Here is a 72,089-nt window from a genome sequence, read left to right as displayed (position 1 = left end):
CAGAACATACGTTCAATATAGTTTATCAGTGGTCACCAGTTTCTCTCTATTCATGATAGAATTTATTTCATAGCCATGAATCTAATAATAAACGGAGGAGAAATCGTTTTTCCATGCGGACTGCACCATTTACATTGCATTCATTGATTCGAAATATAGCACAGAATGCATGTAATGTTTAAGAATATTACTTCGCCCACAATAACGATAATAAGATAATTTTACACAAAGTAGACCGTTTACACAGTGCATTCTGGAATTACTAATTAGCGAAATCACAAGTGGCATTAATCCTTTTTTCCAATGCGATTTATGCGCAATCGTCTGTGAGATAATCTACACCAGCCATCACTGTTTACATTTCTGGGAGTTTTGAAAGAACCACTGCGAAAAGCAACCCTCTGCCTCATCAATGCTGTATGAATCACAGTGTGTACTTCTTACAATAATCTGCCGCTTATTCACAAACAGCACGTGTTGAACGTGTTTTTGTGTTCATTTTTTTTCTTTTCTTTCAAAATGGAGGATATATTATGCGGTACCATACTTATCCCGTTCGACAGACGTTTGTGTATAATATCTATCCCGTAATGTTTACACTTTGTGAGTTGGATGATAAAAACTAAACACTAGTGCCATAGAAAACCTGTTTATCCTTAGCTGACCAGGCACCGCGCGGACCGAGGGGCGATGATTGATGTTTCCCTGGGATCTGCCCTAAGTCGGACCCGGACGTACGGCATGGCGCCGATGTCCGCCAAACATAACGGCGCACACACAGACACGAGTCCGGAGATACAGCCGTGTCCGGGTATGTACCCACAATTCCATTCTAATTTTTCTATCTAAAATAAACTGGTGGATCAAACTTTTTTTTTATTTCAATCAACAGTCATCTCATTGTATATGTTGTCAAATGAAAGAAATAATACATTTAATGAATTTATTATTCATTTATTCGAACGCCGAAGATTAATTCATTACCATTCATATTCTGCAGTAAAGAGTGAAGGTGACTTATTTTGAATATCGATTTATTTCATATACACGCAGTAAAAAGGTAAATACAAAAGATCTAATTTGGAGTACGAATAGGAGCAAGAATTTCTCCGTGACATTCATATTTTTCTTCCTCTTAAATTAAAATCACCTCTTTTTATTTGTAACGATGTACAACAAGATAGAGACACTTTTCAATTAACGTATAAAGGTGGGAGAGTAAGATCTTGATGAGGCTGAACTGTTGATCCCGCCCGCGGGACGTGGAGCGTGCAGTGCACGTGTATCGATTCACTCAGCGGCGGCCTGTAAGATCAGCGTCTGTATTATTATGATTGTAAATATTGATTGTCTGTCATAAACGTGTGGCAAATGTGCGAGGATTGTGTATACCATTGTTCAAACGGTTATAAATGGAGAGACTAAGCTACAACTCTCAGTATGGTAAGTTATAAACACCGCACGCCCATGGCTGCCTACATTTTACATTGTAGTGTAGAATGGGTAAATCAAGTGAAGCTCATTAGGCTCTGGCTAATGAAGTTTGTAATTAGGTCAGTAGAAATTGTAGGACCCCTCACTCATAGTCAGACGCCGACGTCATCATCAAAAGAACCGTACGCGTCTAGTGACTGATAGAGATAATATGTGCATCTTATGTCTGTCTGATGAAGTTTTTATAGAACGTATCTTCAATAATAGTAACTAGTCGATATATGATTGGCACAAACACACCGTATTCATTGCACACAGTATTTATTGGTTCATTCGACAGGCTTGTCAATCTCGTTCTCAAATTTCTTCCATAATTTCAGTTTTTGAACCTCCCCCTTTCAAAAAGAAAAACACACAAAATTTAAAAAAAAAACCAGCACAGCACCCCCCCCCCTCCCTTTGGAAGAAACGTACATGTACATTTGTAACAAAATTGAATCAAAACAAAAAACATTTTTAGATATTTTCATGTAACGAAACTTGATAAAAAGAAAATATAAATGATATGTTCATTCACGTATTTCCATGGATTTACAGAGAAATTAATAATATACTGGTAAGTTTTAAAAAATTTTATTTAATGAAAAACGGGTATATCCATGTACAACTACCAATAGCCCATTTCTTTGTGGGTTAAAAATGATATCATTTATAAAAACAAATTATCGTTATCAGGTCAGAATTTATCAAATAAGTGTTCATGGACATAATTCAGAAACACCTGCTTGAATAAACCGGCATTATTTTTATTAAATTTTTTTATGCATAACGATAAATTCCCTGAGCATATTAAAGTAATGGATATGCTCTCTATTCTGCAATACAATTGCGCACTGCATCGAACCATTCAAAATGAAATTTTAAAAAAAACAATCATTTAACGTCAAAACATAATTTCCGTCATGACTTTCCTGCGTAACCATTTCGAAGTGTAATTACTAATGCACCATAGACCACATAATTTACAAATAAGAGTGATTATATTTTATCGTAACATAGGCTTAAACACTTCATTATCGTGATAGTCGCCAGTTAATAACACAAGCTTTGATACGGTAAGTTTTATACGTTACACCTTTTGGTCGTTAGTACGCAAGATTTGTCTGCTCCATTTATATGCATTTCTAATGTGCATATTATCTAAACGCTTGGTTTGTTGGGTTTTAAGTATTTATATTATTTAGATTCCTTTACGGGGAATACATGAGGGTAAGGGTCCATAGAGAGTCCGTTGTGGCATTTCATGGTTTGAGTGTCACTATATGTGGCAGCCGTCCTATGCCGATACAAGGATAGCACGGCATGTCCACTGTAATCGGTGACAGCTAAAAAAAACTGGCATTAAATTGATGCTTTATTAAAATTCTCAGAAATTTCAGTAAAAACGTTACCGAATTTTTTTTAATTTTGTTAAAAATTATATTACATTTAAAAATTGATTTAAAAAACTAATTTAAGCACAATTTTAACCTTTGAACTTTAAATGCATGCAATGTTAGTTAAAAGTTTTACAAGTATGTTCTTGATAAACAGTACTCTATTAATTGAATAGTAAATAAACTATTTTATTTTGTAAAAACATTATTCAAATTTTTTAAATGACAACGCGCTTTATTAACGAGATTTTACCAAAAACATAAATATTTCAATAAATAAATTAATTAGTTATTTAAATTTGTCCTTAATAAATGCGTTAATCAGGAATTATCAGGAACTGTACTGAATGTTTTTAAACAAGAGATAAGTTATAATCATCAACAATTTAATGCTTACAGTGTTTATCATTTTTACATGTATGTTAATGTTTGTAGCGATTTTATCACAAAATAGGTTTTGTTATATCATTTTGCAATCATTTTTTCTTGTTTGTAAAATAGTGTGTAATTTCAGATAAATAGCTGATACGCAAAATTAAAAAAAAGAGAAAACAAAGAGAGAGAAAAATGCAGTTACTCCATTCCAAATAGCATGACATTGTATGAAAATGTATCCTTAAAATATTAAACCCTATAGATTTGTAAATTAAAGTCAAATTAGTATGGACATTAAAGGAATGTAGATATTATCAATATATTTGAGTTCCTTTTTTAAATTTATGTTCTTTGATTTCACAAACTTCGTTACACGTGTACATTAATAAACAGTTCTCATACACGTAATGATATCTCTCCATATTACACATACTGTCATGCAGATCTTGAATTGTGGGCGTACTGAAGCCTTTCTAACAATGAATTCGTCACAATGTTAGGCATAAAAAAGGCACATTATCGGGCCAAAAATATCTCAGGAATGAGATGCCGAGATAGAGAGCCGAGATAGAGAACCGGTGGGTGAGATAGTGTAACAGCCGTGAACTCCAGCATGAGTGGCACAATCAATTTCTCCTCCGCCCTCGGCAGGGAATAAATTTCTCCCTCAGATAAACTCCCCCAGAAGTCGCTCTATCATGCTGTTCCAGTACCGCAAACAACTCACTCCCTGTAGCTATCTGATCTCTGAGATGTAAATTTAACAACTTCTTTAGTTTTTATTTGATAAATTGACACGTTTATTTATTCGCTGAAGGGATTTTTATAAAGATCCTGCTCACAACATTATCAGAAACACTAGGTTAATGTTCGTATGAAATTTCAAACTTTCATTTGCTTTTCCAGGCCGCGTCCCAGAAACGTTCACTATGGCGTCCAGTAAAGATGGTTCGTCATCGGATGGTCCAGGAAGATGTACGCCACTGTTTGCCCTCAAAGTGACAGCCTTCGTCTCTTGTGTTCTCTGTGTACTTTTCATCGCCGTAATCATCGCTCTGGCTGTCATCAAATTAGAGAGACCAACCTGTGCCCCGGGGTACAGCGTGATTCCTCGTGACTTCGAAAATCCGCGAGTGTTTGATGGACTGACCCCTCGGGAGTATATTTCAGCACGTGACTACCTCCTCAATGTGAAATCATTAAACGTAGTGCCGTTCTCGCAGGCATCCATCAACAGTTCTTATATCTACATGATCGACCACCTCATGCCCTTAAAGGACACAGTCTTAACATTCTTACAAGGAATAAGTAAACAGCCTGAACGGACGGCTAAGGCGATCATCATTCGAGGGGATATGACACCGCCTAGGGTGGAGGAATACATTGTTGGACCATTACCGTACCCCACCTACCACAAACTAGTGACCAATCCGTCCTTTACTAAATCCAGAATTCCGTACAGTGCCAAACCCGTTGACAAAATAGAATATGATGTCTTATACTCAATGCTTTATAATATATCTGTTGAGTTGTATCCGTTGATGTACGGGAGTTATAAATTGTCGTATCATAATTGTACCAAAGGCGTGGACTGCTTACTATGGTGGGATATAGCCCCCAGAGGACGCGTTAGCGGGGAACGCAAGACATGGTTCTGGTCGTTTCGAGACGTTGAGGGCTTTTACCTGCACCCGCTGGGCCTAGAGATCCAGATAGATCATGAATCGACCAATGTCAAAGAATGGAAAGTGACCAAAATAGTGTATAACGGACAGCAGTTCTATGAGGTGGACGACCTCGTCACGCGGTATGGCGGCGTCAACCTTCTACGTAAGATAAACTATGAACCCCTGGGTGCTAAAGAATACCTGTACTCGTCGTATAACCGCCGTGGAAAAAGTGAGATGCCCGACCCTCTACAGGGTCCCAAGCTTGTGGAGCCCGACGGGCGACGGTACCGAGTAGATGGGCAACATGTCTCCTATATGCATTGGGACTTTGATTTTAAAATGAGGCCGTCGACTGGGCTTCACGTTTTTGATGTGCGATTTCAAGAAGAAAGAATAGCATACGAGATATCGCTACAGGACGCCGTAGTGTTCTATTCAGGGTACGGCCCCGTTCAAGGGACAAGCATGTACTTCGACGCCTCTTGGATGATGGGCGCGACTTGTAATGAACTGGTTCCGGGCGTTGATTGCCCGGAAACAGCGGTGTTCCTTGACGCCGACTTCTTGACCAATACACAGGATCCCTGGAGGATTAAGAACTCTGTGTGTATCTTCGAGAATACGGGAAACATACCACTGCGACGTCATTACACCAACTTTCCCGGGGGATACTCGGGATATGCCGGTTTGGTGGACTACCATCTCATTGTACGGACCATTACCAATATCTGGAATTACGATTACATCTTTGACTACATTTTTCATCAGAACGGCGCTGTACAGGTAAGAGTGTCCGCCACCGGGTATGTTCAAGCTACTTACGCCCTGTATGGAGAGAGGAAATTTGGGTATCCTATTTACAATGACGTAGTGGCTAATATTCACCAGCATCTGTTCAACTACAAAGTAGATCTTGATATAAACGGTGTTCAGAATAGCTACGCTACACTCGATGTATCTACACATAGAACGGAAGTGGCCTGGTCTAAAGGAGTTCACAAAACAGAAATGGTGTTCGAGAAAAATATTCAAGAGAACGAGTTGGACGCTGGTCCTGGACAACTCAACAACACGAAACCAAAGTATGACGTCATCCTAAACATGGATGCCACCAGCAAATTCAAGTCGGAGCGTGGCTATCGAATTCTCAATCATGGAATATCTAAGTTTATTTTACAGGAGAACGAAGCCACGAAAGCAGCAAACTGGGCGAAATACCCGCTGGCCGTTACAAAATACCACGACTTTGAAGACACCAGTAGTTCTATATACGCTCAAAACGACCCCTGGGACCCACTGTTGGATTTCGATAAGTTTATACAAAATAACGACTCCATTGTGAACACTGATATTGTAGCGTGGGTGACAATGGGTCTGTTACACATCCCCCATACAGAGGATGTCCCGTCAACCACCACGGCCGGAAGTCAGGTGACTTTTTATCTACTTCCTTTCAACTATTTTACGGAGTGTCCTAGTGTTTCATCGCCAAACACTGTAAAGATAACTCCAAAACGTGAAGGGGGAATTAACCTGAACACACATGGAACTTCCTTTGAATCAACTTGTGTTCAGAAATCAAACGGACCCGACAAGTACGATGGCCGCTTACATGACGTAGAACTATGACGTCTGTGATATTGATTAGGATATTCCAATTATAATATTTGTATTTATATAATATATAAACTACATTTTATAGATATATATGAATGACTGTTTTATGATTCATTATAATAATGAAAATTTATACATAAACTCTAAATAGTTGATATTTTTTAATCAAATGAATCAAAACCTTTTCCAGTCTGATACTTCTCTCTCTCTCTCTCTCTCTCTCTTTCTCTCTCTCTCTCTCTTCTCTCTCTCTCTCTCTCTCTCTCTCTCTCTCTCTCTCTCTCTCTCTCTCATGCTTACTAATATACTCACTCACTGTTTGATATATAACCGATTTGTGGAATCGTTACCAATACTATATTGTAAATATATATATATATATATATATATATATATATATATATATATATATATATATATATATATATATATATATATATATATATATATATATAAGAACTGCTGGTAATTTTACCACCGAATATCTCTATGTCGACTTATGTCTTAATCAAGATAAAAACCCTTTCTAAACGTTTTAAAATATACAGTATATAATGGTATCAACAAGAAACATACAAAACTTGCGCAGAAAAATATTAATTAGAATCGAAATATTTCATAAAAGGATGCTTTAATGATAAAAAAGAGAAAAAGTATGGAAAAGGGGGGGAGGGTCATTCCTGTTCTCAAGCACCTACGCCGATTTTGTTACTTGGTGATTGGAAGAGCTTACATCATTTGCATCAATGAATTCCAATTAATGAATAATGGATGATTTGAATTTTGTTGTTTGTCAATCATAAAAAAAAATCGTCTAGGTTTTTTTTTCATTAATGAAACATTCATGTAGGTAGGGAACAGTAAGCAAGGATTGTCTTAATTTAGAACTATTTGGTGTCGCAAGGATACATCAGGCTTTTCATATTCATGATTTGATGAACTTAATAATTTTAGAAATGGAATTTCTAAGCTTGTAACTTTTATTTCATATACGAGTTTTATAGTTCAAATCTCACCGATCGGCTTTCGCATAAATCTCAGGGAGCCCTAGCCTTACCTGGTAAAGTGTGTGAAACTCGGTATCCACTGTCTAAATATGTCCTTAAAATTGTGTTATGAATAGTTCGTATATTAAATGGTAATATCAAATGAGATGATGATACTGTTTCCTTCGTCTTGGTTCTACATAATAATTTATATAGTTACGTTGGAAAAGGAATCCTTCATTTTATATATATCTTAATCAGGCATACACAAACAAATAACTATTGAAATTAATTTCGTTTTAATTTTTAAATTTTAAATGAAAATATTATAAACCAAGAGAGATTCAAATTTAAGATGCGTACTGATCGATTTCACAATAGTTTTTCATATTTTTTTTATTTTTCCTAACCGATACTTACCTTATATCCCAGTTTTTTGCGAAATTTTGGAAAATGTGTAACTTTTTTTTATGCGTTTCATTCATATTTGCAATTAAAAAATTTCTGGTAGCACACAATACCGGATAATATTTCTGGTTATTGATTATTATGCGATGTAAAACTGATCACGAAAACGCTAATTTAAAGTTGGATTATTACGAAAATTACCGAAGATACGTTGCCAGTCATATTTTCATCAATACAGTCATAAGGCTGTATAATGTTGATTTGCTTGAAATTCTTTTACAACCTTAAAATATAGAGACATTTTATATTTAATACTAGATTAAAACATTCTACTGATATTTACATTTTCTTAAAAGTATTTCACTTACCTTGTACTTGATATAGAATGCCTGATGCCTAATCAAGGAAGGTTTTGTGTATTATATCATATGATAATAACATATGATTAAATCGGACTTTTGCCGTGATAAAAACAAAGCTATTCTATTGAGGGATTTTTGATAAATGTCGTGAATTTAAAATATTTTAGAAATACATGTATAAGACATTTCAGTAGGCAAAGTATTTGTATGTAAAAGTTAGTTTGTTATCCTTCAACACAAACCGATTACCATGTTTGGTTTTAAAATTGTCTGCATTAAGCTCCTTCCCACAGGCTGTGTTCTTCCTTAATTTATAATTCACACTCAAACAAACATATTTATTACTTGTGTCATTTCTAATATATTGTTTAATATAACTTTCACATACCTATGTACCTCATATAAAATTGCACCTAAATGGTTCAGTGGATTATATTTCCTATCTATAAATAAAATAAGATGGCCACATATGGTAACAAGAAGCAGTTATCATCAATATGAGTCAAAGGCTTTGGAAACTCAAATCACGAAGCAAACAAAACAAGCATTCTGAGAGTATTGCATAAGCAATACACGTCCCCTACCGGTTTGTATTATTCTATGAAAGTTTCGAAGCATACATCTATTTCAAAACTATCATAAACGAGATGTTATGCTTTAATCAGAGATAAAAAAAAACGGAAGAAATTCAAACTACATACTTGATATAGAAATAAAATAAAAAATGGGTAAACTTATATTCTTTATTTTATCTCCCGCAATTTCGCCAAGTTCATTAAGTATTTGCTGGTAGAAATTTGTGAAAACCATGCACTGTTATGCAGAATATCATTACTTACCGTCTTCTGTACCCCGAATCAACAGACCGACCCGATGACGAACCCAGTTGTAAATAATTCCAAAAACCCTGTCGATTAAAGGACTGCGAACGATAGCATTGTCTAGCCGCCTAACTAAAAGTCAATTTTTGAAAGTTGTCTAATTAAAGTAATTTTTTTATATTAATGTAAACATTTATGTATATTTTCATTAGATATAAATGATTTGGTCAAACAAAGCGAGATAACTTTGTATTTTGGGTTAAATTAGCTCATTTCATAATAGGAAATAACGGAAAACAGAAATGTTTTTTAAAACATCTTTCCCCCCCGTGAATCAAAAATTCCTTTTGGGGGGTTTTAATTATTGTTATTTAGCATATTTTTACCAAAGGGTTTGTTGTTTCACGGGGGGAAACATATGTCTACAGACCGAAATACATTCCAAAAAAAAAGAATTTTGCTTTGTAAATTTTCGAAAACTAATTAACAGATTTGATTTAAAATGAAATTTTACTTTAATACATATCGTAAATATGTTATCATTAAGTTTTTATGCACATATTGGCCGCTAAATAAAATTTTCCTCACTCATAGAGACCGATTTCAATGAATTTTTTTTAGCAAAAATTTGTTTAAAAATAAATAATTGTATTACAAATTTTGTTTTGATATAAATTGATTAGGAATTGATTATACTTTTTAGTAGAAAACTTAGTTTTTGAATATCTGACAGAAATTCCTAAATATTTTGATGTAAAATGTAGGCGGGAAACGGGCGTTAGCGTTCGCAGTTCTTTACAACACAGTGCTTGACACTATTTTACAGAACTTATTTGTTTGTAAAAAACAATAAAAGCTGCCTAGGAATGGTAGAAGTAATGCACGATATTATTACTGACTACATACTTTTCTCGTTTATTCAACCCACACCGAACCCGATAACGAACCCGAAACATTAAAAATTTGGAATATAAAAAATGAATTTTATCGAAAATATGTCAACCAGACGCTACAAAAGTGTAAACTTGATATGAGTTTGACATTTTGAAGCTGTTCAGCAAATTTCATATTATTCCTTAAACGCATAAACTTTAAGAAAAAAGTGTGGAAAACTGAAGTGGGACAGACAGACGGACGGACAGACGGACTGACGGACGCAGATGAAAGCTATAGTCCCCTCCGGTGAAACCAGTAGGGGACTAATAAAAATATCACATTTTTAATACCGAGAAGGAGACAACCCCACTGGTACACTTTTGTGATGGAAATAGTATGCCATGTTTACTATTAGAAATTTGTCATCATCGTGTAACTTCATCGTGTATGCAAGTAAACAGGTATTTGATTCTATCGGTATGCAATTTCAGTTGTAAATATTTGCACTGATATTTTTTTTTTTATTTTTATAGTATATAGATAGACAGACAGACATACAGACAGACAGACAGAACACCACTTTCTCACAAACTCGCACACACAGCAAGTTGGTACAATGTATTGGTATACACCAATATATATATATAGATACACACAGTACAAATTATCTTATGAAAAAGAAGATTAACAGCTGCATCATCATTATGAGTTAATTAAATATTTATACAGGAAATAGACAACTCCATGGTGACCTTTTCTTTGTAAATTTAGTTTGTAAGTAGGATATTAACATTTCAAAACAGGTCTTTTCTCGACCTTTAGAAAATATATTTCTTTACTAATAATATAATAATCAAATTAACTACATGTCACTGATCCATATCTGGATTACCTAAAAGTACACTCTAGATATCAAATATTATTCTCCTGCCAGATCTATTGAATAATTAGTCTGACAAATTTGTCCAAATACTCAAGATTTGTGGACATTGGTAGAATAAATGCTTAAAAGTTTCCGGTTCCAACATATATATTGCACATAAGTTATTGTTTTTTATCTTAGAAAGATACAAAAATTTATTTATACGTAAAATTCTAGGAACTATTCTGTAACTAAACCATACCAGCTCCGTATCTTTTGTGATTAATTTAGAGTTGCGATATGTGTGGTTCCAATTACAGTCGGGTTCAAGATTTAAGTTAATAGCCCATTTAGATTCACATCTTGGTCTATGCTGTAGTTTTGAAATAAAAAAGTCATTAAATGTTCTTGAGCCTTTTTTATCTTTACATATATTTTTTATAGATTCTAACTGGTATGGTTTCATTATTAATTCATGTGGAAATTGCCTGATACTGGGCCAGGAACTTAATAAAGGTCTTAATAAGATATCATGTTCACATTTTGGCTCTATAGATCAAAGAATTCAGCAAAGTAAAATAGAGCTTCTTTCCAAAATGGATTTGATGTTGAATTAGCCTTGTGTTTAGAATAATATGATCCAAATTGTACGAGATGAGCAGTGTTACAATTAATTACTTCATTGAAAAATATGGACTATTCCGAATTGGAGTGAAGCCTTTTTATCCAAGTAAGTTTAAGAGATTTAATGTATGTATCAATATGAATCATTCTACATCCCCCTTTCTCATAGTCCAACTGTTAAGTTTTTCTAGATACTTTATCAATTTTATTACCCCAGATATATTTATAGACAGCTTGCTAGAAAAACTTAACAGTTGGACTATGAGAAAGGGGGATGTAGAATGATTCATATTGATACATAGTTTTTATTAAATCCACTGAGAGTTTGGTTTAGGGAACACTGTAAATAAATGGGTAAACTTGATAAATTTTTTCTTTTCCTATTTTAATATCTTTAATATTAATATTTTGTCGTATCATGTGTTCCATGATTTCGACACACATGTAAGGATCACTGATATTTTATTCCTTTTCTTTCCTAAAGCCGTTTTGACACAACTGAAACACGAAACTTAACGTACGTCACCAAAAGGGTTGGCAATATTGTTAAATTCAAAAATCACAATATACTCTATCCTTTGCTCCTGGAGTTGAAGGAAAGATGAGAGAGAGAGAGAGAGAGAGAGAGAGAGAGATAAAGGATGTTGTTTACGCAGGGGTTGATTGTTATAAAGTTCACTGTCATGAGTATTTCTGTTTTCAACAGAAAAAATGTTTTAATTCAATGATTTATTACTGACATAACATTCGGTTTTTCAATATATTTTGAAATTAGGATGAAACAAAAAATAGACGTATAGCAAAACAGAGGAAATTTGAGCTAAATTCAGATTTTGTTTTCAAATAAAACATTATAACAGCACTATTACTACATATAATAATAAATGTTAGGATTTTATTTGTTGGACAATTTACTTTTGCCTATTTTATGCTGATTTTATCTCACTTATTTCAAGCTAATTTTATGGCACTCATTTAACAAGGATACAAAATGTAAAAAAAAAAAAAAAATCATAATATCAAATCATTGATCATTAACCTCGTATAGATTTTACGCGAGCAGTAAAAGGGCCATATGAGTAGTTTGAAAAATGTTTAGTGTTATCATTACAATTTTAGCTTAATTGAATAAAAAATGGGTAGATGTTTGGAAACTGGGTGTCAGTAATGAACGTTAATTATATCTCCTATATCGTGAATGATGTCATTAGTTTAACAATTCAAAACTGTTTTTCAATATCAAATAGGAAAAAAATGTAATACATGTATCATGACGTTAATTAAGAAATAAGGAATCATTCTTTGAGTATTATGAGGAAGCCATTTCGGTCATGGCTTCAAATCCAGTAAAGCCCAATGGGCTTTATGATAGATTTGATCACGCCCCAACCGAAATTATCACCTCATAATATTCAAAGTATGATTCCTTTATACTAATATTTATATCATTTTTAGTCATCGTACGATTTAATATTAAATATAAATAAGCAAATCCCTCTGGCGCCTCAATTTGGCGTCATTTGAAGTTATGGGTTATATAGCACAAACTCGATAGGTAATGTTATCACAGGCAAAGACACTGGAAAATGTACATATTGCCTAATATATAACTTTTTATCTTCAGGTATTCTGTGTCATTGCAACTATGTAATATATCGGACATTGAATATTCTAGAAGGATTGTCTTAATTAGAATCATATAACTATTGGCGGTGAATGAATGTGCAAACAATTTTGTTTATCTAGATCTTTAATACGACATTATAATTTGTAGGGTGAATAACTAGTTAAGGATGGGGTGGCCGAAATCTGCAGACACCATTTTAGATGATTATAACATTAATGGAAGACGGAACCAAGCACCATTTAACGGCGTGTTTCTCGCTCTGTACAGTTATGGTTTTGTCGGAAACATACTAGTCTTTATGGTGTTCCGGAAGCGATATTCGGTACCCTCACCATATCGTTCACTCGTAACCTTCCTGGCATTTTCCGACATGTTTTCTTCTTTTGGGTTCTTTGGAAGATGTATCGAAAGAACTGTTTTTGTATTCAATCAAGTCGGATCCTATCACATTAACGTATGTAAACTCACTCGCTTCGTTTGCTTTTCTAACGGTCAAGCCAGCGTATTTTTGATTCTTGCTTTAGGTATCGATAGGTACAGAAAACTTTGTGTCCCTCTTCACTGGCAGATGACGTACACCCAGTCGAAAATCACTGGCCTGATGTCGTTTTTCTTTGGCTTTTTGTTTAATTCTCCTGGAATGGTTATTTTTGGACGACAGGCCTATTTCATACCAGAAATAAATATCACTGCCACAAGACGAACTTGAAACCACCATTTATCCTCTTATATGTTATGGACTGTATGTCGTTGTTATTTTGGTTGTAATATCGTCCATTGGTGTCATGCAGTACCACATCATACAACATCATACAATCGCTGATACAGCATGCTAAATTTCAAAAGCAGATGAGAAATGGTACAGATAAACCGGATCGCTCAAATAATGTTGCTGGGACTCTGCCAAATCCCCGACAGGATATTTCGGCCAGGAGAAGAGAGATCGCCATTGCTTTGGCCGCTATCACTCTTCTTATGATTATTAGCTTTTTGACCCTTACGATATACCAGACCTATAACGCCTACAAAGGTTTATACTACGCCTTTTAACCAAATGTCCTTGACTGATGACTTGGTGAACGAATACATCATGGTTGACATTTTCGCAGTTAACGGAGTGCTTAATCCTGTTGTATATTTCGTGCTGGATTTGAAATTTCGGAGGGAGGTCAAGGCTATTTGTTCACTGACTACAGGAAATGTGTAATAGGTCATAGATATTACCCACTAGCTGATCTGAATTATAATTTTTAAAGATATAAACATATAGTATAAGTTTTATATGTCATGTGTTTTGTAAGTGTGAAGCAGACCTGTATTTTATCTTTAAGGTTATCATCCTACTGCCTTTGATTCCTGCACCTTGTATATTCCGAATACACATGTAGCGTCTGCTTTCAGGGTATACTACTGATCGGGGTTTACTCTCTGTGTCAACTCTGGGTTTACTCTGGGTCCACTCTAGTAAACCCAGAGTAAACCCATAAAGTAAACCAAGTGTTTAGTTGGGGTTTACTTTCTGTTAGGTTGGGTCTGATCGGCACTGTATCTTTGAAAGTGCAATTGAAATCGATGATAGGGAAAATTTTCAAGATAACTGCATTCACACATTATCATTTTTCCACGTAAAATTTCACAGGAACGAAAACAGATTTCCTACGGAGACTTAAATTAGGAATCTTGACATCTTTTCTCCATTCGGAAGTCACTCGGAATATCTCGCACAATTTTTCATCGTTATCATCCGGGCTTAATAATGGCTGATGCAATGCAAAATCCCCGAAAACTTTCTATTTTCAGCCATGTACTGAAATTTGACAATATTTAAAAAAACTATGCGGCAAAAATATCTTTGGACGGACTATAATTGTACATTTAAGGTCCCTCGATTGTCGCATGGCGTCATTGGGAGCATTTTACCGTTATCGGTTATAATATAAGAGTTATGTGATGCATGGTTTTGCCAATATTTTTTTTTTATTTAGCATATATTTTACACATTTTAAGCCATGTAAAGTGAAATGACACTAAATTTCAACAATTTATCGAGAGTTGTTTGAGTTGAAATCGCTGAATTCAATGAAAAACTGATAAAACCGTACATAGGAAAAGTTGACAGAGACTACAATTCATAATTTTTTACCTGGCAAGGTAAACATTTCTTTGCAGATTTCGATAGGAGATATAATGAGTTACAAATGTACCAATATTTAGTGAGTTTCACCATTATTTCAAAAGTTACAGACATTTTATGTTGCTAAACTGTACTATTCATGGTTAAAAAATTGCATCAAAGTTCACTCTAAATGTGATAGCTTTCATACTGGCCAGTTTAAATGGGCTTTAAATGTTAAAATACATGAGATAAATGATTGCGAGTAATTTCTTTTAAAAAATACTTTATTTTATACCAATATTTAAGTTCAATTTGAATGTTTACATATTAATCTTCAGATAACAACAAATATAACACGGATTTAACCATAAAAACTTTAAGGGTGGAGAAACCTAAGTATAAGATGTGCAATCATATTTTCTAATCTTTTGATTATGAAACAGTTGTATAAATGTTCATCGTTATTGTCATGCATTAAACTCAAGTAAGTTCTAAAATACACTTTATCATTAATTAAGATTCAGAAAGCTTTTAAAGACGTCATTGACAAATATAAATGTTCTAAATTACAATGTAATGAATAGACGAATGTTTGTGCATTTTTTGTTTAGTACACAGATGTGTAACAAACTGAAATGTTTGTGTTGTTGCTAAAATTATTAATTTCCCTAGTTTACCCTTCCAGTTTATACCTAACAATCCTTTGGAGAGCCCCTTGTTTTCATCCTTTAACCCTTGGTTCCCATATCAATCCCATATCAATCCTGTGGGTAGCCACACATTTATACCTTTAATAGTCAGGTAAAAGTATGCACGGTATAGTACCCGGGAACACCAGCCGATAGACTTGGTCATCATCTCGTTTAGTGCTATCAGGGCCCTGTCTTCGGAAAAACATCAGGTATGTAAAAACCAAATTTTGTACGCTTTGAACAGCATGCGTTTGAATACTTTTTCGGTAATATGTTTTTCTTTTGTTAATTTTTTATCAGGGTCTTTTTTGTCTTGTTTTGCTGTTTAATTTGTTGTCCCTACAGAACGTCAATAGTTGTCAGGGAAGGAGGTTTCTTGGGTCCTGAATTATGTCTGGCACCAGTATTGATGAGTAGCCGTTTCAATTTTCATTGGATATTTTACAGAGACCACTGTTTTACAGTAAGTGAGTGAACTACGGCGGTCCTTTCTAAAAAAAATACTTAAGTTTATACCTGACTGTGATACTCGCAGTTTTACAAGTTTTTTTATCGTCAATGCAGATATATTTTATAACTTAACATTGTGTAAGTTTTATATTTATGATCATATAATTCATGTCATTAAAAAACTTTTATTCTGCATATTGAGTCTTTTGAAAGAAAATGCCAACAGCGTTAACCAGGCCAGAGATCATTTACATTACCAAAAACCCTTCGTTTGATGCAGCCTCAGTAGACCCGTGCACGATGTTATATTTCTACAAAAACAACTTAGTTCTGACTGTTACCGAATATACATGTACCTGGGTGTTCTTCAAAACCATGGGCCCACCTGAGGGGTCGTCAAAACCACGGGAACACCCGAGGGTTCTTTTCAACGACGTGCGACGGAACCGGGTTTCGACAAATAAACTTATACTTCATTCATTTTTTCATTTGTATATAATTTTTTTTGTTGAATTTCATGTTAAATTCTTATTTCATTTGTTATTAAAAATTTTGTAAAATAAATTTAAAAGGTGTTCTTTTGTTTAATTTAAGCACATCAGGATGCATACTTACACAACCACACAAAATGACAGTTTAATGTTTGTTTTACCTTCCCTCTTCCATATCTTTATCTCTTTCTATTTCTTTCTTTCTATTTGTAATGATACATGTACATAAATTAAAAATCAAATGCTGATGCTGTATTGAAAATTATATAAAATGTTTTTTTTTTAATGCAAGCAAAAACAAAAATCCTTTACCGGTACCCATGCGCTTTTTATACGATATCGTTTTGTTGGCATTGAATAACCACTATTTTTTAAATAATATCAGCATTGGAATAAGACCATTTGATTTTGATATTAAATGCTTTTTAAAAAGCTTTTGGTATATGCATTTATTGTATTCGCAAAATAGAACATTATCAATTTGAAATCTAACGACTGTTCTAATTTGAAAACCTTCATAAAAATACCATAACGTCATTGTAATTTTTTGCTGATTTTCCAAATGATATTATTCAACCCCAGAACATCAAATACTACTTGTACTTTTACGATTGCCCATTTCTATGTAACCAATTTTATTTGGTTTTATTTGTTTTAGTTTTTTTTTTAAATTATTAAAGGAGTCGAGTGAACTTTATTTTATGCTCACCATATAGAAATGAATGTGATAAAGGAATTTTTCAAAAAGCATATAAAAATGTAATCTTCCAAGTAATTTTAAAGTTTGATAGCAATGAAAATATGGTAGCGAGTTGGTCGATCTGGCGTGCACTGTGTTTAAGGGGTGTATGGTATACAAACAAACTGAACACTTATTTCCAAATCTACCGATATTACAGTTAAATTTTCATCTGTGTACAATGAATTTAAACAAGTTTTTTTTTACTTTATAAATGTTTTTTTTTTAATTGTATGAATAAAACAATGTTTAATGTACCATCTCATAGTAGCTTGGAAAATGAATTCTGATATAAAATGATCTTTAAAAAGGTAACAAGAATATTTTATGGAATTGGTTATTGAATATGTCAACTATTCAAACTTCTCTTTAAGAACCACTTAGCCAATTTTATCCAAACTTTAAAAATAGGTTACGAAACTATTAAACTATTAAGATCATATTATATAATACTAAGAAAAATGTACAGAGAAAAAGGTTTTGAAAATGTTTCATTTTTTCAGAAAGTAATGCTGCATTGTGATATTTTTATGTGTGATTTTAACTGTTGTGACATTAAATGAATCCACCATCCTACGGTTTGGAGTTCACCACGATCCTACGGGTCGTAGCTCACCATAGAATGGTTTGTAGTTGTTGAAAATTATCCCGACAATGGTTATACATTAGAATTGCCGTCCAAAAAAATGATAAGACAGTTGGATTTCTTGGAATTTTTAAATGGTACCCTTAGGTTATTTTATCCTTTTTTCCACGTTTTTTAGTTTGAAAAAAGTGATTTTATGAATTTAATACGGTAAAATGCTAAAACTGCGCTTGAGTGTCATATCTTCAAGGTATTGTAAACTAAACCTAAGTTTGATTCTCTTAATTTTTCGAGGTGGCGATGGATCTTTAAAATAATTCTCTATTTTTTGAAAAAGAAATTATTGACAGCGCATAAAAGTGATATAGGACACTTGTCAATAATAATGTGGATAAAAGTACATACTAATCAAATCACTTTTACCGGCCTGGAATTCTAAAATTTAACACAATTTGACCAAAAACTATGTTTTAATAGTTTTTGGAGAAGTTAAAAAAAATAAATCCCCCAACGGGATACAAACTCATGACTTATGGATTATTAGTTGACGCCCTAACACAATACGCTTCAAAGTTTTTTTTGAAAAGAAATCATTTATATATGAATTATACTTGGGTTTTTTTATGGGAAGAACAGCTCAATATGAGAGTGACCTTACTTAAGAGAAACATCTCAGCATTTTAAAAGTGTTATTTCGTTAAAAATTGATTTTTAAAAGCCTAAATATAACACAATATACAAATGGTAGGGTGAGGTCTTTTTTTTTTGTTATCCCTGGACAGAACCTTGAGGAAAACATGTTTTAAACTTCATTACTTGGTGACATTTTAAAATCTTCTTCTAATCATCGGTTTAAAAAATAAGATGCATCTAGGGCAGAATAACAAAACAAAAAAAAAATATGGAGAAAATGTAAAAAAATTAGCTTCTTTTTTTTTAACAAACTCCTGTTAGATTCCACAGCAAAAATTGTTTATTTTCGAGAAGAACCCCGAAGAAATCAGGAAGGTAAATATGTAGATATACATTTTTGATAAAAACAAGATATCTGTGAGCCAATGCTCACTAGTGATACCCCCGCTCTGATGTGAATATGCAAAATAAGCAAAGTCGACAATTAACAGAAAGCTGGCATCCGATTGGTACAGAAATATATCCCACAATATGGCATGCCTAAACAAATAGTGTGTTAAAATTTCAAGCATCTGCGATAAATAGCTGCTGAGAAATCTTTAACGAAAATTTGTTTGAAAATTTTGGCTAAAAAAAACAAAGTCGTCGTTTAACAGGAAGTTGACATCCGATTAATACAAAAATATATCCCACAATATGGCATGCCTAAACAAATAATGTGTTAAAATTTCAAGCATCTGCGATAAATAGTTGCTGAGAATTCTTTGACAGAAATTTGTTTGAAAATTTTGGCAAAAAATCAACAAAGTCGTCATTTGACAGGAAGTTGACGTCTGATTGGTACAAAAATACATCCCACGATATGGCATGCCTATACAAATACTGTGTAAAAATTTCAAGCATCTGCGATAAACAGTTGCTGAGAAATCTTTGACGGAAATTTGTTTGAAAATGTTTGCTAAAAATAAACAAAGTCGTCATTTAACAGGAAGTTGACGTCTGATTGGTACAAAAATACATCCCACGATATGGCATGCCTATACAAATACTGTGTAAAAATTTCAAGCATCTGCGATAAACAGTTGCTGAGAAATCTTTGACGAAAATTTGTTTGAAAATTTCGGTTAAAAAATAAGCAAAGTCGTCATTTAACAGGAAGTTGACGTCCGATTGGTACAAAAATATATCCCACGATATGGCATGCCTTAACAAACACTGTGTTAAAATTTCAAGCATCTGCGATAAATAGTTGCTGAGAAAAATGCGACAGAAATTTTTGTTATGGACGGACAGACAGACGGACAGACAGACGGACAGACAGACAGACAGACGGACGGACAGACAGACAGACACACAAGGGTAAAACAGTATACCCCCTCTCCTTCGGAGCGGGGGTATAAAAATTATTGAGTTAGAAGGAAGACTACCTCTACGGAATTTTATCAAAATATATAGGGTAGAAAAAAATAGTTTCTTGTTAAATGACTATCTAAATTTTTAGCTGTCTAATATTTCGTGCATCATCGGATCAGTTTGCCTTCACAATACATAAGCTTGTACAAATAAAACGGTAATTAAATTAAATGCAACATGTACAAAACACATGTATACACAGTAAGATAGTTAATCTGAATTTATTATCTTTTGATATCAATTCACCTTTGGAAATGCATATTTTCCTACAAAAATGATACAGAAACATGTTGATATATAAAGTTCGCATTTCGTGTGATTTAAAGAATCTAAAATTTCAAATATTTCGAACTGGACATCACAAACCCTTATTCGTCACCCTAAAGGTATCATATCTGTTATCAACACCATCCTTATACTTTTTGAAAAAAAAAACTGTTATGCTTTGCTTACATGTTCCGAAAATTTTAGGCTTTTTTAAAGTCGTAAAAACGTATTTTTATTAGGCCTTTTTTTCAACAAACATCAGTGACTATCACATACAACAGAAACAAACTGCTTTTGAATGAAAACCTGTTTGTAGCTAGCTATTGTGCTTTTCTGGGAAACTGCGGTTTAGTAGTGTGTTCTTAAACTTCTAAATCGATAAGCTAGTTAAATTTACTACTTGTATTGATTCTTTGCCAAGAAGTCAAGAAACAAAAAAAGTTTTTCTCCTTAATTTTGTTATAGCGAGCTAAAGAACGAGCTACACCTACAGTTCATCAAACAAATTTGTTTGTGTACGTCCCATAATGCTCTCTAATGTTCTCACCGGTGGTGTTATGCCAAAAATGGCCAAATTTTTTAAAACTCGTAATGTACGGTGTCTTAAGGTTTGAAGAGCCTACCGCATTTTGTTTGGCGAGACACAAGAGATTTGTTACATGCTTCGATACCTTCGTATGGAGTCGAGATACGTAAACAAAGACGATAAAAGTCATACATGACGTCACAGTGCTCTCGCGCTATATTTCCCGCGATAAATATAGAGGTGGATCAAACATCTGTAATAAAGTTAATTTATAGTTAATTTAGATGTTGAATTAAAAAAACACAAATTTTGGAACACTGCCTGAAATTGAATATTGTTAATGTATACCTTTTACTGAAATTGTAAACTTCTCAATGGTATAAAATTAGCTGAGAGTGTGGACTTTATTTACGCATGCATTTGCGACTGAAAAATAACTCAAAAAAATACAGTCATTTAAATATGCGGAACTGACTTTTAATGGCACATCTTTTTCATTACAGAATGAAAAGCAATAAACCTGTGTCCAACCAAGAATTCGTGACAACGTTGAATCTCTACTTGATACTGTTATTAACAGCAACCTGAACTTATAGCGGTGTCGTTCAAAATGTATCAGTTTGTTGACTGACATTACATTCTGTTGAATATCTATGAGAGCAAGAAATGTAAACTGTAAGTAACACCAATAAGAGCAAGACGGTTATAATTACCGATAAATAAAATCATAGGTATGCAGCGATTAGGTGAATTTATTCCATTACCTTTGGCACTAATAAACGGAGCAGTAAAGAGAGCAAATTAAACAGAGAAAGGGATATACGGTACAAACGACGACAGTTTAGAGAATAGGCATTCAATTTTAAACAAAAACCAACATATCATCGAGGATGGAGTACGAGATACCAGCTTCTACTATTTTTTACGATGTTAACGTTAATGGAAGATGGGAGCAAACACCGTTTCATGTCGCTTTACTGCTTCTCTACAGTTTTGGCATTGTTGGAAACATATTGGTGATAAAGGTGTTCCAGAATAGGTATGGTGAACCATCTCCTTATCGTTTTCTAGCAACCTTATTGGGTATATCCGATTTGTTTTCTTCAATTGCGTTCGTTGTGAGATGTTTTGAGAGAATTGTATTCGTGTTCAACCAGGTTGTGTCCTTCCATCTTTATATTTGCAAAGTAACCCGATATATATCCTATACCAATGGTCTAGCCAGCGTATTTATTATTCTTGCTCTGGGCATCGATAGATATCGAAAGATTTGTGCGCCTATTCACTGGCAGATGACAAACTCACAGTCAAAGACAATTGGTGTGCTAACATTCATCTTTGGATTCATATTTAATTCACCTTCCATATTTATAATAGGACGACAGACTTATGTAATTCCCGAAATAAATATCACGGCCACAAGATGTGGCATTTCAAATGAATATCAAATAGCCCTCTACCCTCTCATTTTCTATGGACTATATTTTGTAGTCATTTTAGTTTTAATTTTGTCCATTGGTATCATGCAGTACCACATCATACAATCGCTGATACAGCATGCTAATTTTCGAAATCAGATGAGAAAGGTTCTAGACAAACCGGATCGTTCGAACAATCTTGGCAGGACACCGCAAAATTTCCGACAGGATATTTCGGTCAGGAACAGAGAGATTGCCATTGCATTGGCTGTCATCACCTTTCTTATGGTAATTAGTTTTCTTACCCTCACGACATTCCAGACCTATAACGCTTACCAAGGTTTTTACACGCCTTTCGACCAAATGTCCTTGGCCGAAGACTTACTCAACGAATACATCATGGTTGACATTGTCGCAGTTAATGGAGTGCTCAATCCTGTTGTATATTTCGTGCTGGATTTAAAGTTTCGGAAGGAGGTCAGGGCTATGTGTTCACTTACAACAGAAAATCCTTAGGGAAATGATGCATTACAGAGTTCCGGTATCATACTTTATTTTATAACCATTAATTTTCCTTTTTTCGCCTCGGGGAATAGACTCGTTCTCGGGGAATTTTGGTACTGGCAATTTTACAGAGTGGGATCCGATTTCCGGATTAGAGAGTCGTTTGGTTATTTCTTCTTTTTGTTTTAATGCAATCAAGGAAACTATGAGCGAGTTCAATTGTTTTGGCAATCGAGTCATTTCTCTCACTTCAAATTTAAATGATTTTATGAAGATGATTTAACGTTCAACATTTATCATAAATGTACTGAATATTCCTTGTTTGATATACATCTATTTGACAATTAATTTTTATTGTATAATGTTGTTGAATATTGTGATACATGAATATTGTGATACATGAATATTGTGATACATGCATTTAGTTTCGTATGCTTACTGTACAAAATTAGTACCCACATTTTTTAGCATTTTATATGTTTTAGGAGTTTTGAATTATAGAGCGATTTTTAATCTTTGCAAAATTGAAAAATATATGAGCAAAGTTCTCATACCTTTTATAACTACAAAAATGTTGTATGGATTTTTCTCAAGCCATAGTGGAATTTTCAAAGACAGTAATGTTTCATGTAGCAAAACTGGGAAACAAATTCAGAAATATAACTTTTCTTTATTCAATGAAATGTGTTATCGTATTTATTACTCGGCCTTTCTGTCTATTCACTTGCGTCTTATTGTACTAAGCTTCTTAGTGACAAGGCTCTATAAAACAAATATGTAAACCAAATTAACCTTGATCTTGATTTATTTTACCATGACATGTAGTATTAACGAACAGTGTTCCAAAATCAAAAGTCCAAGATTAGTATTTATATATAACGTCAGTCATCATTCCATCCGACTTACAATATGTAGCAAGTGTTTTAAACGTGTTTATTTTCTTTTTGGCATAGTACCACACGAAGACTTTTGTAAGAAAAAAGATATGATAAAAAATATACACTATATTATTGGTTATAAAATAGTTAATTAATAGATAATAATCAATTGTTGTTGTTTCCTAAAAATTATTGATTAAGAACCTTCTTAATATTTTTTTTATTTTGATGCTTTCATATTTTGAAAGAGGGCTCGATTATCGTGGTCATTTTTAGACTGTTTCGATCCCCTATAAACGAAGAGCTTCTGGGAAAATCTTCAAATTTAAAAGGTTAAAGGCCGAACATTTTACAAACGCTTCCTTTTTTACCTGTACAAACTTCAAAATGATGCCGCTTGTCAATCAAGCTTGAAACAATAGCGCCCGGTCTGACCGACGTGATCGTCCGAGCGTTATCTGGCAAGGTCCGCGGATTTCTGTTTACTAGCAATTAACAACATTATCTTTGATATCTTCCGTCAAGTATTGAAAGAGGGGATGAAAATTGAATTTTTAACATTATCAGTATTAACATTGTTGATGAAAAATAATTATTCAGTATTTGAAAATACGCAATTTATATTTGAATCATGTTGAATGCATGTGACCTATTAAATTCTACGAAGATGCATGAGCAGCTCCAAAGCACATAACATTTTCGTTTTAAAACAATCTTATGAGCTATTAAAGCTGTATTTACTGGTAATACACTCAACTGGAACTTGTTGCACGAAACCGTTACTTTATGGAAAACGAATTCCATTAGTTGTCGTATAATGGTTGTCTTTACATTCCACATTTCTACTGATCGTAATGTTTTCTTTTACAATTATATTTATCAAAATTACCTTCCTAAACAATGTCAAGGGCTAAACACAATGTACCGACTTATATTTTTAAAAGAGAATTAATTTACTGAATTTTAAATGGTACTTTACACACGTGTGCTTAGAGAAAATTCGGACAACGCGTAACATTTCCGTATAAAATCGCTTCGTATGGTCATTAGAACAATAATATAATCAAACTAAGACCAATTCTGACTAATTATTTATTTTCTGTCTATAATTTTGCTTCCTGTGTATAGTGATTAGCAGCGTTCAATTCAATTCTTTATTCTCTCAAGACCAGCTCACTGGTATTTAAGGTTCCATATCAGTATGTACAATTGTACACAGTCAAGGATAACATGTATAGTAGGAGTAATAATGATGAAAAAAGGTTAAGTTTACCATACAATGGGTTGTTAAGGTTGGTTTCTGGAAGAACAGACTTCGAAAATTTTCTTAATAAATCTTGACAAGTTTTTAGTTTTTCTACATTAAAAGTACTCATGAGCTCGGTAAATTTTATATTTGGGTTTTTATAATATCTCTTGGACAAAATCATTTTTCTATCGTTTACAAAATGTGTACATTTTAAAATATAATGAAATTCATCCCCAGTACTATTAGAGCCACACATTGTATATTTTCTTTTTCTTTTTTTTTCAATATTATGTCATCTACCTGTTTCTATGGGGAATCGATGATTACATGTTCGCAATTTTGTAAACGTGATCCGTAATTCTGTAGGGTAAAATCAACAAGTACTTTTCTAAATTGAAATTTGTTTTAAAAAATCTATAATTAATACATTTTGGTGAGTTATCTATTATACTTCTCCAATATTGTATAAATTGATTTTGTAATATTTCTTTAACTATTTAACCTTTTAACTCTTTTTATTAAAACAGTTATAACTACAAATTGTTTGATTTCCTATATATGACAACCTGCACGAGTTGAGTATATCATATACACATTTTATCCATGGATGTATAAAAGATCCATATTTGTAACATCTATAAAACTAACAATATATTACATTAGTAAGTTTCAATCGTGGGCTGTCAAAACTTTGCCCAGTACATTATCATTTTAATTTTAACGAAGAGTGACAAGGGATACCTTTCAGTTTCTCCTAGATTTAAGATTAAGAATAAATTTCAAAAATTTTGAATGCACCTTTTCGATAATATATAAGTTTTCGTAACCCCACACTTGGCACGAGTTAAGTAAAATTGGGTCAATGACCTCGTCAGATAGGTCTAAATAGCAATTAATTGGTAGGTTAAAATAACGTATTTTTCTTAAAACACCATATAATGCCTTTGACGCTTGTTCTACTAAATGCTTTTTGGCATTATTAAATTTTCCACTTTCTGATAAAACAATACCCAAATAGCAAAATGATTTTACGTTTTCAATAGTTACTCCTTTATACAAAAATTTACGCTTTGACATTGCACATTTTGTAAAAAAAAAAATGAAGATCTTTGTTTTGGCTATATTGACATTAAGTTTCCATCACAGTAATTTGCAAACATATCTAATGATATTTGTAAATCAGACGCAGATTCAGATATCAATCAATGACAGTGTCCTCAGCATAGAAAAGTAGACATAGTTTCAACATAGCAAATAAGTCATCTTGTATTTGGAGAGAAGTAAAACCCTCTATCTGGTTTCTTTATAAATAATCACAGATTGGATGCTTTCTTTACCGCAAAATATAAATGAGGGAACATAAATAAATTGAAGCACTACTAAAGGTATTTTAGAGGGCAACATATAAACTACCTAAGCCTACATCACTCTCGTCAAAATAAATTCGACATTGCAGTACTAGAAGATGTTAAAACGGGAAACACTTTGGGTTTTTTTTTTCAAACTTGATTGGTACAGATAAAACACATTTCTATTTTGTCTAAGATTACTTGATATTACAATGTGCATTCTTATCAAGAGAAACATGTGAATGTACCTCTATTGGTTTAATTTTCAAAAGCATCAAGGATTATATAGTACATATGATGCAATGTGCGGTTAAACTGCTTCAAGAACTTTAAAAACTCGTATGACAAGTTTTTCAGTATATAAGAATATAAGTATGTTTTGCCATAAATTTATCATTTATGTTGTAAATAGAAATTATCCCTCAAAAATCGAAAACGTACAGAAATGTACTTTGTAAACCATTATTTTTGCGATATTAAATCCCTTCAGAGTGACAACATGAAACATGAAGTCATTGATACCTGATGTGATCGTTCAGAAGGGAACAAAAACGTTCTCGACAAGATACCTTGTTCCCAGCAGTATTCACAGGTGAGTTAAGCACACCTACGTGTCAAATCCAGGTAACAAAATAGTATGTTTCCCGTACCACGTACATGCAGGTGTCGTATTGGATTCAATTACTAAAGGGTTAATTGTCTTTTCATACTCTGCTTTGTATAAGTTTTAAAACAATTTGTAGATATGATAATTTTACATACATACAAAACTAACCTTTAATTTAATTAATATAACGGCATCTTATTATATTGTATGGTATTGTATCAAAAGAATTTAATTATACATTTGAAATTGTATTTACTGTACACGAATTACATTTTGTTGCGTGTTCTATTTAGCGTTTCTTGGCGGAATGTGGCTTCTGTAAAATGATGAAGTATATATGATTGTTAACGCAGATTAGAATAATAAAACAAACACAAAAATGCATCATTAATTTTGTGCATAATAGAATACAGTTAATACCATATATTCCGGGTTTTTTTTTCATACATGACGTCCTTAAAAGCGGGGCTCATTTGAATTTCAAGTATAGATAAGACACCATATACTTTATATCTAGAGGATACAGAATGTTACATGTAATATATTTTCTGATAATAAAACTACAAATATCAAAAGACGGATGCTAGAAATAATGAACCATTTTAATACCTTATAAAAATAACAGTCAAAGAATGTATTAAAGCTATCCAAAACGACAATTTCCGTCCTTGCCTTGTTATAAAATGCAGGTCAACTAATACATTTCAGATATGAAAACATGTTTACCTTTGAAAAAAAAAATCATAGTGATTTCAAAAATATTTCATTTCAAACATTCAATAAGTGCATATATCAGTAGTTAACTAATCAGTAATCATATTCTAAACTATATAATCATAATCCACTTCAGGTTCAACATTAGAGCCAGTATTGTCTTGTGAACTTTGATGGAAATTTATATGGAATTCACTGTCACCATTAGGGTCATGCACATTAATCATTAAAACATTGCTTACACCGGCCAAATGCTGTGGTCTTTCAATAGTCCCCATTGACACGTATTCGTTTTGCTTGCTTAACTGAGCTCTAGGAATACGCAGGGTACTGTGTGGATGGTTCCACTTGATTGATTTCCGACGGAGTTTTCTTAAAAGAAAAGAAATTTGGTTATAATTTGTTTTACACATGATTTATTGTGGCAACATATTTTTTTCTGAAATATTTTTTGTTGAGTTATACTTCTTAACATTAGTCTATCTAAGAGATAACAATGGCTAGAATAATTTTACTTTGTGAGAAAGAATCAATTATTATAGATATTGTAAACAGCGACATACGCATGTATTGTATTAATATAAGCAAACATAAATAAAACACCTGTTTTTCCAACGGATCGCTAACACTATTAATATGACAACAGCTAGTAGCATACAACCTGACGCTGTGGCTGCATCTGAAAAGAAAATGAAAAGTCCATGTACACGTTGTTTTAAAAATTGTTCATGTATACAACAATGTCCAACAAGAGATGTAAATTATAGGTATTAGCGATATTATCATATATTATAATGCGATGAAAAATTTTTAAGATCTACTTAATAATTTAAAAAATCAAAGCCTGAACCGTTAATTTTCACATCGTGGCCAAGGTCTTGTTGATATACCTTTCAAAACTAAAACCAAACACATTAAATTCAAGGAAATTAATAACCATTACAAATTTCCAAATAATCCTTTCTGCGATCAAAATAAAATGATTGATAACTGGTGATACAAAAATGAAGAGAAACATTGTAGCTACATGTATTTTAAGAGATTATATTATATATGTAATTCAATTTATAAGATATTCATAAATGTCCAGTATCAAATAATTCATGATCTTGCTTTCAATCTAAAAATAAAATTCTTTATATCTTGATAATTAATGTTACACTAAAAAAGTCATTAGTCCCAAAGTAACAGAACGTGAGACGTATCACATAAAAAACCCATACTTACATTCTGTAAATTTCATAAATAGGCTATTTTGAGTTGGCTGTGATACATTCTGGATAGAAACATTTTTCAGTTGTTCATGTATTGTATTAGAAATATTGAACGCAGTGTTCAAACGAACAGTCTTTTGACTAGTAATATAACTAGTCGAAAAATGTGTTGGTTGATTGTTTGTGGCATAAGATGAAGTTGATGAAGATGTTAGTTGATTAGTTGTGAAAAAATATGTAGTTGCTGAATGTCTTTGGTGACTAGAAGTATCCGAATATGAAGTCAATGGATTTTTTTGTTGACCAGAAGTAGCAAAATCTGTAGTTAGTGGAGTTGTGATTTGTTGACTAGAAGTAGCTAAATCTGTAGTTAGTGGAGTTGTGATTTGTTGACTAGAAGTAGCTAAATCTGTAGTTAGTGGAGTTGTGATTTGTTGACTAGAAGTAGCTAAATCTGTAGTTAGTGGAGTTGTGATTTGTTGACTAGAAGTAGCTAAATCTGTAGTTAGTGGAGTTGTGATTTGTTGACTAGAAGTAGCTAAATCTGTAGAGAATGGAATATTTGGTTGACTACTTGTTACGTAATCCGTTTTCATTTGAGTTTTTTGTTGACTATTGGTAGCAGAATCTGTAATGAATGACGTGTTTTGTTGACTAGCGATAGCAGAATTTGTAGTCAATGGAATATTTTGTTGACGAGTGGTAGCAGAATTTGTAGTCAATGGAGTTTTTTGTTGACTAGTGGTAGCAGAATGTGTAGTCAATGACGTATTTTGTTGATTAGTGGTAGCAGAATTTGTAGTCAAAAGGGTTTTTTGTTGACTAGTGGTAGCAGAATGTGTAGTCAATGACGTATTTTGTTTGCTAGTCGTAGCAGAATCTGTAGTTAGTGTAGTTTTTTGTTGACTAGTGGTAGCAGAATTTGTAGTCAATGGAATATTTTGTTGACTAGCGATAGCAGAATTTGTAGTCAAAGAAGTGTTTTGTTGACTAGTGGTAGCAAAATGTGTAGTCAATGACGTTTTTTGTTGGCTAGTCGTAGCAGAATCAGTAGTTAGTGTAGTTTTTTGTTGACTAGTGGTAACAGAATCTGTAGTCAATGACGTATTTTGTTGACTAGTGGTAACAGAATCTGTAGTTAGTGTAGTTTTTTGTTGACTAGACGTAAAAAAATCTGTAGTCAATGTAGTTTTTTGTTGACCAATGGTAGCAGAATCTGTAGTCAATGACGTTTTTTGTTGACTAGTGGTAGCAGAATCTGTAGTCAATGGAGTTATTTGCTGACTAGTGGTGGCAGAATTTGTAGTCAATGACGTATTTTGTTGACCAGTGATAGCAGAGTCTGTATTTATTGACGTATTTTGTTGACCAAAGGTAAAAGAACCTGTAGTCAATGACGTATTTGGTTGACTAGTGGTAGCAGAACCTATAGTCAATGTAGTTTTTTGTTGACTAGCGGTAGCAGAATCTGTAGTCAATGGAATATTTTGTTGACTAGTGGTAGCAGAATGTGTAGTCAATGACGTATTTTGTTGATTAGTGGTAGCAGAATTTGTAGTCAAAAGGGTTTTTTGTTGACTAGTGGTAGCAGAATGTGTAGTCAATGACGTATTTTGTTTGCTAGTCGTAGCAGAATCTGTAGTTAGTGTAGTTTTTTGTTGACTAGTGGTAGCAGAATTTGTAGTCAATGGAATATTTTGTTGACTAGCGATAGCAGAATTTGTAGTCAAAGAAGTGTTTTGTTGACTAGTGGTAGCAAAATGTGTAGTCAATGACGTTTTTTGTTGGCTAGTCGTTGCAGAATCAGTAGTTAGTGTAGTTTTTTGTTGACTAGTGGTAACAGAATCTGTAGTCAATGACGTATTTTGTTGACTAGTGGTAACAGAATCTGTAGTTAGTGTAGTTTTTTGTTGACTAGACGTAAAAAAATCTGTAGTCAATGTAGTTTTTTGTTGACCAATGGTAGCAGAATCTGTAGTCAATGACGTTTTTTGTTGACTAGTGGTAGCAGAATCTGTAGTCAATGGAGTTATTTGCTGACTAGTGGTGGCAGAATTTGTAGTCAATGACGTATTTTGTTGACCAGTGATAGCAGAGTCTGTATTTATTGACGTATTTTGTTGACCAAAGGTAAAAGAACCTGTAGTCAATGACGTATTTGGTTGACTAGTGGTAGCAGAACCTATAGTCAATGTAGTTTTTTGTTGACTAGCGGTAGCAGAATCTGTAGTCAATGGAATATTTTGTTGACTAGTGGTAGCAGAATCTGTAGTCAATGGAATATTTTGTTGACCAATGGTAGCAGAATCTGTAGTCAATGACGTTTTTTGTTGACTAGTGGTAACAGAATCTGTAGTAAATGACGTATTTTGTTGATTATTTGAAGAGGAACCTGTAGTCAGTGACGTATTTTGTTGACAAGTGGTAGCAAAATCTCTAGTCAATGGAGTTATTTCCTGACTAGTGGTAGCAGAATCTGTAGTCAATGACCTATTTTGTTGATTAGTGGTAGCAGAATCTGTAGTCAATGGAATATTTTGTTGACTAACGATAGCAGAATTTGTAGTCAAAGAAGTTTTGTGTTGACTAATGGTAGCATATTCTGTAGTCAATGACGTATTTTGTTGGCTAGTCGTAGCAGAATCTGAAGTTAGTGTAGTTTTTTGTTGACTAGTTGGAACAGAATCTGTAGTCAATGTAGTTTTTTGTTGACTAGTGGTAGCAGAATTTGTAGTCAATAGAGTTTTTTGTTGACTAGTGGTAGCAGAATATGTAGTCAGTGGAATATTTTGTTGACTAGTGATCGCAGAATTTGTAGTCAAAGAAGTTTTTTGTTGACTAGTGGTTGCAGAATCTGTAGTCAATGTAGTTATGTGTTGACTGGAATTTGTTAAATTATCGGAATCTTTATTCGGTTGAGTCACATGTATGTGTTGACTGGAAGTATCAGTTGTTGGTTGCTTTTTTGTAAGAAATGGTGTAATCATTGGATTTATTAGCTGAGTAGTTGTAAACGAAGCTCTGGTTAATATACTTGTTGGTTGATCGGTTGTAACAGAAACGTTTTTCGATGGAATCGTTGATTGACTGGTTGTAAGAGACTGGCTTGTTGACAGACTTGTTTCAGTATGAATTGTAACGGTAGCTCTTGTCGGTTGTGTTGTATTAAAAGAAACGTTCCTTGGTTGAGTTGTTGATTGAGCCCCTGTTACAGAAGTATTGTTTGATAAATTTGTTTGAGAGCTAGTATCAAAAGTTAAATTAAACGTTTTCCAGTTGGATCCATAAGCACAATGCGATGGATGAGCTGCTGTAAAACAAAAGAACAATATAAAGTTACACCTCTCAAACTTTAAACAAACTTTAAAAATGCGATTTGCATTACTGATTTTATTTTAATCTGCTGGATAAATAATACATAACTTCAAATAAATATAATGCGATTGCGTTATGTGTAGTCTGTAATTATTGAAATAGTGATGAAAAGGATGTCGTTTAGAGTTAAAAACCATTAAACAGGTATGCTTTGGACTTACCCGATTCACATATAAAAGGAAATATATTGTCTAAATCAGTTACGGTCCATGTCCCGTCTCTCAAGACAACTCGCTGCTTTAGTCCAATTGTCTTATTTAAAAAGCCGGGTATTACGAACGAAGCAATTCTTCCGATGAATTTCCGATCTTTAAATAAATACTGTATAAAATTAATCAACATGTTACTATTATAAATTTATAATATACTACAATTACATGTACAATGTTATGTAGCCTGTTTCCAAAATAACTAAAAGACTGTAGCACTTGGAAATAAAATTCTTAAACAAGAGCATATATTTACAGGACGTTTCTTACATTCTGGCCATCTCCACTGGTCGTTAAACTGAAATAAACCAGTCCAAACAGACTGATTATTGATAGATGAAACAAACGGTTCCCGAGAGAGAACATTGGACACAAAACTATGTTCCTCCTCACTGTCGATGGATAATAAGGTCCCGCTGTAATTCGCCCAACAGAGGCGCTCAGCTTCCATCCAGCTCATGTGAACATTAACCAAGAAATAGGTTTTGTTGAACTGATCATCTACTAAAACTATGTCACTTTCCCGTTGACAATATAATGCAGCTGAAAGAAATTTCAAAGTTACCTGTGATATAGTTTTTATGACGCTTCGGTTGAGAATTTTTGATTAAGAAGAATTTTGATTATTGATTACTCAAACAAAATTAATCAATGATGTGGTGATGAATCGTGGTTATGTAGACATATGATAAAGAATTTTAAGAATGTAACCACAGAAAATGGATAAAAATAACAATCTCTCTCTCTCTCTCTCTCTCTCTCTCTCTCTTAAATTTATCAAATATAACTTTTATTACATCATCATTCCAACATACCTTCCGTTAAACGAAATAGGGCGATGACAATAAATCCATTAGCTATCTTCATTTTGTCCATCTCTGTTACAATGCTTTGTCCATCTCTGTTACAATGCTTTGTTTATCTCAGGACCTATGCTATCAATGCTCAAACAATGGCCAGAGTTATCTTAGGGTTCACAGTGTGTATTACTGACCGGAAGTACTAAACAAACAAAAATTGGTTTCGATTTCTTTATCGACGACCGACTAGTTAACATTACCACTCTCAATAACAGTACTTCGTCTTTAGCAACCATCCTAGATATCCTTTATATTATACATCTATATGGTAGTATGAATGTTTTAAATTACAAGGTTAAATAAACATGGAATGTAATTATCTTAGGAGTAGAAAAGGGGGTGGAATGATATAGTCCAAAAAGATATCATCCACCGACAATAAAGTATATACACTAGTGGAAATCTTCAAAATGTCAGATTGTTCAATAAGAATTGAGTCAGAGAACTCTTTAATGTGATAGAAAATTTATAAATTTAATTTTATATATTTATACAACGTTATTAAATAAACTTATTTATAATAATTGCATGCATTTGTCATGTTGTAAATTTTGAATTTACCGGTTGGCAGTAAATACAAAATTTACAACATGACAACTGTCAACTGTCATCTTGTAAATTTTGTATTTACTGCCACCCGGTAAATTCAAAATTTACAACATGACTCATTGATATTTTTAATTTAGTTGCATTTATGAATAAAAATTCATTAATTCACGGTTTTTATTAATATTTTCACCTATAATTGCAGGTCGTTCAGTTGATGGTATATTATCCATTCTTAATGTCCCACTGTTCCGTATATGGATCGCTTTCGTTTAAAAATCAATTCACTGCCTATATACAAGTAAGAGATAGTTCGTTACAACTTGACCGCGCAGTGCCCCACTCAGACCAACAGACAAGATAAAAGACAAGATTCCATGAAAGCATTGATTAAAATGCACTAATATACAATCAGTGCCATTAGGATCAGGCGATCACTCACTTCGTAGACAAGTGCTTTTGTCGCGGTATCTCCACACATGTTTCCGTGATAGGCAGATAATTCGTTATAACGAGGTAATCGATGCTCCTCTGTTACCGGGCACCTCGTCCTGACTGGCGCTGTTCCATTGGAGCCGAGCGTGGAACTGGACGCCACAGAGAAAGGTAGGCCAGGCCGCTGTGTGTAACAGTTTTTTGTGTAATCAGGATATATTTGTGAATACTTTTACTAAATGACAAAAATGGAGAGCTTTTACTAGTTAATGCCGCTCATATCTCTGTTCAGTAGAGTGTCATTGCCGGGCATACGGATTCTATGCTACTTGTATAATACAGGTTATTAATTATGAAAGGTTTTAATGAACGGCATCAATAATCTGACCACTGGCTAATGTTGATCATGCATTATGCAGTGCGTACAGTAGTGAACCGAATGTACTGTACACGAGTCTCTATGTAGGACATGAGAGAATGCATAAAAGTTCATTAAGAATTTCTACGAAGAGGGAAACATTTATTGATAAAAATTTGGAATAGTCATTTATATGTGTGAAAAACATTTATTTAGCGGTATTGTCACATTTTTTCTGATATAAAACTTATAATGCAAAATTAATATTAACAAAATGTATTAAGGTACACAAAATGTTAACACCTTTTGACATACATGTAATTTGCTCTGTGGGGATTTTTATCTTTTGGTTTTTTTTTTATTTTGGATTAATTTTTTTTTTGGTATCAATTTTTTGCTGTTACTGTGATTTTGTTGCTATAAGTTTTATTATTTTCTTCTTTTTTTTTGTTTCTATGTTTAAGTGTAGGTATTGTTTTGTTTTGGTTTGTTTGTTTTTGAATTTTTTTTTTTTTTTTTGGGGGGGGGGGGCTTGGGAGGGGGACTGGTAAATGTAGTAGTAATTAAAATGCTGGATATTGTATAGAAATGATTTTCCCCAACGTGTTGCACTCAATCAGTCACAGCTGTCAGTAGAAACTTTTGGCCGGGGCAGGATCTTCGCTCCAACTGTTTACGCAGATAGAAGTGAAGCTGGCCATCACAGAGGCAATGTCTCTGATTCATCCTCAAACGTTCATTCATCATTATATAATGAATTTTACAGCCATCGCCGGCGAGGTTTTTGATCATGAATAAAACATGGAGCTGTTTTTTTGACAAGATTAAGAGCACCAGTGTCACATGTATCATTCCGGAACTTGCGTTTACCAGTTCTTTGTTTCTTAAACTAAATCGAATTGCAACACTGTCGTTATGTTATAGCTGATATGTATTGGCTATCAATGATGGAACTTAGATTGCAAATTTGGTCACCAATCAATAGATTTATTGCAAGCACCATACAGCTACAATGTAGTTTAATATTTTCTTAATGCTGAAATGTTATGTTATGATAATTGAGCACACCATGTTTAGATTTACAACTCTTTCGTAACAATATCTATATTCTGTGTTGACATGAATTGGAGCTAGATGCAGTTTCATTTACGCTTCATCTCTTTTCACAAGTTTTTTTTTTTCATATAAGAACAATATCGCATGAATGCATAGTTTTAAACAAGGAGCTAAAATCAAGTAGCAATAAGATGATTGAGTTAATCTATATTAGTTGATTTCCTTCATTTCATTTTTTTAGAAATGGAGATATACCTCAATGCTACAATGTACAAAAACATAACAGACATAACCATGGCGAACGGAAGTAACCAATCAGAGAGCGACATCGAGGCGGACCCGCTGTTCCGGATTTCCACGCTGATCTGGGTTTACACCTCCCCCATCCTGTTACTTACCGGCACGGTAACAAATACCCTGTCGATATGCGTGCTGCAGAGAAAAGCTCTAACCAAACAGACCACCACATTCTACCTGACAGTTCTATCATTTATCCATCTGTTCGTGCTTTATTTTGGACTAGGAACGGCGTGGCTCAAGCGTGCTTTTGACTTTGACATCCGGCTTCAGTCCGATTGTCTGTGTCAGTTTGTTACGTTCGTCGTGAACGTCTTCCTTAACATGTCCGTATGGACGCTTGTCGCGGTCACTATAGATCGTTGTATCATCGTGTGTCTACCGCATCACTCTCAAACGCTCTGCAGACTCAAGTACGCAAAGTGCACCGTAGCCGCCATCTTTGCTTCAGTTGCTCTAGCAAACATACACATATTTTGGGGAGTGTCATTAAGCAAAACTAGTGATAGTTCCCAAGAGGAGTGTACCCACGGCAACTACTTTAACGAGTTTGTGTTTCCTTGGATTTCTCTGACCGTGGGTTTTCTCCTACCATTTACTACAATGGTCATAACAAACAGTTTAATCGTTCGAGGTGTGTATGCCTCCCAAAAACGCTTGGCTTATCAGTACAGCACGACCTCGGGGGGTAGTTGGAACAAGTTATCAGCCAACAGCGACAGATACCCACCCCACGGAAACAGATCCCCACCACACAGGGACAAGCTCTCCAGCCTGACCACGATGCTGCTGGCCAGGAACGCCACCTTCCTAATCCTGACCCTGCCCATCATGATATTTCTGATCGTGGAGCCGTACTACGTGTCTGAGGATCAGGACAGCGCCGCACTCTATCTGACCTGGGCCATCGTTAACATCTGTGATTACTCCGATCACGCCATTAACTTTTTCCTCTATTGCCTGGCCGGATCAACTTTCCGTAAAGAGTTACGCAACATGCTGAGGCCTGTGACACGACACACCGCTAGATGACACCCCCTCCCTTCACCACGGTCTTCCAAACGTTGATTGCGGGGAGTAAACAAAACAAAATCTATAGATATGACCCCCTCCCTTCTGCATCCCAAAATCAATGGCAGAGCAAATAAAGCAAAATTGATAATGGTTATAATCATTAGTCTTGTGTTGCCTCAATGCAGGGTCCCGGGGGTCCATTATCTAACCAATCTCAGTAGGGTGATCTATGACAAAATTAAAGTCATCCCTCCCGTGGATTATCATCAGTGCTGTTTGATGGGAGGCATATAGGATGTTTGAATAAAGATTGCAAACAATTCAACAGGATTAACCGGTATTTGAACTTAAAAACAATCTGTCTATCAATCTTTCATGAGCTTCAGGCTATTAGTGATATGATAAAATTATACAAAAAGTTCCCAGTTTGAATTACACTTATTGATTGATTGATTGGTAAGTGGAATAGTAATGACCCTTAATCCCGAGTAATCCCGAGTTGTTCCGAGGCTCTTCCGAATGCATTGGCAACCTGGCTAACCGCCCTTATACTAGGAATAGTCAAATAACCAATACAGAAAAATATGGAACGCCTCAACTGCCTTATGTAGATAATCTTCATTATATGATGATACTTCAACATTACATGCTGATACTTTAACATTACATGATGGTACTTTAACATTGCGTGCTGATACTTCAACATTACATGCTGATACTTTAACATTACTTGATGGTACTTTAACATTACATGCTGATATTTCAACATTACATGCTGATACTTTAACATTACATGATGGTACTTTAATATTACATGCTGATACTTCAACATTACATGCTGATACTTTAACATTACATGATGGTACTTTAACATTACATGCTGATACTTCAACATTACATGCTGATACTTTAACATTACATGATGGTACTTTAACATTACATGCTGATACTTCAACATTACATGCTGATACTTTAACATTACATGCTGATACTTCATTATATGATGGTACTTCACTATGCGGTAGTTCTAAAAATAGGGTTAGGGAAGCGTCTCCTAGGGAACGAAATACGCTAAAACTCAGAACACGTAGATGCCTGTAAAGATTTTAACACTGGGCTGTTTCTCTGTTTCAGAGATTGATCAGATTGGACTAAGGTCCACTAAAACTTGTTTAGATCGAGGTACTCAACAAATGCTACTATTTGATTAAGTGTTGTCTTTTAAATGGGTCATTTTAAATTTTAAAGAATGGTTGCATTGAGTTCATTGGGGCTCAGCGCATAAAAATCAGGGGGTGCCAAAAGTCCTTCAGGAATTTTGGTCTAAAAATGTGCATTCAGAACCCAATCTTTTGACGCTTAGTCAGAGCGAACAGCTAATTTTTTTTTTAAAAAGCACCTAAACAAATACTTCTGTCATTCATGTTACATGTAGATTGGACTTATGGGGATTAATGGGTTCTTCCTGGAGATCCACGTGAAGGAGTGGGCAATAAAAGCACTGATTTGTTCAACAGTACAGTTACTGCTAAAATCAGATTCAACAGCAATGCAATGTTTTATCCTTTGCATGATCTTATAAGTTGCATGTGTGGTTGTCGTTTGCCTTAATACATTGCACCAAAACAAATCGTATGTTTCGACAATATTTTTATTCCATGCGCGGATCCAGAAATTTTTTCCAGGGGGGGGGGGGGGGTCCGAAGGATAATTGTGTTTGCCAGGGGGGGTCCGAGGCATATTTTCGCGATAATTTTACTATGTAAATTTAATAAATTTTCATTTTCCAGGGGGGGTCGGGACCCCCCCCCCCCCGACCCCCCCTCTAGATCCGCGCATGTATTCAGTAGAGATCCTCTCTCATGAGCTGTAGTGTATTGTGTACTTCTTCAGTTCCAGCCTTTTTTTTTCCTTTTTTTTTTTGTTTACACATTTGTCCACATACACCATATTTCAGACATATTTCATACATTTCAAGATTCTACATATTGTAATATCTTATTAATCTAAAGGAAATAGATTATCCGTGTAGTGTGAAAACGTGTTTTCTTGCAAAAAAAAATATAGATAAATAAAATTGCAGTAAATGAAAAGAGAAAAAGGGAGATATAGAAGATTAAAAAAACACAATAGAAAATGGGGTACATGTATCAAAATATTTGTTCACAAGTCAATATAATTTAAACAAGAGGCCCATGGGCCACATCGCTCACCTGAACAGCAGTTCATTGTAAAATTACATTTCGTAGCATATGCTTTTTCTATTTTAAACATTGAACCCCTTTCTGGGGACCCAGTAATGGTCCGAGGTTTTTGGTTGGCTTGAACAACATAAATAGTAACATAGGAATGAAAATGTGTAGCACTGCGGTGGGACCGCACGTACACAACCTGAAAAACTGAACGTAGAAGAGTTCCACTTCATGAGGAATAACTCTCAGACTGTACAGAACATTAGAGTTTACACAATTTGAGGATCTTTGCATAGTAATCTCACAAACTGTAGCATTATAGTTCTCGAGAACTTTTTAAAAACATTTTCAATATATCTTTCTATGTTAAACTTTGAACCCCTTTTGGGGCCACAGTATTAGTCCAGTGCTAAAGTTTTAATTATTTGGAATCTACATTATTTAAGGATGCTTGCATAGTTATCTCACAAGCTGAAGCATTATAGTTCCCTAGAAAAAGATTTTTCAACATTTTCCCTCTATATTTCTATGCTAAACTTTGAACACCTCTTGGGGCCCCAGTATTAGATTGAGGTCACGGCTTTTATAATTTCGAATCTACACTATTTGAGGGTGCTTACGTAGTTATCTGACAAATTGATGCATTGTAGTTCTCGAAAAGAAGATTTTTAAACATTTTCCATATATACCGGTACTTCTACATTTAACTTTAAACCCATCTTGGGTCCCTAGTATTAGTCCAGGGGTCACTATTTTTAAACTGTCGAACCTTCATTATCCAAGGTTGTATGCATGATAGTAATCTCACAAATTGAAGCATTGTAGTTCTCGAGAAGAAGATTTTTTAACCTGTTACCTTTATATTTCTATAATAAACTTTGACCCCATCTTGGGGCCCCATTATTGGTCCGGGGGTCACGATTTTACGAATTAGGAATCTACATAAGCGAAGGATGCATGCATAGATATTCCACTAACTAAAACATTGTAGTTCTTGAGAAGAAAATTTTTAAACTTTTCCTTTGTTTTTTAAAATGTTTAAATTTTGAACCCCTCTTGGTGCCCATCAATTGTCCGGGAGTTACAATTTTTTGAATCTACATTATTTAAGGATGTACATGTATGCATAGTAATATCCCAAACAGTTGCACGATGGTCCTTGAGAAGATTTTAAAACATTTTCCTATATATGTTAAAATCTAAACCCCTCCTGGGGCCCCACTTTTGTTCGGGGGTCACGATTTTTACAATCTTCACTATATATACAACCTTTTGTGTATGTATTGGCATTTTTGGTGAAGTGGTCCTTGAGAAGAAAATTTTTAAACATTTTTCATATGTAGTTCTATGTTAAATTTTGATCCCCGCCTGGGGCCCCAGTTTTGGTCCGAGGGCTTTTGTGTAAATATTAGCATTTCTGGTGCAGTGGTTCTTGAGAAGAAGATTTTTTAAACATTTTCCTATGTATTTCTATGTTAAACTTTGAACCCCGCCTGGGGCCCCAGTTTTGGTCCGAGGGTCACGATTTTTACAATTTAGAATCTTCACTTTGTATACAAGCTTTTGTGTAAATATTGGCATTCCTGGTGCAGTGGTTCTTGAGAAGAAGATTTTTTAAACATTTTCCTATGTATTTCTATGTTAAACTTTGAACCCCGCCTGGGGCCCCAGTTTTGGTCCGAGGGTCACGATTTTTACAATTTAGAATCTTCACTATATATACAAGCTTTTGTGTATGTATTGGCATTTCTGGTGCAGTGGTTCTTGAGAAGAAGATTTTTTAAACATTTTCCTATGTATTTCTATGTTAAACTTTGAACCCCGCCTGGGGCCCCAGTTTTGGTCCGAGGGTCACGATTTTTACAATTTAGAATCTTCACTATATATACAAGCTTTTGTGTAAATATTAGCATTTCTGGTGCAGTGGTTCTTGAGAAGAAGATTTTTAAAACATTTTCCTATGTATTTCTATGTTAAACTTTGAACCCCGCCTGGGGCCCCAGTTTTGGTCCGAGGGTCACGATTTTTACAATTTAGAATCTTCACTTTGTATACAAGCTTTTGTGTAAATATTGGCATTCCTGGTGCAGTGGTTCTTGAGAAGAAGATTTTTTAAACATTTTCCTATGTATTTCTATGTTAAACTTTGAACCCCGCCTGGGGCCCCAGTTTTGGTCCGAGGGTCACGATTTTTACAATTTAGAATCTTCACTTTGTATACAAGCTTTTGTGTAAATATTGGCATTCCTGGTGCAGTGGTTCTTGAGAAGAAGATTTTTTAAACATTTTCCTATGTATTTCTATGTTAAACTTTGAACCCCGCCTGGGGCCCCAGTTTTGGTCCGAGGGTCACGATTTTTACAATTTAGAATCTTCACTATGTATACAAGCTTTTGTGTAAATATTGGCATTTCTGGTGCAGTGGTTTTTGAGAAGAAGATTTTTTAAACATTATCCTATGTATTTCTATATATGTTAAACTTTGAACCCCGCCTGGGGCCCCAGTTTTGGTCCGAGGGTCACGATTTTTACAATTTAGAATCTTCACTATATATACAAGCTTTTGTGTAAATATTGGCATTTCTGGTGCAGTGGTTCTTGAGAAGAAGATTTTTAAAACATTTTCCTATGTATTTCTATGTTAAACTTTGAACCCCGCCTGGGGCCCCAGTTTTGGTCCGAGGGTCACGGTTTTTACAATTTAGAATCTTCATTATATATACAAGCTTTTGTGTAAATATTGGCATTTCTGGTGCTGTGGTTCTTGAGAAGAAGATTTTTAAAGACATGCACCCTATACTCACTGTTTCGCAATTATCTCCCTTTTGAAAAGGGCTATGCCCTTTATTTTAACAATTTATAATCCCCTTTCCATAAGGATGCTTTGTACCAAATTTGGTTAAATTTGGCCCAGTGGTTTTTGAGAAGAAGTTGAAAATGTGAAAAGTTTACAGACGGACGCACAGACGGACAGACGGACGGACGGACGGACGACGGACAACGGGTGATCAGAAAAGCTCACTTGAACCTTCGGTTCAGGTGAGCTAAAAAGAGAGAATAGTTTAAGCAATCACATATCTCATAAAACTTGTTATAATTTCCCACAAATTGTTTGCGAGTGGTTTTCATAATCTGAGTATCTACAGTTTTTCAATAACATATATTTTTCAAGCAGAATCCTGTTTTTTATTATTTGTAGTTTCAGCTTTTTGACATGATCCAAACTAGACTCAGTGGATCTTAGTCCTATATGATCAATCTCTGAAACAGAGAAACAGCCCAATGTTAAAACTTCCCTATTTTTAGAACCACCGCATAGTGAAGTACCATCATATAATGAAGTATCAGCATGTAATGTTGAAGTATCAGCATGTAATGTTAAAGTACCATCACGTAATGTTAAAGTATCAGCATGTAATGTTAAGATTATCAGCATGTAATGTTAAAGTATCAGCACGTAATGTTAAAGTACCATCACGTTATGTTGAAGTATCAGCATGTAATGTTAAGGTACCATCATGTAATGTTGAAGTATCAGCACGTAATGTTAAAGTACCATCATGTAATGTTGAAATATCAGTATGCAATGTTGAAGTACCATCATGTAATGTTGAAGTATCATCATATTATGAAGATTACCTACATGAGGCAGTTGAGGCGTTCCATAGAAAAAAATTGATTGTGTTAATATATATCCTATAGAGGTCGTGAATTAAGAAAACATTGCAATGTGGAATGCTTGAGTTGATAGTACTATCAAGACAGAAGTTGGGGCATCTTTTATATGGTTCAAGATTAAATAGATTCTTTTAGAGATACTTAGAATAATTCATTTCAGGAGGATTTCTATGAATATATGTAAACATTTTTAGGCATTTGCGTAAAAATAATGAATAGAGTAAGATTTGTTTGACTGGCGCTAATGTTCAATGGACGTGTATCTCGATTATTGTTAAAATGAAACTATGTCACTATCCGACTCAATGATAATAAATTAAATCCAGTCTGCACATATTAGATGTATTTCCCAATTAACTATGGTAAAATTCATTGTATTCATCGTCCGTCGCGACGTTTCCCTTATGAATATAAATGTACATGTACATGTGATTTTTTGTTTTCCGATGAACTAAAGAGAATTATAATTTAATACTGGAGGGCAAGAGTCTTATTTCAATTATATAGAGTGTATTAAGTCCGATTTGTTTTTTTTTGAAAAGACTGGACGGTCAATAGATTACCCATCAGACAGTTGGTTGTCCATAAATTTCATTTATATCTGCAAACTATTACCATATATTATATCAGATTATGGTTACTCGTTTGCATTTTACACTACAGACGAGATATTTGAAAGTAAAAAAAATATCTTTGTAGACAAGTTGTTGAAAAAATTATGAATTTAAAAAGTTGTACTCCTTCATTTATTTTTTTTTCTTTTAGAAAGGGGAAGGCTTCCGTTATTTGTTATTATTTATTCTACAATTATGATTACATATTAGGCAAAATTTCTCTCTCCGGCAGAGAAAAATAAAATTAGTCATATATCGAACAAATACTTGTTGACACAAAAAAATATTGACATTTTTAAAAAATCCATTGATTGACTGTATGTACTCTGTTTGTGTGTAGTCCAGGTCGGTAGAGAAATTATAACTGACAGTCATACAGGGTGACTATACTTTTAATATTCTCAAATAATAAATATACGAAAAACCTACAATAAATTTATAAATATTAGTAACATTGGCAATTACACTTTTTTATAATTATAACAGAATATAGGCATTAGAATAATTATAGTTACCAAGCACTGCCAAGTATTCAGTTCCATGGAGTGTATATCATACATAAGTCGGTTCCCTTAAGTCTGAAGCGCCGAGTGAACACTGAAACAATAACATTTATTACCTACACTGGTTACATTCGATAACTGTGGATTTTCTAACATTTAGAATGAACAATGTATGATTTTGAATATTTAATTGATTACAAATGCTGCCAAGCAAAGACTCAAAGATCAGTTTGTGCAGAAATGGTCTGTTAAAATTGTAGAATCTCCAAAACGCCACGCATATTAATCATTAAGATCTTGGATATGAAAATTTCGAAAGTAAAATTATCGACCTTCCGTAGAAACTGATAGATAGTTAGGCATTCCTCTTAATGAAAGATGCTGTACTTTATGTAATAATAATCAAATACCGGATGAAGTGGACTTTATGTTTGAATGTAATGACAAAAATACTTATAACCTAGATTTTGTAGAAAACCAATGCCTACTTCAAAACATAGAAAAACTGTTCATTTATACATAAAATTGTTAGAACCATTTTAACAGGAGCTTGGACTTTGGGTAGTTATGTAAAACAACAGTATGACGTAGTGTATCTGACGGGTACGATGCCTTAACCACAAAGAAGGTTATAGACTCCTAAGCAATGATCTGTCATACGGCATATTGAATATTTTGACATTTTTGACCGGTGCAAAAATGCCAAGTTTGCAATGGTGTAATTATCCGGAACAATGTTAATTTCAAATTAAATCTGAGGATTATAGCGCATAAAAAGCGTCTCCCCGTATCTGTTCAAAGAAAGATCTCAACGTATTCGTTTATTAATTGCCAAAATTCATGAACAAACCCTAACCCTATAGTCATGTACTTTTACCACAGAGGCCTACGGATGTTTGAACTTCTGTGCTTAATAAAAATGCACTGATACTCAAACTACTAAATGTGTAATTGTTTTGATCGGCTTCAGCCGGTTTTTTTTTTTTTATTGTTTTTTTTTTTTTTTTTTTTTTTTGGGGGGGGGGGGGGTTGCAATGAATAAATCTATGCAATAAACATTTTTGGATGAAAACAAATATGCATGTCAAGCATAATAAACTTTTCACATTTTTCTGAGTATTTTTTTTACTTTCCCCTTTGCATTCAATATTCGTAAACCCTGTGACTTCTAAAAGTAAATAGCTAGCATTCTATTGCCGAACGTTTCAAATAACGTGACAAAATTTGTCCCCCAACATCTGAATGGTTATCCAAAAAGTTATTGTACATGATCCTTTGCTTTGGTATTTCTAATTGTGTATTTTAGAACCATTTTAACAGGAGCTTGGACTTTGGGCAGTTTTATAAAACTACATTGTGACGTAGGTCTGTCTATTTCATTGCTGAACACTCAGCCATTGCTCTTTGAAATCAACATGATTTGTCTGGTTTTTGAGCTGAGACTACGCAATCTGTGTATATTTCACTTGAAACCAGCGTCATTTTCAACTTGTTTTGACGCAAAAAAAATATAATGACATCTTACCGAAAGTCCAAGGTCTTGTTAAAATGGTTCTATATGTTTGCCCTCTTTGAACATGTGTACTTTTTCCTCTTTATGTACACCATGAACCGTCCCTGACGGATTGAGTCATGTGAGTGGAAATAATTTGAATTAAATCGATGACCACTGCAGTACCTGCTGAACTATGGAAGAAGTGATCTTGACATAATTAAACATGTTTTCTCCTTTAATGGAACAAAACCTTTTTAAGAATGACATACTTAATTGATATCGCTCTCAAGCACTAACAATTGTCAATACATGCACTAGTATTTCGCGTGCTTGACTTAAGGTCGAACATTCTGGAAAAACTACGGTGAATATATAGACTGTACAATGACAATTTCTTTAATCATTAATATAGATATAATCCAAATTCTAAAGTTTTGTCTATTTCGTTTATTTTTGATATAGAAATAATCCAAATTTTGATGTTTCTTAAGGAGGCTTGTCTAATTATTTTTAACCTACTTCTACTTCTAATATTTTAAAAAATACCTTGCGTGTTGTTTTAATACTATAATATCAATTATTTCAAGATTAAAAAGAAATAAATTACTTACAGCCCTGATTCCCTAGGGGTCGACTCGACAGTTAACACCTTAGAACCCTATGTTGTTGAAAAGGGTTGAATTTTTGCGTTTTCCGCATATTTTTTTCTGTTTTAAGGATTTCTTTTACTTTCAAATATATAAAAACTATTGTCAAAAGTCACAAACAAATGAAATTCTAAGAAATGTTTGCTTAGTGTTTTGGTCCAGAGATATTATCAAAGTTTATTTTTTCTTATTAAAAAATTGTCTTATTGTGGTTTATATTGGCTTATAAAAATTAGTTTTTGACGCCCTAACACTGAAAGTGTTAATATGTTTCTCTTAGTACGCTTAAAAAAATTACCATCCCGACTTCAAAATGAAGTAATCCTATTTTGGGGTGCTATAATCAGAGTTTAAGATACCGGAAAACGATGACGCATTTACAAGCGCCATTTTAACCTATCAAATTTATAAATTCATACTATTTCGACTAATAAACGTTACATAAAATGTTGATTTTGTATAAGTACACAATTCAAAAGAAAGTCATAACTTTGCATCTTCGACTGCATGAAAATCAAAAGATGCACCAAGTCATGCGCACTCGAACTGTGATCGGCCTTGTTATTACAATCTATACATAAGAATACCTTTGCGAAACGCAAATTATGCGGGTTATGTTATTTTTTTCTGCAATGATTGCTACCTTCATAACCCACTTGAATCATCAAAGAAAGAACTTTATTGTTTATATTTACATTTTTCTTTTAAAATATTAAAGATTGATTGTAAAAAGTAAGTTAAAATTACTGTTGATTTACATCAGTAAACAGCCAAATGAATCTGAATCCGACACCATCATGATTATTTCGAACAGTCCGTGAATTTTCTTAGGTCACTGTTGGTTTTGACCAATTAATATACGGGGCGTGTTTATTTCAGTCCGTATGTTTCTATTGAGCTATGAACTAACTATAAGTGTATGTAAGAAATGAAATCGCTGGAGCATTACAACAGTGAAAACGTCATTCAAGCGGGAAAAGTTCACGTCAAACGTCGACCACACAGACTCTGGTACATGTATCGGCATCAGATATGTGGTAAATTATATAATTACCACAAACTATTGAGTAAATGACAATTCTTTAACAGTTCAGACTGCATGGTTCCCCAAACAAACAAAAAACTAACAGATAATAGGATGGGTGCAATTTTTAATTCAAAAGGGATTAATGTATCTTACTTTAATATATACAAACATTAACTGGGATGCCTTTGCCGATAAAACTTAACCTTTAACCTATCCTATCACCCCCACCCCTTTTTAACACTGTCTCTGCTTCATAATTAAACGATAAAGTACTCCGCAAAACAACCTAGTTGATCACGAACCTTCTTTTGTGTCCTTAAAAATAATCTTTTTTAAACAAAAAGTTTGTTATAACATTTGTTAAAAACGAGTATAAACATGGCCCTGAGTTCTCCCATACACGGAAGAAGACGGGAGAGTTCCTCAAGTTCCGAATATAGATACAGGTACATCGCATTTGTATCCGTCATTCGAAAACCTGTTACTTGTACCAGTACTCAGGGATACACAAATCAAATCCGGGGGCTACCAGTGTTTTCTCAGAGCTGTCCGTCGGATTATTTGTGTACCAGCAGGTTTCTCTTTCTTTTGTTGACTGCAATGTCAGATATATGCTAAGCTTTATCATATACAGTAAGGGGATTAAAAAGTATTCTCAAATAACTCTAATAAAGACCTGTATCAACCAGTGCGCGGGTAAAAAACAAACTAAACCTACAGATTCATAACAAAAATAGTTTGGCAGCATCTTAGTATGCATTCAAGCTCTCGTAGTGCTTTGCTGATTATGGCTGATATTTAGATCGTAATTTATGGTTCTTTGAGGTTTGAAGACATGTTTATAGTACTGCACATGGGTAAGATTAAGGGATGGTAATTTTCATATATGTAGATTCAAATTCCACACTTTACAATCCTATTTTACCAAGCTAATATTGTAGGCGGAAGTGGTGGAGGCAGGAAATTTGGACAGAGTATAATATTCCACCCGGTACCGCAGGTAATTATAGTATAGCGCAGAAGAATTAAAAAATTAATTGATAAATTTGTAAAATCTCCATTTTGACGAAATTACGCCGTCATCGTGATAAACACGGAAGGAATTGAGACAATTTGTCGGATCGCAAATTACTTAAAATTCATTTAATCTGAAGTTTTATTTGAGAAACATGAAAACCATGGAGGGTGCAGTCACAGACTTCTCCTTTGAACTTTATCGAGTCCTATGCAAGGAGAGCGAGAATCTGTTCTTTTCCCCCTACAGTATATCGGCAGCTCTTATGTTCACGATGTTGGGCGCCAAAGGCGCATCCGAGGAGCAGATAAAACAGGTACTGGGAGTTGCAGGAGTTCCTAACCCCCACCAGGCGTACCAAAAGCTGCATGCCACTCTCATGAGTAAGTCCAGGGATGGGGCAAAGCTCGCCATAGCCAACCGGATATTTTCCAAACTCGGTCTGGAGATCAAAGAGTCGTACAAAAAGGAATCGCTGGAGCATTATCACAGTGAGATAGAATTGTTGGATTTTGTGGGAGACCCGATAGCATCGAGTTCTCGAATCAACACCTGGGTCGAGGAGCAGACCAACGGTAAAATCCAATGTTTGATTCCAGAAGAACAACTTCAAGTATCTCTAATTGTTCTAATCAATGCTATCTACTTCAAAGGGGTTTGGGAAAATGCGTTCGAGGTCTGGAATACAAAGAGAGAACCATTTCAAATATCTGAGACAGAATTGGGCACGGTTGAAATGATGAATATGGAAACGGATACATGGCTGATTAGCATGTCTAAACCCTTGGATTGCCAAGTTCTGAATCTTCCATACAAAGGGGGAGAATTAAGTATGATAATCGTTCTTCCGAACAAAGTTGACGGGTTGTCGACATTGGAATCCAACTTGTCAGCCGACGCGTTTCGGAAACTAACAAACGAAATGTACCGTGAGAGAGTCGTTGTCTCCATACCCAAATTTAAACTGGAGAGCTCGTTTCAACTGAATAAAGTCCTCCGTGGGATGGGAATCATCGATATATTTACCCAAAAAGCCGACTTCGGTGCCATGATGGAAAACCCGCAAGATGACACTTTGGTATCTGACGTCTTTCACAAAGCGTTTGTTGAGGTCAACGAGGAGGGAACGGAAGCTGCTGCTATCACAGGACATTGGAAGATTCCGCATTGCATGCCACCAGAACCAGTGGTGTTTAAAGCGGACCACCCCTTCCTCTTTCTCATCAAAGAAAATTTTACCGGGACTGTATTGTTTATTGGTCGCTTCTTGAAACCAACTAACTAGAATCATCGCATGTACATTTGTAAGGCTTATTTTTAATAGAAAAAAAAAACTATTTTCAAAATTTATAATAATTACATATTTTATGTTCTTGTATAAATTGCTTGCGGATTTCATTTTTATACAAAACATATGTACATTTATTTTGTCATTGTTTTTAGTATAAATCTACATATTTTGTACTTTAAATTGTAAAATTTATTACAGATAAAAGCTGGAAAATGAAATTATCTTAACTTTTCGAAAACGGACTTAAAATTGATGGAAAGTTCGCCAACCTTTTTTCTATCGTTATCCAATGGAAACAATTCATAAAGAAGTAATCATCGACAACCATTATCTTTTAGATATTTCAAGAATATCTAGTTAATATATTTTAAACATTTTATTGAGAGTTAAATAGCAATCCATGGTTGTTAAAGTCTTAAAGGAAGAAAAAATAATAAAAAAGTAAGAAATGACATGTGGTGATAACGAACAGTCTTTAAAATCAAAATTCCCACAGAGAAGAGCAGAGCGAACAGGGACCTCTTAAAACGTTAGAGGTATGATCAGGTGCCCTGGAGCAGTATGCATCCTCTGCTGACTGGTCACACCCGCCGTGTGCTCTTTTTCGTAATCGAGAAAACGGAAAAATTCGTAGGAAATTAGGCAATTAACTATGGTCTCACAATCAGCATGAAAAACGGCAGTCAGCATGCGACCCAGTGGAAGATTGTATTTGCTGACAAAATCGATATCGACCATAGAACTTACGGAAATATGACTTCAATCGAGACTGTTGGAAGTCCTCTTTTATCAACGTGTTTGTCAGTAGCTTACCCAGCCTTAGAAACTGTTCATATGTAGACCTTGCCCTTGCGTGTCGAATTAACTAAGAGAAAACAACAGTTACTTCATATGCAGGTGATGAAGGTATATTGCTACAAAAGTAAGGAAAATTGACTATAGAAAAATTTAAGTCATCGCGTTTATCATAAAGTTTTGTTGTTAAGTTTCCAACAATGTCTCTTTCCAGTAAAATATCCAGATACATGTATGAAGCAGATAACGCAGACTGTGAAATAGAAAAAATAATGAAAATAGAGAAAGAACTAGAAAAGAAAACAGGAAAATCCCTCGGGATGACAAAACAAAAATCAAAGTACCGAATTACTGACGGGATTTGGTTTTATTGATTACTAGACTTTGACACGGGTTGACACTGCATATGACATCGGACATTTACAAAATAAACACAGCGACACATCGTATTGTTTTTACATTTACATAACCAAGCTTTAAGCTACAACAATGCTATTTATTTCACTACACTCTGCTTAGTTAAAATAATCTAACTGTGCCTTCACAACAGTTAAATTGCCTCCTATATACCCGTAATGTAGCAAAACATTGCAGAATCGTTCCGAAACGATTTTGGAGAAAATTAATGAACCGCATTGAAAAAACTAACAGTCAAATTATTACTAAAACCGATTTGGTTGGACTTTTCCGATCGCGTCGCGTTCAACTTTTTCAGCTACGTCATACATAAACAATACCCGCACCTTAACCACAATTTTTTTATTGGTGGATTCAGCTTAATGCTGATTGGCTGCTGGTTAACTAAGACTAAATTATGCACGGACAGAACAGCAACATATCAGAGAATGAAAAATTCACATGGGTACTCGTGACTGTCGAAATTTGGCTATTTTTCGAAAGTGTACACTTGTGATAAAACAATACATACGGTACATAACATTAATAGCTGTAGCTCTGTGTATAAATTTTGGGTTAGAAAATATAAAGCTACAGTGCATACAATACTTACATGTACAAAAAAACTTTACGGCAATTTGCCGCGTATAAAAATAACGCTTTTTTTGAAAAAGATTTACATCATACCATACCAAATTTTGTGCAAATAATCCATTTAAATAATTCTTCATTTAGTTTACTACTGTTAATAATTGTATTTTACTTGCCCCCAAACGTTCTCCTATTAAACAACCTTTAACCGTACTCGGAAAGTGGATCAAAAATTGTATTTTTTATGCAAGTAAACAAACCAGTATTAATGTATTGAGCTGGTGATCGGGGGTTCAGAGACAGGTAAAATAAAAAAAACTGCAGTAAATGGTTTGTGGATATTTTAGTTTATATATTTACACCGAAAGTGATAGGGCAACAGAAGAGAAACGAATCGGACACCTGCCTAATACAGACGCACATGTATGTACAAACCCCCTTGCATTCTCCACTTCCGTCCCGTTCTTTCACACTATCGTTCAATTCTTTTATTGACTGTCGATTGCCGATCGAAACAGGCACATAGCATCAGAGGGGGCCAGGGCCCTCCCCCCCCCCCACTTTTTCTCGCAGCAACAAATTTTAAAAATTTTACATACAAAAAAATAAATTAACATGGAGTTGCCCCCCCCCCCCCCACTTTTTTGGAAGTATGTAAAAAATTGATATGAAAATAAGGAAATGAGGATTGAAATTGAATTAAAAAAAATACTACGGCAGCCCCCCCCCCCCCCCCACCACGGATTAGGATTTTGAAGATTTTGAAAAACTTTCAATTTCTACTTTTTATTTACTTGTCAAGATTTTTTGGATGAGTCTGCCCCCCCCCCCCCCCCCACTTTCAAAAACGATGCTACGTGCCTGCGAAAGGTGAAGAAATCGAGGAATTCATATCTATCACTTCGACTGGCAAGTTAGTAGGTAATACATGTGTATTATACATTTACGGAATTTACATGAAACGAACGCTTACCACATGCAACTTTTTTTCATAATGCCGTTCTCTGGACCGTAGCTTGAGGCTATGGTTTAACGCCCGTTTACAGAGAGAGAGAGAGAGAGAGAGAGAGAGAGAGAGAGAGAGAGAGAGAGAGAGAGAGAGAGAGAGAAAAGAGAGAGAGAGAGAGTTTTGCACAGAATTTAAACATTGGGGATAGTCGATTTCGAATGAATAATATTGGGGAATATGAACTGTTCTGAGTAATCCTTCAGCTCTGGCCCCGAGGTTATAAAACTTTCTTGAGTACGATCTCGTACTCCAAATCGTACTCCGTGCTCCAAACCGTACTCGTACTCAAGGTATCGAGGTTATAAAACTTTTTCATACTCGTTCTCGTACTCCGGCTGAGTATAAAACGGAGATTTTCTGAGTAAGCTTTGAAGCTTTCTCAAAGTCGTACTCAAAACATTTAATCTAAATAAAATGCAGTGCAAACATATAATATTGTTCATATTGTAACGTTGCTGTATTATATGCTATAATTTAATCATATATACATGTATATGAATTAAAATGAAAAGTTTTTACCACTTTATTAATGACATATCTACATGTAGATATAATGGAGGTGAATTTTAGAGTAAGTGCGAACTGCAACCAAGATTATCAAAATAACTTTTAGATAGTTTGCTTCATTAATTAATGTACATATATACATGTAAATCTACTATCGTTGAATAGCTCGACTTTTTAAGAATTCTGTTTTTAGTCAAATACGACCCATACACCCCATCATTTAAAACAAAGAAATCAATGTACATGTATCGTTATTAATCAATTTCAATCAGATGCACTTGCTGGGTCCCTTTTTGATTATAGTGAAGATGTAGGTTAGTTCTAAACATTACAAACGATGGGGGATGCATAAAAGTCTAACACTTTCTATTACTTAATTATTAATCAATTATCATTTATATATATGTTGCATGCCACAAAACTTAGAAAGGGAAACATTTTATAGAATAAGCGGTAAATCAGTGGCGGAGTAAAGGAGGTCGCACCCGGCGCCCCCCCCTCCCCCCACAGCCATAAAAAAAATTGTCCAAATAAAGTTAAATCAAACTCCTTCTGGCAAAGAAAATGTACAACTTGCGAGTCTTAATTATCTTTTTTTTTTTTAACTTGGGGGATTTCTCTACATTAGACAAAATTCAATGGTGCAATATGAAGAAAACGCGTGTGTTCAATGGTGTAAAAAAAATTTTGGTTACGCTGTCCTTGTGTTCAAATATGTCCAGTCACCCATATACCCACATTTAAGTAATTGGTTATACTAACTAGTGTTTTAACGACTCTTACATTGTTATTATAATATAAGCTGGTATATATAGTTATCTTTTATTAAAACTTCATTAATTTACATTTTCCCATTGAACTTGATTTTTAAACTGATTATTTTACAGTCATTCGAAAGAAAAAAAATAAAAGGATATGTTTCTTAGATTTCTACAAGACAGAGGGATTTGATGACTGTAGGTCTTAAATCTACAAACCTTTAAAAATTGTAAATAATTTTATTACTTTAAGTATACCGGTAATCACGAGAAGAAATATCTCAAACGTCTATTTGAATATCAAAGAAATTTTACCATGGAACATCACCTACGTTACGATCTTTATTATTTATTTCAAATTAAAACATCGAGAGCATAGACATGTCTTAGTATACGTAAGGTAAAATGCATTGTTAGGCTTAACATTTGATAAAAAAACGCTCGAATATAAGAATGGTGGGTCCCGCTGACCCCATAGTCTTAAGTATTATATTAGCATCTTTCTAAAATGAATATTTAAAAATAAAATTTGGTGTTATGACATCAAATTTTATTCTTAAATACACAGTTATGGAAAAACATTCAGTATGATCGACCTATATATTCTGCTTGAGAATTCGGGCAATTAACAGTTAATTAAAAGCTTGTTTATGTAAAAAAAAAAAAAAAAAGAAAACACTTTAATTAATCATAACCCGCATGATAGAAGCTAGAATTTATGAGAGAGAGAGAGAGAGAGAGAGAGAGAGAGAGAGAGAGAGAGAGAGAGAGAGAGAGAGAGAGAGAGAGAATTATTGTTATTCTATGCAATCGATCGAAAATAAATGTACTACTGGTGATAAAATAGCTTCTTCGCATTTTCATGTGAGAGATTTTTCTCTATATAGCTCAGCTGTGGGAATATTCATCTCTTAAATTGTTTTATTTCATTAGCAAGTAACTATTTTGATAAAGTAACCAAATATTTATGTCCAATGCATCAAAATTAACACATGTATTTCGAATTTTAAAGATGAATTAATAGGAAACGGCTTGCTCAAAAATATCAAATGACGTTACTTAAGATTAAAAATGACACAGTACGTGTATGTATAAATTCTAAACACACATTTTCAAGCCTTGACTAAGTGAGAAAAACTTGAACCATCAATAAAACCCCACAAAAGGGTTACAGCAACTTTAGTACACAGTTTCCTTGAACACGTTGTTTCGGTTTAACGTGGTCCTCATATTAGAAATTTCAAAAATATTTCAATTAGTAAATTTTCTTAAACTCTCGTGCACATTCCCAAAAATATTGAAATGAGAAACTTTACGTGTGTCCTTGGCTTTTGGCATATGTTCATTGATGCAATTCCAACCCCCACCCTCACCCCACCCCTTCAATATAATAGATGTTTTTTCTCACAAGAATTAAGGCAAATATAGTATGTTGCAATTAAATTGGAATACCCATATAATTTCCTTAGTGTATACTTTCTGAGTGTGAAAATAAACGGATCTTCTCATTAATTTTGTGATTTTCTCAAGTATATGTTTCTATTTTTTAATTAAACTCTTCCCTTTTTTTCCTAATACAGGAACTGCTCACTAAATATCTTAATAGATATCCACTTGGGGGCAGGAAAACTTAAGATATATCGAACTAAATTCTATGGTAAAATACTCTCTTCATATCCGTGTAAATTCTTACTTCTTTCTTTTATATTCATATCGTTCTTTACAACATAATTATACTTAATCATCACATGCATAAATCACTATCTGAGTCTCATGAGAGAGAGAGAGAGAGAGAGAGAGAGAGAGAGAGAGAGAGAGAGAGAGAGAGAGAGAGAGAGATTTGACATAAACACAAATTGTTGATAATTTTACCAATTACACTGGATTTATCATCTTTGTTGCACAAAAATTCATAAGTTATAGATACAGACACATCTCCATGCTTGCAGATGAAGAAGGTAATATGTACATGTAAATAATGTGTTACATTTTGTTGATAAATAATTAATCTGAATACATGTACAGTTTGCCTACATGCCAGGACTATTTACATGAATTACCGTTCTCTGTCTTTCTCCAGAGACGTAAAATTTCATCGATCGGCTTTTGGAGCATACTCCAAATAGTACTCAGCGGAGAACGTACTCCAAAACTTTTATAACCTCGCTTTTTAGAGTCGTACTCAGTGGAGCACATACTCGGAGTACGGAGTACGAGTTGGAGTACGAGTATGGAAAAAGTTTTATAACCTCGGGGCCTGGTATTGCATAAGCGTGTACAGATAACTCCGCCTAAGAAAAGGAGTTAACCAATCATAAAGTTTTCACAACGGCGGCGTGTATAATGTATGCATGACGTAGCTGACAGAAATGATCGTGACGCTATAGGAAAAGTTCAACCAAATCGGTTTTGATAATATTAATAACAAATCATGTTGAGGCTGTAAATACATTTTATTTGATTTATATTAGTGAAGAATTTAACACTTTTTCACCAACGTTTTTTTATTTGCTTCGAATTTACACACCATGTTGACATTCGGAACTCTCGGGATTTTTAATATTAAATGCACTGAGTTAGAGATACCTCTCGTATGTCCTTTGATGAACAGAATATATGACAAAGAACAAGGGACGTTATTAGCCGTATTTGGCCGCAAAATTTATCATATTTTCAACGTCTTAGTTTTGTTTTTTGATGTTGTGCATTGTACTAAGTTCGATACTGGCTAAATTCTACAGGCACCAAAATGACGTCATTTTTCATTATGACGTCACTAGTGTACGCTAAACATGGAATGATCTCCAATAATCGTTATAATATATAGAAATATGAATAATCTTTGCTGAAATTAAAACCTTTCACATGCATTAACCACTTTTATATTTAACATACTTATTTTCTGTATCATAACAAATTCATATACTGAAAATGGTGACGGTTAATAACTGTGAACAATGTGAATTTTAGCAAAAAGGATTAGAAAATTGCACATTTAACAACGTAATTCAAACAATGCGATCCGACACGGACAGTTACTCGGCGTAACACGTGGTTTTTACCGTTGAAAGAGGGTTTATCTTATACATGTAAAAATCTAAAATAATTTTTGTATACGTAAGAAAAGACAAAAGGAAAAAAAGAAATAGAAATTGCAACCGAAAAATAAATAAATTGATAAATAAATAGATAAATAAATTGATAAATAAATAGATAGAAAATTACAACACACACTATTAAGATGTAAACGATTATATAAAATTTTTACAGTGGATGTTTGTTGAGATCATAACAGAAAATAATCGCCGACATATTGACCAGGCACGAAGCATCGTGGGGGGGGGGGGGGGGGCAATTTTTCTCGCAGCAACACCTTTTTAAAATTTACATATAAATCAAAGTACTCAAAGTACTGAGAGACGGAGGCATCATTGCGGAGGAGATTAATCTAATAATTCGAAGTATTGAAGTACCGACGGGAGTTGATTTCATCGATTGATATTTATCTTAAAATTAACAATATGTAATTTCGCATGCCAAGTAGTTTCTTATCCGTAATCAAATAACGCATAATTTCATAAAATGAATTTTCGGGCTTTTCCGACAATTTTAAGAATTCTAGGAAAACATAATATGAATCATGTTGCGTAATATTTTAAGATAGAATAAATTCCATCAAACTATGTATTAGTAATGTAAATATTTCATGAAAATTATATGGATCCAAGCAATATTTAACTAGAATAATATTTAATGCTTCAGAATGCATTACATCGAATTTATCGATTATTTTCGAGAACAAGGTCTTGTCAGCGGCGATGATCTGTGGTTAGGTCCAAACACAGTTTCACTTCCGGTTTGCCAGAGTAACTGCATAGAAGAGTTGATAAAAATCAACTCCCAAAAATAATAATGGTTTTTTCTTCTTCAAATTTTATGGTATATAAGGTTTAGGGTATTAATTAAGAGTTTGCAATTCTAAATACTACAGGACAGAAACTACTTTGCTAATATATTCATGGTCTTTTATGGAATATGCAAAAACAAATTACTAACAAAAAATATTTTGTTAGTTAGTACTTAACCTAATAATTCACAATATATACTAAAATTTATGATAAATAATCAATAAAAACATCTGAACAGTGAATTTTTTTTTATATATATGAAAAAAAATCGTTCATGCTTAACCACCTAATGTAACATGTAGGTAATACTTGCATGATCTCAATCTCGCATAGCTGTTGTTCTTTTTCTTTTGCAGAATGAACGATACGATTGCAGAGAGTGATCAGATATATATATTTCTAAGCGTTAATTTAATCATTTCAGGCGGACCAAAAAGAAAATATTGCTAGCTCAGCCTTTTGATCAACAGCTTAGCGCATCAACTGTAAACATTTCATCGTGACTTTCTGCAAGGGATGAAAATATTACGAATTTATACAGATTTTACTTGTGGGGTAAACAAAATTTAAGAGATATAAATTTAGAATTTCGGAAAAATATTTAACACGCAATTGCGAGCTTTTTTGCTGTAAAAAAGATCTTTCAGTATATGCACGACTTTATTCTTTTATCTAACTATTGTTAAAAAAGGGAAATATCCAAGATGAAGAGAATTCGCTGTAATATCTTTTTAAAGCTAAATTTAAAATAAAATATCGCGGTAGGTCTTGTAATACCCCGTACTTCACTTTTAAAAGAAAATATGTACATTCTGTAAAATGTTTTTACACTTTTTTCAAGCGAAATTCTCGTATCAGCTTGCAAAAACACACTGACTTCCCAACTTACTTTGAAATGGACAGCGCTGGCCAGACAATGCAGGATTAATCAAACTCACAGCATGTGGCCTGGGTACTATACCTATGCACACACTGAATGTGTGTGTGTAGGGGGGGGGGGGGGTGGCGTTGCGTTAAAGGGTGTAATCTGGATGTTTAATTTATTTGTTTCACTATCCTTATAGTAGGTTTAGTATGCATGCCAAGTAAAGCTAAACTAAAATGTGCCATGCTACGATCACGGTTGTCTGTATTTAATTGGGGGAATACTCAAGATCGCATAGCAGTGGTTCAACTTGTTGAATAATCATTTTATTGGATCGATGCCGGGGGCGGGAGTGTAGCTTTTATAATACTTAGAAAGATATATCTCCGCAGGAGATTAATTGATAGTGCGCAAGTAATATACGATACAGACTAAGAACCACGCCGTGTTTATCCATTGAATCTCATAATTATTCAATATTTCGGTCAACACAAGATGGTTCTTGAGGAATCCTCATTATTTGACGTCACGGACAGGAAGCTGTATAAAAAGTACAAATAGCCACTAAACGATTACACACCATTGCTATTCTTAAACTGATGCATATTCATACTTACTTGGAATTTGACATGTAAACTAAAATTTTCGAGAGAAATTATGTTTATTGATCGCAATATGTATAGTTCTTTTTGTTGTAAATGCAAATAAGATGTTTATTTCAATAATAATATTGAAATGTGAATCCCAAACGAATATTGCAATTTTTGCCGCTAGGTGGTGTCCGTCAAATCCACTATCGACGTCACATGTGAGCTGACCGGTAGCAATAGAGGAGGCTCAGAGAGCCTCCGTCTAAAAATTGAAGTATCATGGAGTTGGCCCCCCACTTTTTTGTGAAAACGTAAAAAAATGATACGAAAATAAGGAAATGAGAAGTGGAATTGAAGTTATATACTACCCCCCCCCCCCCCCCCCCCGATAAGGATTTTGAAGATTTTGGGAAACTTAAAATTTTCCTTTTTTTTTTCTTTTTTTTTTTGCTTGTCAAGATTTTTTGGTTGCCCCCCCCCCCCCCCCCCCTTTCAAAAACGATGCTACGTGCCTGTTGAAAGGATTGATAAAAGCTCTAATAATTTCCTCTTTAAGTAAACAGTTTATGTTTAAGTCCATTTGTATCCGTCATATGTGATCGAAGTAGTTTAATCAATCGTACAACCAGAACAGACGTTAGACATATTGTCATATTGTCTTCGTCTTCCGTGATCTTTTCTAACTTTCGACTAGTACCGATGGTCGGCCGATTAAATAGACAAGTTCGCAATTGCTGAATATTCACCTGTAACTTCGTGGGCATTGCTTCAATTTATCGAGGAAAAGGGTTCCGCGCCTGACCGCCCCTTATATATTAACCGATAACGGTAAATGTTAAACCTAATCCGTATACGGTTGATCGTCAGTGCATCAGCCAATTTGTCAAAATCGCCCCAAAGACCAGTTGACTGCATCACATGCTCCTTCCGCGAGTCGACAACAAAAACGTGTCGTTCCTTGTTTTTCAAGTCCGAAGATAATAGAAGTATGATCAGCAATAACTTAGTCTTACATTGTTTGTTATGTTTGATATGATTCTTACACTGCGAGTGTGAAGTTTAATTTGTATATATTCTATACGTTGAGCAGAAATAAACTCTCTCTCTCTCTCTCTCTCTCTCTCTCTCTCTCTCTCTCTGAATGTATGTTTGTGCATACTAACAGTGACTGAACTACTAAAGTCTTATTTGAATAAATTTTATTTATTTTACCCTCACGGTTTAAACAACGATCTCCACACAATGATTAAAAGTTTGTTGACGATCTATGACCAGGTTTATAGGTTTTATCTATACAAAGCACACGTAATTAGATTGAAAAGAAAGTGCATTGACCTGTGCTCGTTCTTAATACTTGCTAGAAGTTAAAATATATTATTCATCTGTTTAATTAATCAGTTTTCTTGTATATTATTGTACCGGTTGGTAAATGATTTTCTTTGTGAAATTCCCGCATTTATAAAGTTGCTAAATTGTTCTATCCACGCGTCGATTGTCTTAAATTACATGTAGTTGTTTGTGTATTAGAAAAAATCAAGAAACTAACAAAGTATAAGTAAAATATTAAACAAAAAAAATGCCTTTTATGGTGATTCATGACATTGCAGAAAAAAATTACATTACCCGCGTTCTTTTTCTCTGCATTGATCGCTAATTTATTGTTTATATTTACATCTTTCTATCAACAAATTAATAAATTGGTTGAAAAAAGTCAGAAAAATTAACAAAATTATTGTTACGTACGTTAGGTATAAGAAACAAACAAATCGTCTCCTATTGGAATTTGATTCTGACATCACCATGATTATTTCGTGTAGTCCAGGATTTTTTTTAGGTTGCTGAAGGTTTCGACCGATCGATAAACTAGTAAAAACTGGACCGTTTATATTTCAGTTCTGTCAATTTCAACAGAGCTATGAATGTACAATCCATTTTCGTAATAAAATAGAGGGAATCATACTTGGTGGATGTAAATAATATATTCATTTACCTCTACTGGCTTTCGAGTATTTCTCTGCAGTACGGATTCCCTAACTATGTCGGGTTAGTTAATACGAAATTCTTATTCTAAACAAATGGAATGCAAAGTTTGGAAATAAATACTAATACCAAAACTTTTTTTTAAAAAATAAGAGAAATGTTTGGTTGTGTTAAAATCCAGTTAAGCCTGTCCGTCATGTTTATGACGCCGCGTTAAAGGCTTCGTAAAATGTCGACGTTTCGTTTTAAAAAGGCGCCGTGTTTAACGTAAAATGTATCATACTTACACTAAAGTTATATGAATAAATCATATACCATTAAGTTTTGTTTATTCTTGGCTTTTGAAAATGGTAGGTATCATTAGATTTTAAAACACGGCATTTTTTGACCAATAACGTCCCTTGTTCAAATTTTACACACGTATTTGTTATATCGTTTCAGTGAGAGTTTATCCATGCAAATGTAATATTCTGGAAACATAAACTAAAGAGCCTCCCGTGATTTAGCATGAATATAATGCGCATGCGCAAGATTGTAAAATCCAAAAAATTCAGATAATTTCCGGTTTTTTTAAAGGAATTTTCGTTGATTATTAATTAGCAAACCTTGATTGAGAAAAAATAAAAACAAATTGGTAATCTTCCAGTACCAATGATGTTTTACATATATAAAACAAAACACAGTACTCTTCCGATTTCTAGGTATTAAAGCCCAAAAAATTCGAGCCTATAATTTTAACATAGTACATGTAGTATAGATTATTTATTTTTAAATCAACGATATGTTATTTCGCATGGCAAGTAGTTTCTTAGAATCATTTTAACAAGAGCTTGAACTTTGGGTAGTTGTGTCAAACTGCATTGTGATGTAGGCGTGTCTATTTCATTGCTGGCTCTTTAAAATCAACAAGAATTGTCTAGCCTTTGAGCTAAGACTACGCAATCGGTGGGTTTCGCTTGAAACCAGCGTCATTTTAACTTGATGTGACGCAAGAAATGGATAGTTACATCCTACTGAAACTCCAAGGTTGTTTTAAAATGGTTCTAGCTGTATTTGAAAGATTATGCACATTTTCTCCTCATATAATTTTGGGGTATTTTTGTCAAGAATCCCAGCGAGTCACAGAAAACCCCATATGGGTCATGGTGTGTGAACTCTACTATGCATAATGTATCAGTTATCGAAATATTTCTAGAAAAAAGTATCTAATCAATAACTTAACAAGCATATAATACTAATAAAGCCTAGTCTACGCCAGTACTGGTTCTATCTTTAGACTGGATAGTCTGGCCTTGATTCTAAACGCTACCGCTGCAGAAATGGCGCTTTGGCTATTAATGACAGCGAACCAGTCTCATTGAACTCTTGCGTAGAAAATCGTACACTTACAAAAATATCTGAATTGTTCGTACCATATAAAACTCTGACTATTTTCAAGGTTTTTGTATATAAGTGTCCGTGTAAAACAATGCTTCTGTACAATTTGAATCGAATTTATCGATTATTCTCAAGTACTAAATCTTGTCAGCGGTGATGATTTGTGCTTAGGTCCAAATACTGTTTCACTTCCGTTTTGCCAGAGTAACTGTATAGGAAGGTTAAATAAAATCAACTCCCAAAAATCCATCGTTATTAAGAACGGAAACTAATAATAGCGAGGTATAGTCAGAGGAGTCTCAGACTAGGGTTTAGACTTCAAAATGAAGCATAAAATACATTCAAACATGAGACTCTCTGACATGTCAATCTAAGGACTATGGTACAGAGCTGCCCGTCAATGCCTGTGGGTCTCTTCTTCCATTTGCAAGCTTCAAAAAGTTCAAAGCGAACCCCTAAAATTCTACATGTATAGCTTCACTTTTTTTTTTATAAATAATTAATTCTGTCATATAACAGTTATTTTGTTGGTTATGTTGCTTTGATGTAATCCAATGACTATGCTTTTCGTAACATTTGACATGCTTAAACATACCTACTCAGGAAAGAAAACTTTAACTTTTAATCTCAACATTTTTTCTCCTAAATTGTAAACATCCTCTACATTGTAGATTTACACCATCAATAAAATGTAATAGCGAGCGCAGCTCGCCGGCGCGCAGCGCCGGCGCGAAGCGAGCTCTACCGGCAAGGCGTGTGTGAATAGAAAATTCGGACTAGTTGCACATTCATTCAACGGATTTTTTTGGCGTCAGTAAATCGGACCAGTAATGCATCGTTTTAATCGTCCCAGTAGTTCCCTGTAATCATGGCAATTTTTATCACTTCACACTCTCACGAGAATCAGCAAGACAAATTTAGACAGTAAAAACAATAACGATGTAAGCGACATACAGTCAATATTAGAGGGCGAAGCCCTCTCACGGGCCCGAAGGGCCCGTGAGAGCGAAGCTCTCCCTATAGACAACACGTGTACATATGTCTAAAAATAGAAATTACACTCTATACCTATGAAGTTGAAAAACTTTTCCAAGATGGAGGAAAAAAGAATAACTTCACGCGCAGTGACATCACCGGCATCCATGTTGAATTTGAATCTCGTACTAACTTCACGTTTGGTGATAATTTACCAGCTTTGTTTAATGAGTGATAAATACATTTAAACTTACCTAGTGTGTTCTTGAAAAATTAATTCCTAATTAAGAAAACAAATTTTCATTTCCTACAACTTACAACAGTTGCATTAGATCCGATCAAATGAATTTCAGGACATCTGATTGGACAAAAAACGTGTCTCAACAGTGAAGCAGTTTTAATTCATTGTTATTAAATATAACATCATGTATTTGAATTAAATTTGCTTTCTGATTACTATTTGAAAACACCAAAGACGATTTTTCTCCAACTTTCAATTTGAAATTTCGTTTTTAGGTTTCATCTCAAATCGTAGCCTAACATACTCATACCCAGGTCATTTCGTACCCAGAATTCAAATTAATTATCAAAATATAAAAAGAATTAAGTTACGACCAATAAATAATTCAGTATAAAACAAAAGATAATCAAAACTTAATTTTGTAGACATCCTAATCTTTGACAGACACATTGTTAAATATTTCCCCATTCTAATTCACCCCCCCCCCCCCCAAATGTGTAAACCATACGTATATGATTTAAAATACAATAAATATTCAAAGTACTCCCAAACCGCCATAAAAATAAAAGCAAATAGGGAGATTATTTGGAGTAATATGCATTATAAATACTTAAAAATTATTTATAATAGGAATTACTGATCTGCATTCACAATCACAAATATGCATTGAACACAAATGTATGACATTTTTCAGACAAACTCAGATTAAATTATACACCCCAGTATGTACAATATACATGAAGGACATCATTTGCACCTTATGATTTGAATTAGCTAGGGTACTATCTCAATTTTCTAGTTTTAATGCACAAATCAATCATTAAATGTTTAATAATTCAGTGTTTGGATGACAAATTTAAGCGAAATATTCTCAAGATAAATTGATTTTCTTATTTTAAAAAAAAATATACGTCATTACTCTTTAATTCATGTTTATGCATACATTTGAAATAAGGGAGTAAAAAGTAAAAAATTCTTCATGCTGAGAAATTATCCAGAGATCTGCAATGTAGATACTTCATGTAGCTGCAGCCAGGTATTATCCAATATATGTATAAATTACTTCAGACTAGACAATAAGACATCAAAATAATACACATGTATATTGATAGAATCTAAATAACAACAACAAAAAAAATGCAGCTAAAATCTGTCCCAAGATTTTTTGCTTCATTATTAGTTATTCATAAATACCTTCGCTAGCCAAGGGTGTGTGATCTGCAGGAGCGGCGCGGATCAGAAACCCTTGGCTTACAAAGATGAAATATTTCAGGGTTTAAACAATATTTATTTACATACCAGAATGAAAATTTGTTTACCGGTTTTTATATTTGAATCCCCCCTCCCTCCCACTCTCTCTCTCTCTCTCTCTCTCTCTCTCTCTCTCGAGCTGACTTGTTCGCCTAAAAAAAGCGGCTGTTAAAATAAAAATCTATGGATATATTTGTAAAGCAAATAATATAAAATAAGATCTGGATGATAGCATTTGAAAATTGTGTGAGGTGTTCCAAGAAACTTCCAAAATGAAAAAGATAATTATAAAATCTCCATAAGAAGTCAGTTTTTCGTTCCTGTGAAAAAAAGCGACGAATTTTAATTAATGAAGGATTTCAATTGTATTTCTTTTAGCTGTGTATGTTTCCATAAAAATTGTCAACATGTGATGGAAACAGTAGCTTGGGACAGACTATAGCATAGCAGGGGTTGTATAAGAAATGAACAGCTGATGACAGGCCAGAGATAATGAAAGGGCATATCTAGCCCCATTGATATTGGCTTCGCCCTCCAAACGGTTACACCGTAAAACATATTACCTCTAAAGTTCACCTCAGTACACTTTCAATCAAAAATAATCGTGTGACGTCACAAACGTTTACACATTGATCCGATATATTTTTTCGGAGTCAGTAAATTTTGACCCACAATTCATAGTACCAATGGTTTCCAACCTCACGTTCCAACACCACGTTCTCCCGAGAATCAAAGTAAAACCTTTGAAAAGCTTATAAGATGTGTAATTTTAAGAACATCATGCTTTTTAAGTAAATAAAACAGTATACTTCGCATACTTTTATTTCTCAGGGGAGTTTTAAAGAGTAAGACGACACTTAACCAACGTCAGCTTTGACGTCACAATAAGCACTGATAAGGGGAAATTACTCTAATTGAAGTTATTGTAAACATGCTGAAATGACCAATAAAATCTTGCAAAGGCTAAGATAAAGAACAGCTGACGAATAATGACATTTCTTCAGATACAGGAAACAGTTGTAAATTGCACTAATTTGGATGAATGCTCACAAATATTTTATTCACTATAATTATGGTAATTTCCTGAAACGTAGCAGCGCCCTTTTTTAAAGGGGGTGGGTGGGTGGATGGCAGCCTCATCCAAAAAATCTTTGCAAGCAAAAAGAAAAATAAATCATGAAAATTCTAATCCTTCAGCTCTTTAGCAGTTCAATGGTTTCTTTATTTTCACTTCCTAGGGGGGGGGGGGGGGGGTGGGGGGGGGGGGGACAACACCATGTTCTTTTAACAAATATTTTTAAGCGTAAATTAAAAATGAAATTAAACATTAATTATTTTTTTTTTAAGTGGAGGGGCAAATCCATGGTAAGTCGATTTTCTATGTATAAATTGACAAAAATGAAAAAATTTTTAGCATGGGGGAGCTCTATGATGAGTCAAGTTTTATATGTAAGTTTAAGAAAAAATGTCTACTGCAAAAAAAAAAGGGGGAAATCAATCAATCAATCATAATCACAATCACTTTAAAAGAGGAGATGCAGTGCAATGAATATTTATATATTAAAATCTTTATTATTTAACAACATTGTATCTGAGATTAAACTATTGTTCTACATATAAATAAATAAATTATAACAAATCTTATAAACTATGAATAATGAAAATTTACTGAAAAATAGGTATGTTTTATTTTTTGGCATTCAAATTTTACGTTGTTAATTTTATTTTATTAATTTATTATAATTCATTGTTTGATCACATGCTGTGCTCGCCCCAACGGTCGCACCGTAAAACATATTATACACCCTTTGTGTCACATGTTGTATACATCCCATGTACAACATTACCTCTTTATCAGTAACTTTGTAAACAATTGATTTTATTCTATTGTAATCTTTGTGTAAACAAATACAGGTTACACATATTTGTAAATAATATAAAAATGATAATAAACCGAAGCTTTGCCTTTATATTTGATTATAAACTTACGCCATTGTCAAATTTGCTCTGATAGTCGAAATTGTGTTGAGGTGTTTAAAAAAAATAAAATGTACGATGAAATTGGACGTGTCTATATATTCCTAATTGACCTCCTTTTCGCCTCTTCGGAGCATGCACCCCGCCTAAAACATAGTATACACCCTGCATGATGTAGTATACCTGGTGACATAAGAGTACAGAGAAATATTTGGTCATGTGGTGCCAAGATTTTAGATATCAACTGGTAAATCCTTGCTTCCCATAAGGCAATACAACCTTCTAAGATAATTCCGGAAGCTCAGAAGAAAACTCAGGATATCTTTTCAGAATGTATTGGAAATAAAAGAAGCGATTGATATTATGCAGCACCACACTGATATAATCCTTAAATTTTCCAATTTTTTCTTTTCCTACGAAAAGCGTCATTCAAGCGGGATAATTTTACGTCGAAGCACAAACTAAAGCAAAGAGTAATGGTAACCAAATCAAACCCGTAGACTCTGGTACATGTATCAGCATCGGCTATGTGGTAAATTATATAATTAACACAAATTTTTGAGTAAATGACGATTCTTTAACAGTTCAGAGTGCATGTTCCCCAAACAAACAAAAACTAAGGCCAAAAAAAAAATGTGTGTGTTTCCGGTTTCCCGACCGACCCTATTTTTTATGCGCCGACCCTAACACTTTTTATTCCAAATCCAGATTACCAACCGTAATTGGTTTAAACAATAAAGTCTTTACAAATCAGAGTTTAAAAAACGCTTGTAACAATTCAATAGAAAACACCACTTATCAAAGCGTTTTAAAGATCTCTAAGTGCAGATTGACAGCATGGATGAAAGTTATCCTAAGTTGGTTATTTTAGCTAAATTATCAATGCAATAAATATTTTTTAGGGCAGTGATGTGTTAAAAATTAATATAAAGATGTACATGAAAAAAGCAGAGGCAAAGTGTTTTTTTTTTTATATTTCTGGGTGTGGAGACTGCAGACATAGTAAGTCTTTGAATAGGCCTAACAATCATTCACATTATAAATATGATTATAAAATGCTGCATTTCAGATGCAAATGAAATGTTAAAATTAGTCTTAAACCATTAATGATGTATTCATTTTTTTTAAAAATTGTTGAAAAGATTTAATTCTAAGGCTCTCGTCTGATCGATCAGAATTTCCTCTGTTTCTGAATTCAACACCTACAATTACGATATTAATGTCTACTGTTGTCAGTTGACCAGGAAAATAGAACTAATAACTACTCTATAATATATTTGTGGTAATGATTTTTATACTCAGTTAATCTATAGTGCTGTCATATTTATATATTCTATATTACATGAAAATAAAATCTTCGTATACATTCCAAATTAAACTTAGATTTAAGAAAGCTTTAATTCTGTAACAGTTGTCACTATTCACAATTCTCCACCTGTAAAATACATTTTATTAATGTATAGAAAAATCATATGCTAGGAAAGGGGAAAACTGAAAGCTCATAAAAAAAAAAAAATAAAAAAAAAAAAAAAAGCCGACCTACCTACCCTATTTTAAAATATGAAGAAATAGGAAACACACCTTTTTTTTTTTTTGGCCTAACAGATAATAGATTGGGTGCAATTTATAATTAAAAAAAGGATTATCTTACTTGAATTTGTACAAGCATTAACTCGGATACCTTTGCCAGTAAAACTTAATACCTTTACCCTATCCTATTACTCCCCCCCCCCCCCCCCCCTTAGCACTGTCTCTGCCTCATAATCAAACGTTAACGTATTCCGCAAAACAACCCAGTTGTTCACGAACCTTCTTTTGTGTCCTTAAAAATAATCTTTTTAAACAAAGAGTTTGTTATAACATTTCTTAAAAATGGGTATAAACATGGCCCTGAATTCTCCCATACACGGAAGAAGACGGAAGAGTTCCTCAAGTTTCGAATATAGATACATGTACATGCATGTCTCATTTGTATTTGTCTTTATAAAACCTGTTACTTGTACTTGTACTGAGGGATACACAGATCAAATCCTGGGGCTATCCAATGTTTTCTCGGAGCTGTCCGTCGGCTTATTTGTGTACCAGCAGGTTTCTCTTATCTTTCTGTTGACTGCAAATTCAGATATATGCTAAGCTTTATTATATACAGTAAGGGGGTTAAAACGTATTTCAAATAATTGTAATAGCGACCTGTATGCACCAATGCTCGGGTGAAACAAAACCAACAAAACAAACTAAACCTACAGATTCATAACAAAGATAGTTTGGCAGCATCTTAGCATGCAATCAACTCTCGTAGTGCTTTGCTGATTATGGATGATATTTAGATCGTTATTTATGGTGCTGTGAGGTTTGAAGACATGTTTATAGTACTGCACATGGTTAAGATAAAGGTATGGTCAATTTCATACATGTAGACGAAAATTCCATGCTTTACAATCATATCATACCCAGGTAATATTGTACGCGGAAGTGGTAGAGGCAGGAAATTGGGAAAGAGTATAATATTGTATCCGGTACCGTAGGTAAATATAGTGAATTGCGGAAGAATTACAAAAAACTAATTGATAAACTTGTAAAATATCCATTTTTGACGAAATTACGCCGTCATCGTGATAAACACGGAAGGAATTGAGATAATTTGTCGGATCGCAAATTAGTTAAAATTCATTTAATCTGGAGTTTTATTTGAGAAACATGAAAACCATGGAGAGTGCAGTCACAGACTTCTCCTTTGAACTGTATCGAGTTCTATGCAAGGAGAGTGAGAATCTGTTCTTTTCCCCCTACAGTGTATCGGCAGCTCTTATGTTCACGATGTTGGGCGCCAAAGGCGCATCCGAGGAGCAGATAAAACAGGTACTGGGAGTTGCGGGAGTTCCTAACCCCCACCAGGCGTATCAAACGCTACACGCCACTCTCATGAGTAAGTCCAGGGATGGGGCAAAGCTCGCCATAGCCAACCGGATATTTTCCAAACTCGGTCTGGAGATCAAAGAGTCGTACAAAAAGAAATCGCTGGAGCATTATCACAGTGAGATAGAATTGTTGGATTTTGTGGGAGACCCGAAAGCATCGAGTACTCGAATCAACACCTGGGTCGAGGACCAGACCAACGGTAAAATCCAATGTTTGATTCCAGAAGAACAACTTCAACTCTCTCTAATTGTTCTAATCAATGCTATCTACTTCAAAGGGGATTGGGAAAATGCGTTCATGGTCTCGAAAACAAAGAGAGAGCCATTCCAAATATCCGAGACAGAGTTGGGCACGGTTGAAATGATGAATATGGGAACGGATACATGGTTGATTGGCATGTCTACATCTTTGGATTGCCAAGTTCTGAATCTTCCATACAAAGGGGGAGAATTAAGTATGATAATCGTTCTTCCGAACAAAGTTGATGGGTTGCCGACATTGGAAACCAACTTGTCAGCCGACGCGTTTCGGAAACTTACAAAGGAAATGTACCGTACTGATGTCATTGTCTCCATACCGAAATTTAAACTGGAGAGCTCGTTTCAACTGGATAAAGTCCTAAGTGGGATGGGAATCATCGATATATTTACCAAAAAAGCCGACTTTGGCGCCATGATGGAAAACCCGCAAGATGACACTTTGGTATCTGACGTCATTCACAAAGCGTTTGTTGAGGTCAACGAGGAGGGAACGGAAGCTGCCGCTATCACAGGACATTGGATGATTCAGATGTGCATGCCACCAGAACCAATGGTGTTTAAAGCGGACCACCCCTTCCTCTTTCTCATCAGAGAAAATGTGACCGGGACTGTATTGTTTATCGGTCGCTTCTTGAAACCAACCAACTAGAAACATCGCATGTAGATTTGTAAACCATATTTTAAATTGAACAAACACATTTTTAAAATTTATAATACAAGGTTATTGCATATTACATGTTCTTGTATAAATTGCTTGCGGATTTTGTTGTTAATGTTGATGATTATTCTGTAATAGGTATCGAAAAATTGTACAAAGATGAAACTTATAGAAAACTTAGAGAAAATTTGTGGAAGAAAAAATCAAATACTTATATGCCTTTTGGTATCAACAAAAGGGAACATTATTGTCTTTAAACTACATAAATACTAGTTTGTAGAGACACTTCCTATATTTTATGTCCCATTATTTATACATTTTTCATAATTATATGATTTGTTCATGTACTAATTACGGCTATCAATGTGCTTTCAAGACACCAAATTACGTCCAAAATCTGCATTATATCATCAGTATGTTAATGGTTTGAATCGTTTTTTCCGGGGACATGACCGATATTTGAACTCAAAAACTATCGGTTTATTAATCTGTTATGACCTTCAGGCTTTAAGCAATATGATAACATTAGACAAAACGTTCCGAGTTTAAATTAAACTTATTGATCGATTGGTGAAGGAATAAGATCATACCGGGTTATTCCAAGGCGTTTTGGAAGGCATCGACAATCTGGCTTACCGCCCTTTTACTTGGAATAGTCCATCCTGTTACAAATAACCAAACTGAATACAAAAAATATAATTGATTTTGTAAAGATATATCCTATTGATGTTGTGAATTGAAAAAACTTTGCATAATGGACTGATTAACGTGATAGTGCTATCAAGACGGATGTTAGGTGCTTTGCCTTGAAAGGACGTATTTTATTCGGTTTAATGTCAATTCGATTTCTGAGCTATTGATAAAATCCTTTGAAGAATCTTCGGAAATTGTGAGAACTATCGTTTAATAGATTTCAGATACAGGAAGGCACTGCTAATAAAAAAACAATAGTGAATCTACAAAATATTCAAGAAATTTGCTTAAAAATAATTCATTCCTGGAGAATTTCTGTGAATAGGTGTAAACATTTCTAGTTATTGGAATAAAAAAAGATCAATAGATTAAGTTATTTTTGACTGGTGCCAAGGTTCAATACACGCGTATCTCGATTATTGCTAAAATGAAACTATGTATGACAATAAAACTAAATTAGATCCAGTCTGCATTTCAGATATATATTTCCTGAATTACACGTGGTAAGTTCCATTATACGTCGCGAGGTTTTTCTCATTAAAATGAATGTCATAATGGAAATTTCGATGAACTAAAAAGCACTACAATGTAATACTGGAACGAACAAAGGAAAAGGATCTATACTTTTGAATTAAGGCATTTTGCAAATAAACTACAAAAAGCCTGCACCAGAGTACTTGATTACACCTTTGGTATTTCAACACATGCGTGAGGATGTCCGTGATGTATAATTGAATTTTAATTGATAAGTTATTATTGTGAAAATAATCAAAAACCTACTTT

General features: G+C 34.0%; 3 protein-coding genes and 2 pseudogenes across 4 annotated transcripts; 4 read left to right on the top strand and 1 right to left on the bottom strand.

The window, feature by feature from the left end:
• The first annotated feature begins 184 nt into the window (after positions 1 to 184).
• On the top strand, positions 185 to 6,666 carry LOC105338020 (diamine oxidase [copper-containing]). 2 transcript variants are annotated; one of them, XM_011442987.4, is made up of 2 exons: positions 185 to 811; positions 4,152 to 6,666. In XM_011442987.4, the coding sequence occupies exons 1-2, from the start codon at positions 691 to 693 to the stop codon at positions 6,542 to 6,544; spliced, it is 2,514 nt and encodes an 837-aa protein (XP_011441289.3). In that variant the 5' UTR covers positions 185 to 690; the 3' UTR covers positions 6,545 to 6,666. The 2 variants fall into 2 exon arrangements, with proteins under 2 accessions (XP_011441289.3, XP_065924913.1); XM_066068841.1 differs by lacking the exon at positions 185 to 811 and adding an exon at positions 1,284 to 1,443.
• A 20,934-nt stretch (positions 6,667 to 27,600) lies between these two features.
• Positions 27,601 to 32,249, bottom strand: LOC136271039 (mucin-22-like). The gene is made up of 2 exons (XM_066070113.1): positions 28,334 to 32,249; positions 27,601 to 28,102 (listed from the first exon to the last, which is right to left on the bottom strand). Exon 1 carries the CDS (start codon positions 31,929 to 31,931, stop codon positions 28,935 to 28,937), a length of 2,997 nt encoding a protein of 998 aa, XP_065926185.1. The 5' UTR covers positions 31,932 to 32,249; the 3' UTR covers positions 27,601 to 28,102; positions 28,334 to 28,934.
• A 1,926-nt stretch (positions 32,250 to 34,175) lies between these two features.
• Positions 34,176 to 37,670, top strand: LOC105338021 (G-protein coupled estrogen receptor 1). Its single transcript, XM_011442990.4, has 2 exons — positions 34,176 to 34,540; positions 36,025 to 37,670. Exon 2 carries the CDS (start codon positions 36,027 to 36,029, stop codon positions 37,110 to 37,112), a length of 1,086 nt encoding a protein of 361 aa, XP_011441292.3. The 5' UTR covers positions 34,176 to 34,540; positions 36,025 to 36,026; the 3' UTR covers positions 37,113 to 37,670.
• A 10,702-nt stretch (positions 37,671 to 48,372) lies between these two features.
• LOC105338022 (serpin B3 pseudogene) lies at positions 48,373 to 49,769 on the top strand (annotated as a pseudogene).
• A 19,481-nt stretch (positions 49,770 to 69,250) lies between these two features.
• Positions 69,251 to 71,717, top strand: LOC136270886 (leukocyte elastase inhibitor pseudogene; annotated as a pseudogene).
• Positions 71,718 to 72,089: the final 372 nt, after the last annotated feature.

The sequence above is a fragment of the Magallana gigas genome, chromosome 8, assembly GCF_963853765.1.
Source record: "Magallana gigas chromosome 8, xbMagGiga1.1, whole genome shotgun sequence".
NCBI classification, from domain to species: Eukaryota; Metazoa; Mollusca; class Bivalvia; order Ostreida; family Ostreidae; genus Magallana; species Magallana gigas.
This window is presented reverse-complemented; position numbering and strand designations above follow the sequence as displayed.

What these genes read in the sequence shown, in the direction of transcription:
- LOC105338020 (XM_011442987.4), top strand. Translation starts at nt 691, where the DNA reads ATGATTGATGTTTCCCTGGGATCTGCCCTAAGTCGGACCCGGACGTAC. An exon ending in GGAGATACAGCCGTGTCCGG is followed by an intron (nt 812 to 4,151) that starts GTATGTACCCAC and finishes TTGCTTTTCCAG; the next exon opens with GCCGCGTCCCAGAAACGTTC.
- LOC136271039 (XM_066070113.1), bottom strand. Translation starts at nt 31,931, where the DNA reads ATGATTACACCATTTCTTACAAAAAAGCAACCAACAACTGATACTTCC.
- LOC105338021 (XM_011442990.4), top strand. Translation starts at nt 36,027, where the DNA reads ATGGAGATATACCTCAATGCTACAATGTACAAAAACATAACAGACATA.